Source organism: Camelus ferus, chromosome 12 (genome assembly GCF_009834535.1).
Source record: "Camelus ferus isolate YT-003-E chromosome 12, BCGSAC_Cfer_1.0, whole genome shotgun sequence".
Classification (NCBI taxonomy): Eukaryota; Metazoa; Chordata; class Mammalia; order Artiodactyla; family Camelidae; genus Camelus; species Camelus ferus.
In genome coordinates, this window is record NC_045707.1 from 2,793,991 (window position 1) to 2,864,541 (window position 70,551).

At 49.7% G+C, this 70,551-nt stretch overlaps 2 protein-coding genes across 4 annotated transcripts in view; both read right to left on the reverse strand.

Moving 5' to 3' along the window:
- The window catches only part of IFT27 (intraflagellar transport 27), an 18,421-nt gene extending 5,983 nt beyond the window's left edge, over window positions 1-12,438 (reverse strand). For both annotated transcript variants that reach the window (XM_006194654.3, XM_014567704.2), the window contains exons 1-6: window positions 12,041-12,438; window positions 5,167-5,246; window positions 4,734-4,793; window positions 3,585-3,644; window positions 1,398-1,515; window positions 371-480 (exon numbers count right to left, since the gene is read on the reverse strand). In XM_006194654.3, coding sequence (XP_006194716.1) covers window positions 371-480; window positions 1,398-1,515; window positions 3,585-3,644; window positions 4,734-4,793; window positions 5,167-5,246; window positions 12,041-12,074 — 462 coding nt within the window. In that variant the 5' untranslated portion in view covers window positions 12,075-12,438. The remainder of the gene's footprint in view (window positions 1-370; window positions 481-1,397; window positions 1,516-3,584; window positions 3,645-4,733; window positions 4,794-5,166; window positions 5,247-12,040) is intronic.
- Window positions 12,439-30,087: 17,649 nt separating this feature from the next.
- Window positions 30,088-46,003, reverse strand: PVALB (parvalbumin). 2 transcript variants are annotated; one of them, XM_032492151.1, is made up of 5 exons: window positions 45,993-46,003; window positions 45,397-45,464; window positions 43,564-43,696; window positions 42,161-42,270; window positions 30,088-30,303 (listed from the first exon to the last, which is right to left on the reverse strand). In XM_032492151.1, the coding sequence occupies exons 2-5, from the start codon at window positions 45,455-45,457 to the stop codon at window positions 30,275-30,277; spliced, it is 333 nt and encodes a 110-aa protein (XP_032348042.1). In that variant the 5' UTR covers window positions 45,458-45,464; window positions 45,993-46,003; the 3' UTR covers window positions 30,088-30,274. The 2 variants fall into 2 exon arrangements, with proteins under 2 accessions (XP_032348042.1, XP_014423191.1); XM_014567705.2 differs by lacking the exon at window positions 45,993-46,003 and adding an exon at window positions 45,887-45,957.
- Window positions 46,004-70,551: the final 24,548 nt, after the last annotated feature.

The following is a 70,551-nucleotide window of genomic DNA, read 5'->3' on the forward strand; positions in this document are numbered from 1 at the left end:
GGGAACCACGGGGCCAGCTCCTGGATCATGATTTTGAGGGTCTATGAAATAATGTTCCAACAATGCCAGAACCCATCAAGCCTCATGCAAACGCGAAGCATCACTGTAATTGAACACAATACCCTTGTATTTCTCACTAATTGAGATACAGCTTTTCCCAGGGCTGGCTGGCAGGCTGGTTGATCATGTAACACATGAGTGACTCCTACTATACTCAGGAAAGACCTTGGGCTAAGGATGCAAACATCAGTTCCAAATTAGACTCTGCATATGGCGGAATAACAACTCAACGCATGTGAGGTCACATGAAAAACCGCTTCCAGCAGAGGCCAGCTCCAGACTTCGCTAAGGCGCAGGCAGAGACACTTACCACGGACGTTTCAAAATATTCCAGGCCTTGGCCCAGTGCCCACGCCCGGGCCTGCGCTGACTCCACCACTCGCCTGCCGGCCAGGTCTGTCTTGTTCCCCACCAGCACACCTACTCAAAAGAGATAAGCAGAGCATCACATTGAACTGTGCCAGGCTGGGAGGACAGCTGGAGAGAGAAAAGAGCAAGCAGCCTGCCTCTGCAGGGTGTAAAACGTCCTCTGAGAGGGCTTGCCTGACCCAAGGTGACCGGAAACTCCGCCTTTGCCCCCGAGGGCCCCAGCAGAGCAGGTGGCCTGCGCTTTTCACACACAGCTTTTGCTCAGCCCCCTTTTCTAGACCTCACAGGTACCTGTCTGCTTTGTCTCCCTAAGGCTGCGAAGGCTGCAAAGGCGAGGACCAAACTGATGTGAGCCTTTGTGATAATTCCTAGTACATGGGGCAAACTTTAAAAATGGTCATTAATACTAATGTGAGGACTGGGCTCAGAGTCAGAGACTCAGAGGTAATTTCGTTCTGTTCCCAGCTGCAGCCGCTGTAGCTAATTTTCAAGCCTGTCTCTGGAGATCACTTTCCCTGCTCTGTAATGAGGAGAATTTGTTGATCTCACATAGGGATGACAAATAAACTGATTGAAAGCATTCAGAAGTGACAACGGGGCTTGCATGTTTACTGATGCTCCACATACAGGAGAAAATGAGGCAGGCTTCCCTGGGGTTGGCTTTCCGGAAATAACAACTCACATTCATATTGTAACACCTGACCCCTTATTATCTTGAGTCACCCCACAACCCTGCCAGGTGGGTGTCATCGGGCCCATTTTACAGACCCACACGGAGGTGTGGCAACTCATGGAGGTTTCCATGGTTGATAAGAGGCAGAATCAGTGTACAGTCCAGACCGTCACACTTTGAATCTGCCCAGGACACCCTTTTCTTGCACCCACGGCTATCTCTGCCATGACATTGCTGCTCTTGAACTTGAAGGACAGGGATGCTGCTGGAGACCCCGGGTGCCTGCAGCTCGTACCTGGAAGGACGGTGCCTGGGATCTGGGACCGAGCCTTCTCCAGCCATTTGCTGCAGTTGGTGAAGGACTGCTCACTGGTCACATCATAGACGAGACACAAGACGTTAGGACTTTCCCACTGTGGAAGAGGGACAGGATGCGCACACATCACTGACAGCGCAAGTAACTTCTAGGCTGGGAGGAAATGCGGCCTTCCAAGGGAAGGGGCCGTTGGGTGGAGGGAAATGAAAAATTCTAAAGGGGATGTGAGTCAGGAAACAGGGCCTCATCTACAGAAGAGGGCACCTGACCCACAGGAATGAATGGGAGGGCTAGGGGTGGCAGCGGTGGCAGGGAAGGCCCAGGGGAAGGTGATGACAATGGCGAAGGCGGGAGTTTGCATGGAGGCAGGCTCTCTGCTGGGCATTTTCTGTGCATCATTGGGAAACTCCCACCTTGGCAGGGCTGGTCAGAGGATCCCTACTGTGGAGCCCAGGAAACTGAGTTTGGAGAGGGAACTGACTGGCCCAGGTCAGACAGGATTGAAACATCAGGGTGGGGCTGAGGCTTTTCTCTACCCAGAAGTGCTTTGCCCTCCCGGGTTTCATTAACTCATTCTTACTGAGGGCCCACTATCATGCAAATCGATATGCTTTTCTGCTTTGCAGGCCTGAGAGGGCATCCTTTTTTCATTAGCGAGTCACTGGAAGCTGGTTTGCTTACATCTTCTTAATAAGGGCCTCCTATTCAAAATGCAAAGGGCACTTGCTGCTTCTGCTGCAGTGCATCAGCTCTAATTCAGACCAGACCAACCACTGGACAGCATTCACTGTCCCAATTAAGAGCCAGGGCTATGCTCTCAAGGGCTGTCACCTTCAGGGGCTGCTCAGAGTCCTGGGCCATCCTGCTGCCTGGCACAGGGTTGCAGAACAGCCCTGCTCAGGCTGCGATGCTCATCCTGGTCCATGTGACTCTCGGCCATGCCCTGGTTTCTGGGGGCCCCCATCCTGCAGAATTAGAGTCTGGTTTATTTCTGGGGTGTCATGACCTCCCAGGGTGTGAAGGAGAATTCTTTTCCCTCTGGTTGTCCTTGAAAGGTCAGCCCAGAATGGGCTCAGGAGGCCTCATCTTCCTGCTGCCAAGGCTATGCTGGCTCTCAGAGGTGTCCGGGATGAGAGAAGCTTATACTAAATTGCTAAGCCCCTCATATCTTCACTCCATAGACTAACTCAAGAACCCTAGCTAGAACCACACTGACCTCCTCTGCGCAGACGCAGGAGAGCCCTCCTTCCTCCAAGCCTCAGTGAGGGGACCCAGGACAGGCCTAGGATGGAGCCAGAGCCGGACTGGAAGAGCCCGGGGTCCGAGCTGGGGGGGAGAGTGTGAGTTGGTCAGGAGTGTGCGGCCCTGACTTGCCCAGACAGGGAGGCACCCAGGGCCAGGCCATGTGCACAGCAGGCATGTGGTAACATCAGAATTGCTGCGTGAGGCCAGCCCTGTGTGCAATGACCACCATTAGATCTATTTCTCTTAGACAGCAACAACAACAGAAAAAGGGGAACAGAAAACAGTTCCTATTAAAATGTAGCTGTTCTTGGAAAGGCAGGGGAGGGCCCTGGAGATCTCAAACCTTCTAATTAGCTCACTGGCCCAAATTAGCTGAACTGTTACTTCGGAAGGTACAGCAAGATGGATCCTGGGAGGATGGCTGGACTAGCCTAGGGGGGCAGCAGGGGCCTGTCCCAGAGCCCACCCTAGTGGGACCAGGGGCTAGGCAGGGAAGGTGAGCCTCACTATGGGACCTCTAGGGCACCCCCTAGAGGGGAAGAAAATCTTGGCTCCAGTCGGAGGAGGTGGAGGAGGAGGGCTGAAAGAAAACCAGCGAGGGGTGGGGGGTCCTCCAAAGAAGGGGCTCCCAGAGTAGGGGGCGGCTAGGATTGAGCCACACAGCTCTGGCACACTGGGAACCTGGTCAGTCCGTTGCCTGGCCGGGGGGTGGGGAGGGCAACCACAAATCACATGCATGAGCCGCTCCTACCCTCCAAGGGGCCAAAAGTCCCAAGGCTGGGAGGAATGCCCTTAGATTTGCCTCGGTAGCTTCTCCTGGTGGCCCTTGGTGCAGTGAAACTTTTGTGAGAGCATCACAGGGGGCAAACCTTTGGAGGGAGGTGGTGGTGGTAGTGGTTGGAAAGACCGAATGCTACTTGCCAATTTATCCAGCATTTCAGAAAACAGCTCCTTGCCGGCAGAGTCAAGAATAAAGAGTTCCTGGAATCAGAAAGGCAGGTACTGAGAAAGTCTACACGTGGGGAAACTGCTGGCAGTAAACCCCCAATATCCCTCCCAGCTCAGCTTCACGGTGATCTGCGCACACGCACACACCTTTCTCTTTCGCCCCAGGCGCGAGGAAGATGGCGGGAAAAGGAATGACCTCAAGTACAATGGTCTCCCCGACCAACTAGCTTTCTGGGCAGCGTCTCACCTCCCCTCCCCTAACCCCAGAGCAAAAATACCAGGAACAAGCTGACTTCCCACCTGGCAGAACAGAATGTGAAACAGGCTGACAAGTGCTCCGGTTTCCAAAAGGTCATCCTGCACTTTGTTAACCAAATTGATTTTCAAATCTTAAAACAATTCTTTTTAAAGGAGGTCACCGAGTAGGCCTGGGGAAGGCATTTAAAGTAGGACAGCCTGTCATCGGTCTGGATGGTGGAGGTGTGATTCTGAAAGAGGCACAGGATGACCCTTCCTGCCCATGTCCCCGCCTCCGCCGGCCTGGGTGAGAGCCCCTTCCCCGATGCTGCCATTCCAGGAAGTCTCCCCTAATTTCCCCCTTAAGCTCTCTCCAGGCATTGGCTCTCCCGCTGGGCTGGTGCTGATCCCGGGCATGCGCTGTCTGAACATTGGTACCATCATCTGCTTTGTGTATCAGATATCTGTTCATTCATCTAATTCCTTCTCACTGCATCTGGGGTACTTAACATTGTTTTTTGCTCATGGACCTCTTTAAGAACCTGGTGATTTTAAACCTTCTTTCTAGAAAAGCACATACAAACATAACATCTTGCAATTCAATTTCAAGAGTCGAGCCTTCCCATAGAGGGACTTGGGTTGAGAACCTTGATACTAAGTGAGTTCTGTGAGCGCGAGGTCCAGAGCCCAGGCTTCCTCACTTCCTCTTCCTCAGCCCTTCCCTGGAAGGCTTCCTGTGTTCCTTCACTCAGTTCCCAGATGCTCAGACAAGTCTAGGCGAAGTCCTTGCACTGCCTCTCTCCCAGGGAGGAAGACGGTGACCAATGAGCCCTCGGGCCAGCTGGAGCAGCACCGAGCTCCCTTTGGGGCAAGGGCACCACTCACCACGCTGTCCACAGTGTCAGGGACTGGCACCGTCTTCACCACCAAATCCACCCCGGTTGTCTGCAGAGATAAACGGAGACCACGCATGTCAGTGGGCCCGGGGGTGCTGGTACAGGACAGGACGAGCACCTGGCCCTGGGAGGCATATCCCCAGCTCGTGTCTGTGTTCTGGACTCACTTCTGGGGCAGAAATCAGAGAGGACCTAGTCTTGTAAGCTCCCGGCCACAAGCGAGCTGCACATGGTGACCAGCCCGCCACCAGCTCGTCTGCTTCACAGACAGCCCCACACCCTGTGGCTTGTGGTCATTCAGCAGCCCCTCGGCAGGCCCCTTAGGGCTTCCTAAGGCATTTTGGAAAGTCACCTCCCCAGGGTCATCTGATCACCGCTCCTAAAGCGATCTTTCCGCCAGGCCTGCAGCCCCCACCTCTCACCAGGGTGTAGTTCTTCTGGAAATGGGCTCCATCGCTGCGGAAAATCTGCGCCAGGGCGGTCTTGCCCACGGTTGGGTCTCCTGTGAGGTCAGAGTAGAAGAAAAACTCTGCTTTCATCCTAATCTGATTTGAGACTCTCAAACTCCAGAACACTAGTCTAGAAACCAAAATCTTCAATGAGTTTTCGGGGAAAATGTGCTTGATTCTCGTGGGAACTTGCTCTGAGGTTGCCGGCAGGGCAATGGATCCAGGAGACCGAGCCTCAGAACCCGTGAGGGCCGGTCTCGTTTCTTCCAGGCTCATCCTTTCATCCACAAAAACCGACCCAGAAGGTAACAGAGCTGAAGGAGGGCTTTGGAGCACTGGAAATAGAACTGACACTCTTCCAGTGAAACACCTCTATGGGGAAAACCCATCACTTTCAAACTTGAATTTACTTTGAAGTCTTGAAGGTGAGGAGGTGAGACCAAGCAGACTTACAAGTGCACCTGACTGAACCACTCTGAGTTTATAGCTTCCATCCTTAGAATCCTGCATACTTCTTGGTGGGAGGAGGGGAAGCACTGAGAGTTAGGTGGGTTTCTACATTTATGAAAAACAAAATTCAGGGGCTACCCTTGCCATCCTGAAACCCACTTCCAAGTGATACATTCCACCTCCACCTTATGGTGCCCATTTGTGACCAATGCGGACCCATCTTCCCAGAGGCCTCTCCCCAAAGTCTATCTGCAACAGCCACTGGTTCCTCCAAGTGCATCTTATACCTACCGAGTCTGTCTTCTCGGCTTTCCTTTGTTGGTAGATAGCCCCATAAATTGGTAACTCAAAACTAAAGGTTTATGTCCCGGTTTCAAGTCTGAGACCTTTCACAAGACTGTCAAGGGCAATTTATTCTGGTTTCTCCCGGGCCACCCAGGGCGCTGCAGGCTCACCGTGCCCGTCCTTAATTCCCCTGTGCCTTCCCCACGTCCCCAATGACGGCTCCGCCTGGCCTCCTTAGATGCCATGCTGTTTCATTGAGCAAATCTTTTCCACCTTGAGAGTCTCTCATTGACTCTCCCTCCATCCCCCAGTGCCCTGGCGGAACACCTGTCCTCTGCTTTCTCACCCCCGTGATCCTCAGCAACGTCACCACTGCACTCATGCCCTTCTGACTTGCATCCTTTGGTGCAGTTGCCTCACCTTTGCCCCCTATTTCACAAGTGGCTTTAAAGCGCCTCTTTACCTGACTTCTCGATTGCCTGTCGCTCTGTTCACTTTTCAGTTTTGACTTTTCTCACCTATCATTTTCTCCTGTGAGACAATTATTTGATTACTCGTGGCATTTCATCTCACGTTAACTCCTCGGGGTCTGAGTGAGCTAGTCAGGTCTTGCTTTTCTATTTGCCACCACCCCTTACAAGGGAACCAACATGGGTTGAGCCTCCATCATGGACTCATTCATACAATTTCATTCCTTCCCAGCTCCCAATCCCCCTCCCCACCCCCAATGGGGACTATCATTAATATCATTTGACAGATGAAGAAACTGAGGCTCAGAGAAGCTGGGTAACCCGCCTCAGATTGCAATATCACACTCTCCGCCAGAACCCACTCCTCTCCTAGAGCTTAGGGGCGCTTCTGACCCATAGCTAACACTGCCCTTATGGGACCTCATTCACCACAGCCTTCTGTGATGGGGGGGCAACCGCAGGCTGGACTGTCGTCGGTACCCATCCATCTCAGAGGAAACAGAGCACATCATTTTGCTTCTCGTGTGGTGACTGCATTCATCCATCTGACTTCAATTTTGCTTCTGAATCCAGTTGGAAATTGGCTCATCCCGCTTGTGAAATTCCCCACAGATTTGTTCTGGTTAATTTCATAAATCTTTCTTCCGACTGTCAGTCAGTCACCCACATTTATGGAAAACCTCCTGTGTCAGCTGAGGAGGGATCCAAGTGAGTGCAGGCAGGGGAGACACCTGATAAACACATTTGCAGAGCAACCCGATGACAAGTGCAAATTCAAATAGCACAAGCTCAGAACCAGAGCATCTGAGGGCATGTGGAGGAGAGAGGTGGACGAGGGGTTTCGTCAGCCTGGTGGACCTCCTGGGAGGAGGCTTAGCCCGGGGTGACGGCGGCAGGGAGGGGCACTGCTCTCGACAGAGAGGGTGCCGTCTTCAAAGGCACCATGCAAGGTCACCCGTGACCTCATCATCGCCAAGTCCAATGGTTTTTCCTCAGTTCTCCTGCTCCTTGATGGCTCTGAAGGATGAGTCAGGCTTGAATCAGCGCCCTCCCCCACAACCCTCTCCCTAGCCCTCTGGCCCCGTGGACCCGGTGACCCTGCACCTGCCTGGTTCTCCTGCTGCTCTGCCTACTCCTGCCTCCAAAATGTGGACACTCCTGTGGGTCTGTCTGTGGTCCTCTGCTCCCATGTACTCTGTCCCATTTACTCTCTTTACCTTTGTCAATTCTCGCGCCAGTATCCGTCTCCCAAGCTTTGTGTTTCCAACACCCTGTGGATGTTTCCACCAGAATGACAGGGTTCACATACTCTCAGTGTGGCTGGATCCTGAGCAGTCACGCCCGCCTGTCTCACTTGTTCTGTTTGTGATGTCCCCTTTCACTCTCTTCTGTCCTGACTTCACCCGCAGTCACCTCTGATGGCTCCCTCCCCTTCCCTCCACTTTCAGTTGGCCTCCTCCTCATTCCTCACATCATTCCTTGCTGTGTCTCTAGCCCACATTTCCTTTGTCGCCACAGCTGCCAACACTGCCCCAGTTACCTTGAACTTCAACCCAGGCTTCTGTCTTAGCCCCAAATCCACCAGTCCATGCTCTGCCTTGTGATGCCGGGGTGGGGACTCTGCACACACATTTCTCCTTTGACAGGGGCCTCCCAGGCTCTGCCCATGTGAGTTCTAGAGCAAGACCGGAAGGCTGGAGTGGGGGAAAGGACCTGCTCCTTCCCCTTTGCTTGCTATTCCTCTTAGCCTTATCCTAGTGATGGCCTTTACCCCAGCAGCAGATGTTATCTGCCGCCTCCAGCTGTGTTTTTGTTCCATGTCTTTGCACTCCGGGATCCGCCTTATTACCCCACCTCGGGGATACCAGCAGCAGTGGGCAGTGCCCTCTTCTCAGAGATCTGCAGCCCAGCTCCCAGGACCCTTCTGAACTTCCAGGTTCTGATAACCTGCCTTCTTCCCTCTGTTCCCCCCGCCCTGTGATGAGGCTCCTTCCTGCAGTTACTCTCCATGCTGCCCTTTGCCTTTCCAGTCCTTCAGAACCTGTTTAATGAGCATCCCACACTAAAATCTTCACTGTTGAGTTACCTCGTGTAGTTTCTGCTTTTGGCCGGGAATTTGCCCCATATAGCAAATTTGGTACCAGGAGTGCTCCCAAGACACAGACCCTCAGGATGGTCTGGAATTGGTTTGGTGGTGTCTTGCCCTAACACGGGGCTGAGCTCCTGGCCAGTGGGCAATGGGTCCATGGCATGCAGTGGCACCACCTGCTGGGTACCACCGCAGCCAGGGCAGTGCCATCCCCTCCCCCTCCCCCAGAGGTCTGGATCCCAGCTCGGGGTGGGGATGGGCTTCTTTTTCGAGCTTCTGACAAGCCTGACCTCTAGCTACCACTTCTGTGTCATCACAACATTGTCTTTGGGCTTTTCAAGTTCTCTGACACCTGCTAAACCAGTTCCATATATTAAAGTCTCTCTGTTGAAAAGCCTAATGTGTTTTCTGTTTTCTTGACTGGGTCTTGACTGAAAACACTTCCCAGCTGGCCCTCTCTCCTGTTCATTTTTCTCCCTGCTCTAACCCACCCTGAGCTCAGCATCCACAGACATTCACAACACAGTGCATTCCTCCTGCCACGCTCTCACACAGAGCCTGTCAAGGACACCTTCCACGGTACATCTCTCTCCACCTGCCAACTCTCTGACTAGCCTTACACAAAATCTGGGCTTTCCACTCCTATTCTCTTGATCCCTGAAAATTCCTCAAGGATAACCTCCTTCCAGGTCTCCTTAATCGAAATCCAAATCCTGCCCATTCTCTGCCAGGCAAAGCTCAAAGAAGGTCCTTCCTGCACAACCTCCGAAGGTCATCTCTCGATCCTCTGTCTCTACCTGTGTGACTCCTGTGGCTCCCCGCTGGCAGCCTAGGGCTTGATGTCAGGGCAGCCCTCCAGGGAGGCACGATTATTGTCCCCAAGTAGGTTGAGAGGCAGTACAGCATAGTCCTTAGGGCACAGACTCCAGCTCCATCACTTTCTAGCTGTGTGACCTTGGGTCTATAATCTCTCTGAGCCTCAGTGGCCACATTGACAAAAATGCAGATAATTAGCACCTATCTCATGGAATCATTATGAGGATTTAATGAGTTACTATGTACAATGCCTGCCAAATATTAAGTAATAGTTAAGTGATTTTGAGGCACATAAAATACAGAGAAATGTTAAGTGTCATTTTCTCTCTTCATCTGAACCAGAACAATCAGCAGTTGTGCCTTGAGGTATTTCTCTGGTCCCCGGCACACAAAAGGCATTTGATTCTTGGTTGCTATGTTATAAGTGGCTGTGCACAACTCAGTACTTCCTTGAGCGCAGAGGAGGCCTGGTTGGTCCTCATGCTCCCAGTGCCCCTTGAGTGGCGACTCACACATAGTAGGTGCTCAGTAAATATGCGGACTGAATAAGCACTGAATTGAGTATCAGATCCTTCAGTGACTAGCTATGCGAGAGAAAAAAGGCCGACTGGCTCCATGCAAACAGTAGACCTGTGAGGGGAAAGGAAAAGTAACACGGGGGGGGGGGGCGGGTGTAGAACGAGAATTTGTTGGGTGGTGGAGGTGGGGCTGTACACAGTGAATCCACTGTGCTGAGGTCTGCTGGTCCCTGGAAACTTCCAAGAGGAGACATCCTTGAGGCCTCGAGAGGAGGCTGCCAATGGAGGGCTGGGTTGGAGTTCAGGCGAGACTTCCCAGGCAGTGGATGAAATCAGATAAAACAAGTACCTGAGGGAGTGGGTACAGAGAAGGGCTAAGAGTCTAGAATCGAGACCTAAGGAGGATAGAGTTTGGGGCTAAGAACAAAGCTCTGGAAATCAGATCACCCGGGTCTATGTCCCAGCTCAGCTGCATCCAGCTGAGTGACCCAGGGCAGGCGTCCTAACCTCTCTGGGCCTCAGCTGCCCCATGTGGATGAAGACGACACTAATACTGACACCACAGGGTCATTGGGATGACCTGTAGTGAGAGTCTAGCACAGCGCTGGCACATATCGGGTGCTCAGCAAGTTAGCCTCGAGATGGAAGTTGAATTAAAAAAGAAATAAGAGAAAGAATAGTCAGAGACAGAATCCCATTTAAGGACCTACTGTATAGCACAGGGAACTATATTCAATTTTTTGTAACAAGATACAGTGGAAAAGAATCTGAAAATATATGTTTATATATATGTATGTATGTATATGTATAACTGAATTGCTTTGCTATACATCTGAAATTAACATTATAAATCAACTACATTTCAATAAAAAATAAAATTAAAAAAAATCTAACTTCAGAAAAAAACATTCCGACCTAATTCATGAGGAAACTGAGGCTCAGAGAAGTACTCTGTCCAAGAGGACACAGCCAATCAGAGGAACAGCAGAATTATTTTTGTTACACAATACTGCCTCCCCTGGCGCTCTGGAAACTAGAGACCTCTCTTGAGAACCATTCATTTCTTTTGCTTCAGTCTGATTTGAGTGACTATTGTCAGTCATCTTTCTGTGTGACCCTTTTATTTCCAAATTGAAAAAGTCATTAAACGTATCATCCATTTCAGTCTGGAAGAGAGGAATCCAAAAAAGGAATCTCTTTTTCCTCTATATAATTTCTTGCTGCTTCTTTTCAGAGCCAGTCAGAAAAACCCGGAAAGGTCACAGATTTCAACAGTATCACAAGTTAAGAATTTTGGATTTGGGCAGATCTGGGGTTGAAATCCTGCCTATGACCTTCCTTTGCTAGGGGGTGACCTTGAGAAAGAGATTTCACCCCAGTGCCTCAGTAAGGTCAGAACAATACAGCACTCACCCCTAGTGTGCCACGTACTATGCACATACACAGGATTAAATGACATAACGTGCCTGACATGCAGTGTGGATTCAGGAAAGTACATATGTGCTCTGTGGTCCCAGCTATCCATAATTCAGGGAAAAGTTTTTCTAAATGAGCAGACTGATACAAAGAGAACACCACAAATGTGCATGCCACGTGTTCATTTATTCTACAAATATTTATTGAGTACCTACTATGTTCCCGATATTGTTCAGGGTGCTTGGGATGTTATCAGTTAAAAAAGCCAAAGATTCCTGCTTCGGGGGATTCAACATTTATGTTCTCCTGAGTACAGGGCAGAACAGTACCTTTGAGTCTTAAAGACAACACACATGGCCTTTTGCAAACTCGGTCAACTGCACATTACTGTAGCCTCTCCCTGTTTTCAGAGGAATGGGGTCAGGAAAAAAAATCTCATAAGTAAACACCACCAAAGTCACTGATGCCTAACTCTGGGGTACAACAAATGGTTTAGTTGAAGCACTTATGGTATGCTTAGCTCGATTTTTAACGAGTCTGTCCTCCGAAGTGCAGCTCAAACTGGTGACGGTTGTCTCAGAGTACGACAGGGAGCGCGGGAAACCAGCTGGAGCTACAAATGTGCTCTGGAAGATAATTCTTCCATGCCTAATGTAATTTACTCACTCAGTAATTGCATTAACTCGTCTTTGGGAGACAGAAAGGGAAAGAGGGTAGGCAATTTACGTGAACAAAAGCTCTTGATAGCTTATGAAGTCTCTGGACTCCGGAGACTGTATTCATTCGCAAGTTTTCAGACTCACCTGCCAGGATGCATTTCGCTGCCAGCTTCACCATGGCAACCAACCACCTCCACGGACTAGATAGAAGAGCGGCAGCTGGAAGCGTTGGTGGCCCTGCCTGGGAAGGGAAGTGGGGAGGGCTGGCCCTTAAGGGGCCTGTGTCCGCGGTGGGGAAAGGGACAATGGGGCCTGGACCCGCCGGCAGTTGGCTGGAGGGATATTCGGCGCTAGGGTCGCGGAGGGACGCAGAGAGGCGCCAGATGGAGCCGCGCTCAAGGCCTCAGAAGGCAGTCTAGAAGGTGCCAGCGAGGCGACACGGCTCCCGTACCCCGCCCAGCACCTGGCAGTGAGGATCGGGAACAGTAACCCGGGAACCCTCCGGCTGCAAGCACCGCGACAGAGGTGCCTGCCCACAACCACGCCCGCCTGCTCCGCCTCCTCCTCTTCGCTGACCTTCGATTGGCTGTCGCCAAAAGCTCCCACCCCGGAGGCTCTCGGAGGCCAGTGGGAGGAGGGGGCGTGGCCAACAGCCCTTCCTCGCCAGACAATTCGTAGTGGTATCTGCTCTTCAAGCTAGTCCCGCTTGACTAATAGTTGCAGGAGCTGCCAATCGCCTCCACCTCCCGCGGGAAAGTTCAGGGAAAAGAAGCGCCAACGTCTGGTATGCAGAAGTGGTGATAGAAGAAGCCTTCTGATTGGCCAGAGGCTGGCTTAGACCATCTTCTGAAGGAATGGGGATTCGCCGTATCCTTCTGGAAGTGGGTTCGCCCACGAGTGGGAGGGTCGGGAGCGCGGGAGACTGGAGCGGCGCTTGCGCAGTAGACGAGGCTGCTGTTGCGGGAGCGGAGCTCCGAACCGGTTTGATATCGCGGAAGTTCTTGCGGTTCTCCCACTTTCCAGATTTCGGGGAGCGCTGCGTAAGGTCCATCAAGAAACCCAGTCCTTGGCCCGCATCTCGCAGGGAAATGATTTTTAAAGCCCAGGGTTGTTACTGCACTTTAAAATGTAAAATATGAAAGTTATGTCTGTGAACAAAGGGAGACAAGTGAGCTTTGATGTGGGGGAGCGGTTGGACTCAGGAATTTGAGGCTATACTTTCCTCTGGGTCCAGCCCCTCTTGTAAAATGGAGAACGTTATTACATCCCACACACTGAATGAAAGCGAGCATCCAGGACACTGCCTGTCCCACAGGGACGTCCCGTATCAGTTCCGGGGAGGCTCCTCTTGCTCTGCCGTCAGGAATCCCAGAATGAAATCACTGCCATCTTCCTGACCTGGGCACGTCGCCTCAGCCCTGAGCCTGTTTCCTCACCTTTAAAAATGCACTAGTGAAACCCACCTCAGGGGGTTGTCCTGAGGCTAAAAAAGAAAGTCTGTAAGTGCCTGGTACATAGTAGGTGCTCAACAGTGAGGAATGGATGAATGAGAAGAGATTTAGTCGGACAGATTTGGTTTATCACCACTATCATAGGTTTGCCAGATGCATGCACTCTTGTTCTCACTCCTGTGGCCCCCTTGGGATGGCTTCCTGCTGAAAAGGACTCTCAGCCAAGATGTTTGCCCCTGGGATTTGCCATCACATGCCTTTGAGTTACCTGGAACTTCTCTCAGCTGCTCGGTATCTTACTGCAGCTGCCAGGCTTGTGCAGAGCAATGAACATGCACACACCTCTATGAATTGCTATGAATGCTTCAGCCTTGAATCGGGAATGAAATGATGCAAGTTGTCTGGAATTTTCTTTCCTCGGCAATCAGTCCTAGTGTGATGGTTAAGACCTGTCTCCTGCATTTCCCTTACCTACTCTTGCTCTCTGGAGGCATCATGCAAGTCTGCCTCAGACACCCCAGGCCTCGGTGAGTCAGAAAGCCTCTGCCTGGTCTTCCTGCCTTCCCCTCCAGACTATCCTGTTCACTGTGACCCCATTAGTCCCTTAAAGGACTTCTTGAGTGAGTCACCCTCCTGAGGCAGCTCCACGGAGCTGAGACACTAGGATACCTCTGGAGGTAGCTGCTGGGGCCTCAGTTTCCTCATCTGCCGGGGAATAATTGAGGGGTTGGGGGGAGGTTAATAATAGTGCCTACCTCTGTACCACGCCTGCTGTCTCCCTTTCCTTGCTGTTACTGTGTGTGATTTTGGGTAGCACCATTGTAAGAGCATTTTGGATCTTCCCAGAGAGGTGGTAAACACCATACAGTGAAATCTACCTGCCTCACTGCATCCCCAGGGCCTTCCACACAGTCTTGATGATGAAACGACAGCTGCGTGACTGAGAGTCGCTGGGTTTTAGGTGATCAGAGAGTTTGGGAGCCATGAGGGCCCTTGACAAACTCTAATTTAACTCCTCCCTGAGCAGCTGTTAACAGAGCTGCCATTTGCTCAGCACGTACTGAAGGCTGGCCTCATTCGAAGTGCTTTAGAGATTAATTAATTTCATATTCATGTTCATGTTTGATATTCACAATAATCCCTGTGAGGCTTGTCTCATCCTTGTTTGATGAACAGGGAAGCGGAGGCCCAAATGAGGTGAATCCAAATGCCCAAGGTTACAAAGGCTAGTGAATGACAGAGCTGGGAATTGAACACAGGCAGACTATCAACCCCCTGGCCCCTACAGGGACCTCTCCTGCCTCTGACTCCTCTCACACTTCCTCCCAGCTTAGAGGGTAAATATTTATTGAGTTCCTTGCAGTAATAGCTCTCGCTGATTGAGCATTATATATGCCAGGCATATGCTAAACACGTCCTCTTTCTTGTTGGAGGCAACGACTCTGGGAAGGGGAAACTATCCTTACTTCAGTGTCACAGGTGAGGAAACTGAGGCCCACGGGGTGACCGAGCTCATGCCACAAGCCAGCTAGAATCAGAACCAACCTCAGGTCTCCTGCTCTTGGGACTGGCGTTTTTTTCCATTGCTTGATGCAGTCTTTCCAGTTTCATTAATAAGCTTTTCTCGAGTGCCTACCCTAGGCCAGGCAGTGTGCTGGTTGCTGGGGCCATGAAGGGATAGAGACCCCGGCAGCCCTGGCCTATCATGGCCTTATGGGAATACTGGCCCAGTGCTGCAGGACCCTGCGTTTTGTAGAGGAGCTAGGAATCTGGATTTTTTTTTTCCTGTGAATTCCCCTGACTCTCAAATGTTGGCAATGAACTTAAATTTAAAACACTGCAGTTTGCAGTTGAAAACCTCTGTTGACCCTGGAGCTTGGTTCACCCTGGGGCTTGCCTGCTTGTGACATTTAGTCAAGAAAGAGACAAATGTGTGCACAAATCCTATGACATGAGTGGATACAGGACCCCGAGGAGCACCCCTAACCCTGGAGAGGTGGAGGGGAGTTAGGAAGGATATTCTGGAAAGAGAGCCTGGAAGAATGGGTAGGAATTGATGAGGTGGACACAGGGGAAAGGAATTCCTGAGCAGATGGAACATCACGTACGCAGGCATGGAGCTGAGCATTTGGAGAATGGCAGGTGACACTCTACTTAGGTGTGAATGGAAGATGCTAAGAGATAGGTCTGACCCAGGCATTTGCTTGAAGCCAAACATACAGCAGAATGGCAAAAGAAAGTGAGGTAAGGCCCAGCATAGAACCTTCTTTGAGGAATTTATTCAGCAAATATTTTATGAGCACTGCTTCCTAAGCACCAGGCACAGAGCCATCCTGGTGGCTGTTCTCAGGGTGCATCTGGCCCAGTGGGGAGGCAGATAATCAAGCAGTGATTACCTGTGACTGCTCGTGGTACTTGTCAAATAGGAAAGGACTAGTTGCATTAAGAAAAAATATTCTACACTGTGGTCCCTGCATCAGCAGGATCAGCATCACACAGTGACTTGTTAGAAATGCACACTCCCAGGCCCTGCCCCCAGACCATCTGGACCCCGGGGGTGGGACCCAGGCTCTGGGGTTTCATGAGCCTTTCTGGTGATATTTGATGCATGCTTGTGTTTGGGAACCACTACTCTTAGGTTACCCCAGGACCCACTGTTACCCACTTTCTCTGGTTGCTTTACTGTTTCTCAAACTCCCCAAGACCCTTCCTGCCCCAGGGCCTTTGCACTGACTCTTCTCACCTTGGCTGCATGACTCTCTCTCTTTCACGACCTTCAACTCTTTGTTCAAATGTCATCTTCTTGGAGAGGCCCTCCCAAGCACCCAGTTGAAGGAATCGCCCCCAATCTGTCAGACTCAATCTCCTTGTCTTACCTTACTTTTTTCAGAGCACTTACCACTACCTGATATTATTTTTCCATTTTTACTTGTTTGTTTGTATAGTATCTGCTCCCTCCACTAGAAAGTAAGCTTCATGAGAACAGGGACTTGGTCTCTTTTGTCCTCCTAGCATCTGGGACAGTGCCCAGCGTGGTTAGATACTCAGGAAATATTTTTGAATGAACTGATGAATCTCATAGATGGTTTACCCTTCTGGTCATTCATTCATTCATTCAATAAGCATGGATTCCGGAGCACCAATTCCTGTGCAGGTAATGGGCTTATTGTTGGAAGGGATACTATGGCCATTTGGACAGGGGCAGCCTGATGCCTGGGTCCCCCCAACCCCACCTCCACCTGCCCCGCATCACACGGCCAGATCCAGACCTGTGGACCCTCCAGAACCTCCAGACCTGTGGGCTCCATGGAGAAGGAGGGGTTAACAGTGCTGCTTCTCAAAGCCACGTTCTGGGCTGTTTGGGCTGATTTGGAAGCGAGGGCTTTGGGTGAGAAGGAGGCGGAGAGGCAGCTACTGACAAGTTGTTCCCAGGGAATGTTCAATCATCCTGGGGTTGAATGCTTCCCGACAGCCCTGACAAGCTGCGTGTGTCTGAGCCACGGCTCAGTACCAGGAACAGCTGCTATATTCCACGCACGGTGCCTGGGCCGATCAATCGTGCCCGCTGCAGGGTGCGAGTCCCTCCGCCGTGGTTCCAGGGGGTTCTGCTCCGCCTGGGCTGCTCCTCAGAGCCCCACACTTGTAGAGTGTATTAGCAGGATTGTTGGATGCAAAACAATCCCTTTGGGTACATAAGAGGCTTTAGGAGAAATTAGTGGGGAAAGGCCTCTGGAGAGTTATCTGGCATGAATCCTCATGAATACCTTTCATACGTTAAAGCAGATTTGCTGTAATGCCCTCATATCAGAGGGCAATGCAAAAGAGGGCTGATAGATTTGTAGGAATTTCATGTATTTAGATCGGGGTTTCTCCACCTTGGCACTATTGACGTTTTGGATTGGCTGATTTTCTGTTGTAGGGGGCTGTCCTGTGCATTATAGGATGTTTGGCAGCATCTCTGACCTCTGCCCAGTAGAGGCCAGAATCATCTCCCTCTTTGTGACAACCCAGAATGCCTCCAGATATTGCCAAGTGTCCCCAGGGGGCAAAATTATCCTTGAATGAGGACCACTGATGTATGAACTCAACGTGTAGGGAATATTGATTTTAAAATTGAAATCTGCAAGGACCAGAACTCAGACCATCTAGGGGTGAATCCTGCTTTGCCTCTTAAGTTGTGTTTCCTCACTCCTGTACCTGTGGGTGCCACGAGGATCAGTGGAGTCAACACACCACGAGGAAGGAGTCTAGACCTGTGCCTGACAGGCTGTCAGACTCAGGAAACAACTCCTATTAACAGCCATTGGGATGCTGATAAATCCCCCTAGGGTGATCTATAATGCAGTGGTGGTGGCTGTTTTACAGTTTCCTATAATGCACTCTGTCTCATCTGCCTTCTGGTACACTGCCTTCTCATGGTAATGACCTTTGCTGTTCAGCTTTCCACTGTTCACGTGGGCCTGGTTGTTTACGCCTCTGCTGATGAGTGTTTGGCGGTGGCCATCTCGATAAAGGGCAGAGGAAATGTGACTGACTCACCTTCTGTGCGCCCGGAATGCAAAGTGGAACCCTGAGCAGTGGCCTGGGAATTGCACAGGGGCTGCGATATCCTGATTCTGTCAGCAGGGGGCAGCAGCAGCTGGGAAAATGCCTGCTGCGGCAGGAGGGAGCCAAGGGCTGCCTTCGCTGTTTTGATTTACTTCGCTGCTGTGTATGTTTAAAGCTGAGCAAATCATCCCCGTAGAACCACCGAGGTTTCCTTTAGCAGCCCATGGTAGCTCATCTGCGGGAGCCCGGAGTTGCTTTTCTAGAACATTCTACGTTTAGTTTGTCTGTCCATTTCCGGATAGCTCAGTCTGAACCTAGGCCAAGTTGTGCTAGTGGCACTGTTAAATTGGTTCTTGTTGCTCTAAGTGTCTTTCCCCTTTTGCTCACCACCCCCCATCCTGCCCCTTATCCGAGTAACACAATGCCCTTCTCAGCACCCCAAGCAACTGCACCCTATGCTCAGGCCCCATCTTACCTCATTCCCCTCCCCTCCTCAGAGAAACTCAGCAGTCCAGTGTCTCATTCTCACACAATTTCGCTGAATCAACTCTTGACCCGCTCCACTGCATTTTCCACCCGGCAGCCAAGGTCATCTTTAAAATGTTAAATTTTGAATAGACAGTCTCTTTCTAAGTTTAAAATGTAAAAGACAGAAAAGAGTACACAGAAAACATTTCCTCCCGCCCTTGACCACAGGTCTGCAGTCCTCATCCCCATGGGCTACCATTCTTTTTTTTTTTTTTTTGAAGTATAGTTGATTTACAGTGTTGTGTTTGTTTCTGGTGTACAGCATAGTGATTCAGTTATATATATATATATTCTTTTCCATTATAGGTTATTACAAGCTATTGAATATAGTTTCCTGTGCTGTACAGTAGGACCTTTTTGTTTATCTAGTTTATTTATAGTAGTTTGTATCTGCTAATCCCAAACTCCCAATTTATCCCTTCCCCGCCTTTCCCCTTTGGTAACCATAAGTTTGTTTTCTATGTCTGTGAGTCTCTTTCTGTTTTGCAAATAAGTTAAATAGTGTCATTTTTTAGATTCCACATATAGGTGATCATATGATATTTGTCTTTCTCTATCTGACTGACTTCATTTAGTATGATCATCTCTAGGTCCATCCATGTTGCTGCAAATGGCATTATTTCATTCTTTTTTATGGCTGAGTAGTATTCCGTTGTGTATATGCCACATCTTCTTTATCCAGTCATCTGTCGATGGATGTTTAGGTTGTTTCCATGTCTTGGCTTTTGTAAATAGTGTTGCTATGAACAGTGGGGTGCATGTATCTTTTCGAATTAGAGTTTTCTTTGGATATATGCCCAAGAGTGGGATTGCTGGATCACAGGAGTTTTTTAAGGAATCTCCATACTGTTCGGGAGCTACCATTCTTAACAGTTCCTCGTATACACTTTCAGAGGTATTTTATATGCAATGCAGCAAATACGCATGAACACTTTCTTACCCTTTCTCCCCCCCTTTCCCCCACAAATAGAAGCTGTAACACACACTCTTCTGCACTTCTCTTTCTTCCGTCTAACAATATACTTTGGAGAGATTCCATGTCAGTTCCCACAGTGCCCCTTGTTCTCTCTCTCTCTCTCTTTTTTTTAACGGCTGTGTCCTCTTCAGTTGCAGAGAGTGGTCTTCTAAATCTTGTCATATTACCACTGTAACCTCCTCAAAGTCTTCCAACTGCCCTGGGAGATCAAGTCTGCTTGCCCCAAAGAGCTGTCAAGCCTGGTGAGCAGGTCACTGCCTGTCTCCAGTTTCATCTCACTTTCTGTGCCCTGGGCAGCCTGGCTTTCTCCATCCTCAAACTTGACCTGCTTCTCCTGCCCCAGGGCCTTTGCCCCTGCTGCCCCCTCCTAATCTTGTTTACTCCTAAGTGCTTTTCTCAGCTCAAACATCACTTGCTCTGAGTGCCCTGTACATTCCATAATAGCAGTGACCGTCAGTCACTGTAGCACAATGATTAAGTCCTAGGCTCTAAGGCCACACTCCTGTGGTTCAGATCCCCAGCTCAGCCACTCTGTAGCTGGGTGTCCTTGGGCAGTTGTCACACCTGTCTGCCAAGTGGAATGGGAACAATAGATCCTTTGTCCTGGGCTTCTGTGGTGAGGATTCAACGACTGGATGAACAGGCACAGAGCTTGGCCTGCATGACCATGGGGATTGGGGCACATCTCTTTCACCAGCTTCGTGCAAACCCCGAGGACAGGGGCTGTATCCTTTTTTAGCAGGCGTCAGAACCCAATGCCTGGTGTAGAGTAGGAATTTTAGAAATATGGGTCAAAGACACTAGGCATATTTACACATTATTAGGAATCTCTGGAGGAGTCATTGTCTTAACCTACTCATTTTTAAACCGTGGCTCTTGTGATGCTGGTTAATAATAACGGTCAACAGTAGCTGACTCTGGTGTCAGGCTCATCCTTAGATTATTTCCTCTCATCCTCACAACAATCTTGACAGGTAGGTAGCATCGTTCTCCCTATTTTCCAGGTGAGGAAACTGAGGCACAGAGAGGTTAAGCAACTTGCTAGAGGTGACACATGAGCAGAGATAGGAGTCAAACCCAGGAAGCCTTCTAGGAAATAATAAATGTTTGAAAAACATTGTCTTAACTCAGAGACGGTTGTCTCTGTGTCTGAGAGTGGGCTGTGCACAGGAGCACCTTTTCATCCATCTCTGCCTGTTTCAATTCTAGGCAGGTTTTGAGACTCGTCTCTGATACCCCCTCCTTCCTCCAACCCAGCAGCCCATGTCCTGTCTACTTCTGGACCCTTGGCAAGGAGAGGTGGCCAGTCTCTCCGCCTGGGTTCGGTCCCCCTGCTGTCCCCTCCGGGCCCTGCCCCAGTAGTTATTCCCTGGGCCTTCCATTTCCTCCGCCCTCTTGCCCCCACCCACTACACTGCCCAAATTGTTCTCAGTGCTGAGTTGGCAGGGCCGGCCCCTCCTCTCTCCTGGCCCTCTCTCTGTCGTGCTCAGTGACGCCCCTTCTCCTGGTTCTCCATCTGCCCCCCCGACCATCTTTCTCCAGTGCATTGGAGATGCTCCCTGCAGCGAAGTAACGACCCTCAGGGCTGTCGGCCTGCCCTCCAGGCACTCCACGCTGAGTGCACTCAGGCTTCCGCTTAACTTCCTCCACAGGCCACTTGACAAGGCTGGATCTGAAATAATCCAATTCCTTGCCCCTTCACTCTCGACATCACCTGTTGCCTCAGACATGCTTTGCAAACTGTAAAGTGCTGGACAAAGTTAAGGGCTGTCACTCTTAACTGTGATTGGCTCCCTTCTTAGGTCGGTTCCCAGCCTCCTGCTCCAAGTATTCTTGAGGCATGTCGTCAGCACCCGAACATGGCATCTGTGTGTTGGCATCTGGCAGCCTTCAAACAGGCTGGGAATACCCAACAGCCGTTCAGAACGCAGAGTCGAGGGCCCTTTTCCAGATGGAACCACGGAGATGAGCACAGGCTGGCGAGCGTGTTGCCTCCAGGCCCACCCGCCAAGCTGGTTGCTGTAAACAGGTGGGAACGCCTGGAGACGCAGGCATGTCTCGCTTCAGAAAAGGGAGATGGTGGGACCCAAGCCACCCTCTGGACTTATCACAATGTGGCAGGGCTATGTGCCCGATGGTGCCAGAGGCCCAGAGAGATGGACTTTTAAGTCACCAGATCTGGGTTCTGAGTCTGACTCTCAACAAAACGATGGCTCTGGTCCACCCTCTCAGTGAGACGACCCTCAGTTTCCCCACAGAGAGTTCTAACATCTTGCTTGTTGGGGAACATCTTAAAGATCTCATGAGGAAAAAGCGAAACAGTTTTGGGATGTGTGCGGTGAAGACTAGATACCAAGTCATGTGACGTCATCCCTCAAAGGGCTGGCACATCACCACTGTCATAGCTCTATCCTGTTCTCTCAAAGTTTAACAGCTGGCACGTCCATTTTCCAGAGGTGGAAACAGAGGCTCAGTCAGATGATTTGAAAGATGCTCCCGACACCGCATGGCTAGTGAGAAGGGAGAGTGGAATTAGAATTCATAACTGCTCTCTCCAAATCCAGCTCCACTGCTTACTCGCTGGGGGAACTTGGGAGGCCTCATGAGCTCGGATAAGCCTCTGTGTCATCATCCGTAGAATGGGACCAAGGACCTACCTCAGAGAGCTGTGAGGATTAAACAGGATAATGCATGTAAAACACTTGATGTAGCCAGAGTAAACACCCAGCAAATACTGGCGGTTATCACCACTCTAGGACATGCTGTGACTAATGAATCAATGAATGAGTGAATGAATGACTTAAATATACTTCTGCCATCTGCTGGGGCATAGAAAGCTTTCCTTGTAAGAAACCCAAGAAATGAAAGCAATTTCCTTTAAATGGAAATAAACACCGTAGATTGAAGCAGTTTATGGTGGCAGAAGAATTGGCCCTCACTTCCTCTGTGTCATTCACATTCTCAAAGGATCTCTCCCAAAGCAGAGAAAGGGCCGGCCCCCGAGTGCAGACCATCTGCGACCATCTCCCTGGCAATGCTGACAAGGTGGCATTTTGTGATGAGGATGCAAGAAATCTTCCAATAACTGACCCTCGGCTCCAGCAAAAAGCTTTGAATTTTGCAAAACTGCTGGGGCGTAGCAATTTCTCATCTGGCGCTGGCTCACCCGGCAAGTTTCCCAGCCATCCCAGACTGGTCTCTGAAGCACTCAGCCGAACTGATTGCCCTCTGCTCATTTCTTGAGAGTTAACAGATGTGAGCATTGGAGGAGAGGGTGACAAGTGGCCTGGGACCTGGAGGAGCTGGAGTAGTAGAGGAGGGGGCCGGCTTCTGGCTGGAGCACATCCAAGTCTGCACCACGGGCCCCGCAGTCAATATACAAAACATTACGATGTTCAAGGGCCACCACCGTCAGAGGGATTTCCACTCTGCTGCTTCCCTGCTGCATCCTGCTCTCAGCTGCAGACACCTAGCTACTTTTTCATTTGTGTCCCTAAGTATGTGATGCACATCAGTGCTGATGTGGGCAGAGGAGGGTAGTAAGTCCAAGCTTGGGCTCTGGGGTCAGATAAACCAGAGATCAGCCCAACTCCAACAATGTCTTGTTTTGCGGTTCGCCCGGTAGCAGACCGTGACCAAGGACTTGAGCACAATGTTTTCCTGTGAGCTGATTCCTGGAGGTACCACTCAGAGGGGTGGGGGGAATATGAGAGGGAGGGGAGAGGAACCCGGAGGGCACCCCACTAAGCTAACTGCCACTGTGGGCAGCTCAGCCCCTCTGGGAACTCCAGGAGACTGCGTGGAGCCTGGCTGGAGTCACTCCAGCTCAGCTAAGGAAGCTGGCGAGTTCCTACCCGACCCACCATCCGGCACCGGTCAAGGGCTGCGCAGCTGTCACCCTCGGCACATCCGCCCTGCCCTGTGCGGGGGCTGGTGTCCACAGCCGGGAACAAAAACCTGGGACAGCGCGTCTTGGGTCTTCAGGGTGAGGGCTGGGGGCACCGCTGTAACTGTGTGACCACGCCCCCCACGGTCATTTACCCCATCTCTGCCTCAGTCTCCTGATCTGTTAAAAAGGGATAATACTGACCACCCGGGCTTGGCGCCAGCCTTCGGGGCAGGAGGTGCAACCCATGCAGCAGGGCGAGTGCTCAGCAGAGTTGCCACCATTACTATAGTTTGTCCCCCGTGTTTCTGGAAGGCTCTTCTCCTTTTTCTTAACCAAAGAACTCCTATCTGTCCTTCGAATGCCCAGCTTAGATGTCACATCTTCTACGACACCTACTTTTCTATACCTGTTAGTGTCCCAGGGCTGCCATAACAAACGACCACAAACTCGGCAACTTCAAATGACAGGAATTTATTCTCTCACAGTCCCGGAGGCCAGCAGCCTGACGTCAAGGTGTGAGCAGGGCTGTGACCCCTCCAAAGGCTCTGGGGAGAATCCTTCCTTCCTTTTTCAGCTTCTGGTGGATGCTGGCATCCTTGGCTGCATGCCTGCCTCTGCTGCCTTCATCTACACGTGAGCCTCTTCCCTGTGTATCCTCTCCTTGCCTGTCTCTTATAATGACACCTGTCATTGGGTTTAGAGCCCACACTAATCCAAGAAGATCTCATCTCGAGATCCTTAACTTAATGACATCTGCAAAGACCTTTAATCCAAATAAGGTCACATTCAGAGGTTGCAAGTGGACATTCAACCCACTATGCTACATTTTGTCAATTTTCTTTAATTATGGTTGCATTGGTTCGAATTACATCTGTAGCATGTACTCACCACAGCAACTTAACCAAATAGGGGTTTATTTTCCTCCGGTCATGAATACTCTCAAGGCTGGCAGCTTCCAGGCTGGTACGATGGCTTCAAGGAGCCAGCAGGGACAAGACTCCTAGCTTTCTGATGGTACCGTCTCCAGCTGGGTCTTGAATCCTCATGGTTCTAAGAAGGCAGCTCCATCCTTGGACCCAAGGCTGCAAGACAGGGTGAAGGAGGAATGCAAAGGCCAAAAGATTAAGGGCATCTGCTTCTCCAGAAGCTTCCCTGTAAGCCCCACCCAGGGGTGTGTGTTCACATCTCCTAGACCAAGACTGTGTCCCCGGATCAGCTGAGTACCTTTCTCAGGGTACATTGCTGTCCTGCACCAGCCATGGGATTGTGACAGAAAGAAAGAGGTGAGAATTAGTGATATGTAGGCAATTAGAATGAGTAGGCAAATTATAATACATAATATAATTTTTATACATTATGTATAAATAGAATGTCACCTGTAAAGAATTGAAATTCACATCACAGCTCTTCCCCCGTGTTGTTATGTAGAGTATCCACAACGTCTAGTTTGAAGGACACACCAGAGTGTATTTGTGGATGACCCATAACTTTTCTCAACCTCGTCCCTCCTGGTGTGGCAGCAGCCCCCTTTCTGGACACCAGGGCCTGGCCCCGAGGGAGAGGGGGGCCAGGATGCGGGCATTCAGGTGAGCCCAGCGGAGCGGCGCCAGGCGTAGCAGGAGCAGCAGCTGGCGGCGGTGCTGTTAGTAGGAGTCAGCGGTGGGGCCAGGAGGTGGTGAGCGCAGCAAAGGGACAATGGAAACCCGCAGGAGGGGCAGTAAATGAACCTGGTGACATCAGCACGTCAGAGCCTTCCTGAGGTGGCATTCTGAACACTGAGTCTGGTCGGGAGTGAGACTATAAAAAGAACAACCTGGAAACTTCTCTGTCTCTCTAGGATGTGGCACCCTCTTTGGATCCGTCCATGTGACATCTGTGCTCAAGAAGTATCTGGTGGATGATTGATTCGGTAGGGTAGCAAGCAGCCAGCAGGCAGTTAAGCAGATTTTTAATGGCCTGTAAGTAGGCTCAGATCACAGCATCTCAGAGTTAGAAGGAACACACTGTCTAGGGAAGCTTCCTGCTGATGCATGAGTTCTTTCAGCAAGTTCCCTCGTCTCCACTTGCATGTGTCTCATGACAGGATGCTCACTGCCTCACAGGACAGCCTGCCTTACTGCCTAGCAGCTTAAAGTGTAGACAGGGCTTCCTGAGGTGCAGTCAAGAGCTGTTGCCTTGGAAATCCCCCCAGCTGGTCCTGATTTGGTGCCTGCAGAGTCACACAAAATAAGCCCGATTCTTTTCCAGGCTACAGCCCCTGCCTTTAATTATGGAAAGGCTTAACATCCTCCATATGTTGATGCTTTGCTTTCTTTTTCATTTATGAATGTTTTTCCTTGTTTTATGTTTATTTCCTCCACAAAGATGTATAAAGCACCTCCTTTGTGCCAGGGATTCTGTGAGGTTCTGGGGTCACAAGGGTGAATGAGAGAACCATGATTCCAGTTCTTAGGAAACGGAAAAACCAAATGGGTCAGATAGGTTATGATGATGATGGTGATGATGACGATGATGATTTTGGTGAAATCCACATGGCATGCGATGATACATAGTGCATTCACAGTCTTGTGCAGTCACCACCTCTCTCTAGTTTCAGAACTTTTTCATCACCCCGAAAGAACACCCCATACCCATTAAGTGATTAATCCCCATTTCCCTTTTCCATCCATCTCCTGGCAACCTCAAATCTGCTTTCTATCTCCATGGATTTCCCTATTCTGGTTCTTTCATATAAAAGGACATTTTGTGTCTGGATTCTTTCACTTAGTATAATGTTTTCAAGGTTCATCCAAGTTGTAGCATGTGTCTGTACTCTATTCTTTTTTATGGCTGAATAGTATTCCACCATATGGATATACACACTTTGATTATCTGTTCATCCAGTGATGGACATTTGGGTTGTTTTCACCTTTTGACTATTGAAGAATGCTGTTATAAACATTTATTTACAAGTTTCTGTGTGGACCCGTTGTCAATTCTCTTGGATATGTATCTAAGCTGGATTTCAGGAGCACGTAGAAATTCTATATTTAAGTTTTTGAAGACCTACCAAACTGTTTTCCACAGTGACTGCACCATTTTATGCTCTCAGCAGCAAGCCATGATGGTACCAATTTCTCCACATCCCTCCAAATAATTCTTATCTTCATTTTTAAAAATTACAGCCATCCTAGTGCATGTGAAGTGGGATCTCACTGTGGTTTTGGTTTTCTTCTCTAACGACCACTGATGTGGAACACCTTTTCCTGTACTTGTTGGCCATTTGTATCTATTATCTGGAGAGAAGTCTGTTCAAGTCATTTGCCTATTTTTAAATTGGTTCGTGTGATGCTTGATTTTATGTGTCATCTCAACTGGGCCATAGGATGCCCAGATGTTTGGTCAAACATTATTCTGGATGTGCCTTTGAGGGCATTTTCGGATGAGCATGACATTTAAATTGGTTGACTGAGTAAAGCAGATTGTCTTCCCTAATGTGGGTGGGCCACATCCAATCAGTTGAAGGCCTGGATAGAACAAACAGGCTGGCCTTCTCATGCAAGAGAATTCTTCAGCCTGACTGCCTTTGAACTGGAACACTGGCTTTTTTCTTGCCTTCAGATTGACTGGAACTACACCATTGGGTCTTTTGGGTCTCCAGCTTGTCTATTAACCCTGCAGATCTTGGAACTTATTAGCCTGCATAATTGCATGACCCAATTTTTTCTAGTAAGTTATATATATAAATTATATTTTATATAATATGGAGATATATGCATATATAGAGAGGTATCTCCAGTTGATTCTGTTTCTCTGGACTACATCAGGTTGTTTGTGTTTTTTTGTTGTTGAGTTGTAAGACTTCTTTATATATTCATGACACGAAACCCTCACCAGATATAGGAGTTGCAAATATCTCCTTCCCGTCAGGAAGATGGATTATGAAATGGATTAGGTGTGGATGGAAGCACAAAGCTGGAGTCCCTCTGAATGGAAATTCCATGAGCACAGGCCTCATCTGGTTTATTTATTGTAGGATCCCCCTCCTCCCCACTGTGCCTGCACATAGTAGATGCTCAGTAAAGGGTGAAAATGAGTGAAAATAAGTGAAAATGAGCAAGTAAACTTAAGCGTTCAGGAGGAGCAGAGAAGGCTTTCCAGAGGCAGCCTCATGTGGCTGAGGATTGAAGCTTTCATAGGACTTAGCCAGGCAGGGAAGAAACAGTGGTCCAGGCTGAAGGCGTGGCCTGTGGGAAGGCCCAGAGGAGAGAAAGGACTTGGCAATTTCGAGGAATGGAGCATCCTGTCTAGCTGGAGCACAGAATGTGGGGATAACTGCAGGGTTGGAAGATTGAGTTGCGGCGGGTGGGGATAGAAGAGTGCTGGCAAGGCAGTGAGAGAGAATGGTGAGGTTGGAAGGGGTCAGACACAAAGGGCTTTGTAGGCTGTTAAGGAGTTTGAGGACCTCTGAGAAAGAGAGAGGAAGCTCAAAGCAGTGAAGTGTTAATGAATGGCTGGAAGCCATAGGAAGTCATCTCCTGCAGAAGATGCAGGGGAAGCAGGAGGAGAACATGGGCTCTGGCTCTGGATCCCGGCTCCTCGTGGTTTGAATCTTGGTTCTGTCCCCCATCAGGTGAAGACTAGGGTCAAGCAAATGGGGCTTGACATCTCAGCCAAGATACTTACCCTCCATTTCCTCATCTACAAAATAGGGATAATGAGGATACCCTGGTTTGAGTGCCACCACGCATAGGGCAGCCTGCCCTTGGCCCTTGGGAGCCTCAAATCTGATCCCCATCAAGCCCCAGATGCAGACAGACCCTCTACCCCTTCCCTGAGAAGGTGCAGGAAAAGTGGAAACAGGTAATTCAGCTGAGGGCCCATTGGGATGCGGTTTGGGGTCCAGGATGGCCGCTCAGGCCCTTCTCTGGCTGGACCGATGGAGGAAGAGGCAAGGTAGGCAGAGAGTATCCCACTCCGAACCGCCGCCCACAAACGGCCTCCTGATTCCTATATAAGGCTGAATGTCAGATTCACCCAGTTCGAATCTTCCCCGGCTAATGTCCCTGCAGGGGCCCTGGGGGCATTTTTACTGTGAGAGGCTGAGCCAGAAGGAGACTGAATGCTCTGGGAAGAATTCTCGAAATTACTATGATGACTCAGGGGAATGCTTCTAAAGTGCTTGGCTGTGTCGGGCACAGTAATCATTCAAAAAATTATTTGTTGAGTAGATGAATAAATGTTTTCAACATCCATTTTTCTATCTTCATTTTTATTAGCTGTGGTTTGGGCAAATTACGTAACCTCTCTGAACCTCAGTGTTTTTCACTTGTTGTCTTCTTTGGAGGGTCATGGTCTGGATTAAGAGGTGGTGTACACAAAGCATCTGGCACAAAGTCAGTGCTAGAAGGAGGAGGAGGTAGATGTGGACGGCGGCTCTTTCCAGCCCCAGAGCTGGAGCCTGGCACAGTCATTCTCCAAGCCCGTGGCTGAAAGAGGAGTGACTTTCCCCATCCATCCTTCCCACCTCTGGTCCTTCCTCACTGCCTCCCACCCCCACCTGCATCCTTTCCCTGTTCTTGGACATTCAATCCATCATTCAGCTCTCTGTCCACATGCAGGCTGCTTCTGCTCTTATCAAAAAGCATTCAGGAATCAATTCTCTGGCTCCTCCTTGCAGCCACACACTTTCTCCTTACCTGCTCCCAGCCTCTCCCAGACAGAAGGGAGACAGCGATAATGAGTGAGGCTCCCCTGAGCATATCAATGAAGAAAAGGAGTCATGGTCAGCTGATGAGCAAAGTGAGAAGGGTGCGCAGAGGGTGGTGATGAGCTGCTGGGGGCTGGATAATGTTTTCTGTGTGACTGGCTCTGCCTGTGTCCACAGATGGACACCATCCAGAATCAGGGTGCCCCCATCCTTGGGGTCACAGGGACTGGTTCAGGGAGGGATGTAGGCCCAGGAGGGGGCTACCAGGGTGGGGTTCTGGCCCCATCACTTACTAGCACTGTGATATTGGGTAAATATATCACTTCTCTGTGCCTCAGTTTCCTCATCTATACAATGGAGAGAGTAACAGTCCCCACTTCACAGGGTTGTTGTACAGATGCAATCACGTAAAAGGGTGCAGCACAGAGAAAGTGCTCAGTAAACATTAGCTTGTGGTATTAATGGAACTAAATCTGGGGCCGTGGAGTGACTGTGAAAGAGAAGCTTTTTTTAAAAAAAAAAAACTGAAGGAAGGAATCTTGCCATCAGAGGGGAGAAACTGCCTGGTAATGAATTCAGCACAAAGGAAAGGAGTGCCCAGAGATGGGGAAAAAAGGACTTGGTCCTGATGAAATCACTGGAGTTCCTTGATCTAGCTATTCCTGAAGGTCTACCCCTGGACTATTCAGAAACATAACTAAGTCTGTTTTTTCTTCCTGTTTGGCTTGAGTTACTTTGAGTTGGGTTTCTATCATGGGTAACAAAAATAGTCTTGATGAGTATCCATCTGTCCATCCATCCAGTCAACCAGCCAGCCAAAGTCCTAGCTGTGTGGGCTTAGATACGTCACTTTCCTCTCCAAGACTTAGTTTCTGCATCTGTAAAGTGGGAATTTCATCACCTACCTTTTGGGTGATTTCAAAGATTAAAGGGCAATCCAAGTAGGGTACCATGCTTAGTACCAAAGGCAGAGGAGGGGCTCAGTAAATTTCCCTTCCATCCCGTCTTTTCTAACTGTCTGAATCCTGCCCCACCCCTGAGCAGGTGTGCCTGGAAAGCCAGGGTGGGCGCCACACCCCAGCAGGCCTGGGTCTCTCAAACAACAGAATCTGATGGGTACAGCCTTTATTGTTTCTCCATCATTTTCCAGAAGAATGGTGTCATTCGAGGGCCACAAGGGATGGGGGGGAGTAAAAAATAACATAAACAAACTGAACAGAAAGGCAGGTGGGCAGCAAGAGGGGCTGAGATCGGGTGTTCGGGGCAGAGGTGGGAGACCTGGGACAGTCAGAGCCTCTTAGCTTTCAGCCACCAGAGTAGAGAATTCTGCAAAAGAAAATGGCAGAGGTGAGTCAGAGGTGGACCCTGCAGAAGGAACTGGCTAGAACCTGTTTTCTCTCAGTTCTCGAATCTGCTACAGGAAGAGCTGGAGTGATGGAGCGAGTGGGTGTGGGACGAATGAATAAATGAATGAATGAATCAATCAATCAAGTACGATGGGAAATGATGAACCTACCGTGCCTTTTGCTTTACAGTGTATGTCACCCACAGATTGTTAGTAATAATAACTATAATAATAAGAGCAATGGTAGTTTTCTGATTGTTTATCACTTGCCAGTTGCTATTCTAAGCAGTTTATATACAATATCTTGTTTGACTCTGACAGCAATCCTCTGATGTGCATTTTTCATTATTCCCATTCTACAGATGAGGAAACTGAGGCTCAGAGTCCAGCAATGTCTACAAGGTCACACAGCTAGTAAGAAGCAGAGCCAGAGTTCAGACCCAGGTGTGTCTGATTTGGGACCCTGAGCCCTTTCTTAGCCACTTGTCTTAGCCTATGAGGCTCATGAGCAGGATCTAAGAAGACACAGAGTCCCAGGCCCCTGCCCTGGAATTTCTGATTTTTCTAAATCTGGGTCTAGGATAAGGGATGAGTTATCTTATTTGGTAAAAGTTGTTTCTGGTGAGCAGCCAGCTTCAAGAACCACTGTGGGCTCCTCCCCTGGGGAACCAAGCCAGACCCTGGAGGAGACCTGAGCATGTGACCTCTGCACGCAGCTCAGCATGGTGAGTGCACCCAGGGCTCAGAATGAGCTGGGTTCTGTCTCACACAGCTCCTCATTTCATCCTCACAAAACACCCAGGCAACTGGGAGTTATTATCCCCATTTTAAAGAGAGGAAAACTGAGGCCCAGAGGGAAGAAGTGACTTTGCAGAGCCTCTAGATTGTAAGTGGCTGAGGATTCAAGCTCTGGGGTGCAGGCCCCTCCACGTCAGTCTGTGTGAGTCCACAGTGGGCCCCTCCCTCCCCAGAACTGTCCATCTGCCCTTCTTCACCTTAATGTTACTGAATGCTGCCAGACCAGTGTTGACACCAGAGGGTGAGCAAATGTCCTTCTATTGAATCCAACTTGAACAAAGGGATGGTCCCAACCAGGCGAAGGGAGACACAGGGGAGTAGGTGGTCCCTGCCCCACAGGAGCTTCTGGTCAAGTCAAGGAAGAAGGCAGTATCTGGCAAGAAGTGCTCTGTACTTCTGGCCTCTTCTCTGAATCTCAATCATGCTGGGGGCCTTCACACCTCAGGACCTTTGCACCTGCTGTTCTCTCTGCCTGATATCCTCTCCAGGCTGCCTCACAGCTAGCTGCTTGTTCGCCTGGCCTCAGCTCAACTGTCCCCCTTCAAGGGGTCTTCTCTGACTGCCCTGGCCAAAGCAGTGCCCCACCCCTGCTGCGATCCTCTTTGTTGTCACCATTTTTTGTTATATTCACATCACTCACCACGCTTGAAATACCTCTGAGTATATTCTTGCATATTCACTGGCTGTCTGCCTCCTCCACTGGAGCATAAGGCCACAGCCCCCACTCTCCTGGTTCCCTCCAGCCCACCTCCTGTTTCCGCAGCTGCCACCGAGGGGGACGCAGGTGTTTGTGGAAAGGCAAGAGGGGCCCAGAGACTTTGCGTTCACAGGGAGAAGTGGTGCCTTCTATTTAAGGCATCAACAAAACCTTCAGAGGAAAGGTGGCTTCTGATACAGGCCTGTAAGAAGTTGCAGGATTCCCATAGGAAAAAGGCAGACGGAGAGGTCAAGGCTCAGAGGGCAGGAAACACTGGGGCGTTTTTGGGAAAGACCCAGTAGCCATGCTGGGCTGGCATCTTGTGTGAAAAGACTAGCTCAGCTGAAGAAGCCTGGGCCCCCACATCTGGCTCCTCCACTTATGGGCTGTGTGACTTCAGACACGGCGCCTAACCTCTCTGAGCCTCATTGTCATCATCTGTAAAATGAAGGAAAGTCAGTTTAGCTCCTTGAATAGGAGACAGTCAGCAGAGGTGCTATTACCCTCAGCCCCTGCCGGGAGCTCCTCTGCCCCCGTCTTTCATGTCGTCTTTAAAGTGGGGTCCTCGTGTGCTGGTCAGAGGCAGGGGACTGCTTGGCAGCCAGGTCTTCCGAGATCTTTATTTGGAATATTTATTTTATGAGAGTCTCCTCCATTGTTTTTCTCTCCAGGAGATGAGAGAGGACGGATGGAGTTTGTCACCATCTCCAATATGTGTCTGAGATGTCATATCCCCTCAGCCTGCCAGACATTGTGGGGCCTCAGGTAAGAAGGCATCGCCTCTGGATGCAGTGTCGTGATGTGGGGACAGCACAGGTGGGGATCCAGAGCTGGGGTTCCAGGCCTAGCCCTGTGCCATTTGCTGGGAAATACACCCCTCTGGACATCAGTTCCCTCATCTGCCCGTGGGGTGACAGGAGGGGCCGGTAACAATTCCTAGTGAAAGGTATACAAAAAAATGGATGTGAAGTGGCTTCAGAAAGGCCACAAGAGGTATCTGGGGGTCCCTTGAGGTACGTCCCGCCCTCCACGGACTTGGTATGAAGCACATAGTGTAAAAACCTAGTGTAATTTCTTCATCACACATAGTTATGTTGAATGTTAGTATTAGGGGATGTTGGGTGAGGGTATATGGAACTCTCTGTACTATTGTTAGAGGCCTTATCTAAAGCTAAAATTATTTAAAAATAAAAAGTGAAAAAACAAAACATGCTATCATCATGGAAATGACCTGCCATGACCCCCGCCGGGTGGACGGACATGTACCTGGGCTCCCCACCTTTCTGGGAAGTGGATACCACCCACTCCTGTCCCCAGGTTGTCCCTGAGGATAGGAAAGGCAGGTGACCTGGACATAGGGGCCTGGGTATTGACTCAGGGTGGGAGAGAGGGACGGTCCTCCTGCTGGTCCTGAAAACTCCCAGAATCACGGCTTGAGCGATAACAGTCGGGGCAGGGCTGGAACCAAACACCAGACTCTAAAAATCCCTCCCATGGGCCAGGTTTTCTCAGCCACGAGCTCCTCTGATCCTACACTTACTAAGGCAGGTGCTTATTTGAGATGTCTTACATCATTAGTACTTTGATTAATATTGTCCATTTTTATGGAATTCAAAAACTCTTATTTACCAAATACCTACCTGGGAAGCATTTGCATTTATCAGCTCATTAAGGTCTCATGGCCCCTCCACAGGAGAGACGCGTTTGTCTGCATTTTACAGATGGGGAAACTGAGGCCCAAGAGTTAAGTTGCTTGACTAAGATCACAGGGTAGACGTGATTCCAACTTCCTGCTTTACCCTGGAAGTTTCTGACCTCCTTTGACCTAGGTCTCAAGTGACACATGAGCCAGCTCAAACACCGCCACCCACATGACCGTCATATTAGCCGTTTTTTATTTACTTCATGGCACTTAGCACTCTCGGAAATGATCTTATTTCTGCACTTACTGATTCTTGTCAGTCTCCCCGTAAATTCCAGAAGGGCAGGGAGCATCATCTTTTGTATTCACCACTCTCCTAGAGACAGAGCAGACCTGGTACCCGGCAGGTGCTTGTAAACAAATGCCAGATGGGTGGGCGGATGGACGGATGAGTGGATGGGATGGCTCATGAGTCCTCCTCACGGTTCAGCGAGTACCAACTTACTGCATGCAATTCTCACAACAGCCCCTGGAGGTGAGTTGGATGATTCCCATTCTACAGATGGGGAAGTGGAAGCCTGGCGAGGTCAAGTGTCAGGGTCAGGCAGAAAAGAAGGGGCAGGGGCAGGGTCTCAGGAACACCCGCTCTGTGGAGGTGGCGAGACCATTCCCAACAGGGTTATCATCACAGATTGGGGGGAAGCATGAACCCTCTCCAGCTTCAACCCGCTGTTTGATCTGGCAAACTGGCCAGAGCCAGCATAGCCTGTTTTGGGGCATGGAGTTGCTCTGTCCTGGGATGAAGGAGACGTGAGTCCATCCATCAACACCAGCTGATGGAGTGACTATCAGCTGTGACTGGAGGAGAAGTTGGCCCTTACCGTTTCCTGACCTCTACACCTACCCCTCAACCCTCACCCTCAAAATTATGGGTTCTTGGCTGCTCATCAGCAAAGACCCCATTCATCACCTTCACACTGGATGGCATTTGGGGCAGTCAGCATGACGGAGACCAAGGGACACCAATCAAGGGACTCTCTCGCGGTGAAAGTCCAGCATTTTGGAGCCTGACCATGGGAGATATTTTGAACTGGTGGGGTTTTCAAAAGCCTCTAAAAACAGACCCCTGGGTCCACCCTGAAGCAGCCAGAGTGTCACAATGGACACATGCCCTGGCTTTTTGCAGAGATCACAGGAGTCTAATTTTGTCCTCTCAGAACCTGGAGCATAGTACTTTGTAGATCACTTCCTGGCTGGGTGGCCTTAGGTTACTGCATTGTCTCTCTGAGCCTCAATTTTCTCACGGGTAAAGTGGGTATGGTAATGTCTACTTGCACCAACCGCTATTGAGAAAACCAGATGAGAAAATACAGAAAGATGCCTGGCACATTGTAGGTGGCTGATAAATGTTAGTTTCACCCCACTTGGATTCCCTCAGCACAGCTAGCACAGGTTGGAGCTTTAAAATAACCACAGCAATAACCACGAACATCCTGAAACTAAGACAGGAAGATGTAAACAGAAAGAGGACATGGGAAGCCCAAAGAGGAACTAGCTGACCTGGTGCAAGTTTCTGACACTGTCTATCCCATCTGACTTGGAGTCCCGCCTCCAGCACAGCCATCAACGGACACTAAGTCTCTGCCCCTCAGTTTCCGCATCTGTAAAATGGGGACACTGAGAGAACTCCTCATAGGGCCATGGAGGGGACTACGTGAGCTACAGCGGTGCCTGGCACACAGAGGGAGCGCAATTAAATCATATCTATTTTTGAGATGCCAGTGTTCCTTGGGAGAGGGATCCAGAGATGCAGAGCCCTTTCTCCTATAGGAGTGCGAGTACAGCCCTACCTTTGCCGACAAAGCCTCACCTGAGGCCCCTGGGGACAGCTTGCTGGTGTCTTCATCATCCAATCAGGAAGAGACTAGAGATGGAGGTGGGGGTGGGGCAGGCAGCAGGCGAAGGGTCAGAGGATGGGAGGGCTCAGGTTTTTCCTTTCCCTTAAGAAACTGAAATTAGCCTAATTAGGTCTGTCCCAGTCCCCAGTGCTGTGGGGATGGGACAAAATTAGAAGCTATTGACAGGTGAGAGCAGTACTCCCTGATAGCCCGAGGTGAAACTGAGATGAACTTTGAGTCAGCGCCTGGAAGGCTCTCCCTCCTCCGCTCTGTCGTGATGACCAGGAGGAAGGCACCAGCCTCCCGGTTTATCACCTCACCTCTAAATAGCTCCAGGGCTGAGTTTCTTATAAATTGGTATTGCAAGCAAGGATCACTTTCCCACCCCAGAGAATCAGGAGGCAGGGTCATTCGGGGTCAAGACAGACAGCCACAAGGAGCCGGTAAACAGTCCTGGGGATGCACCCTGTCAGGCGATGCCCTGCGAGCCATCCTGTTTCATCCTCACCAGCTCTCTTATCTCCATTTTATTTACAAGGAAACTGAGGCTGAGAGTCATTCAGCCAGGAAGATTCACCTCTAGCCAGGATATGTCTTTTTCTCTGAGGTTGGAGTTGAACGGCCCTGGGTTCTGACTCAAGCTGTAACCCCCAGAGGTAGAGGAGGGGTAAATGGAGAGGGAACATCTTCTTTCTGCCCTCACTGCTGCTCCTTTTTGCAGGAGGGCAGTTATATAAGGGGTGGTGCTTGCCTTCCCTTGGCTAAATCTTATCTAGTGCAGCATAAGGTCGGAGTTACGGAGAGTCCACAGGGGAAAAAAGCGAGCATCTTGCTAAGCACAGAAACCATTTATAACTCGTGTCCCAGCTCAGCCTGGTGGAGAGAGTAGTGGAATCTGGAAACCTGGGTTCTACTCGGCCAAGGTTTTGCTGTGTGACTTTGGCAGGTCTAACCCCAACCCCAACCCTCTTTCGATTGCCTCCAGACTAAGATTTAACGGATCATTTTGCAGCCCTCTGTATAAAATACGTCTTGAGATGGATGCTTATGAAAGAAACCCCCAGCTCCAAGAAGCCTGTGCTTTCTGATCCAACTCGTGTTTTTCATCTCTTCTTCCAATCTCAAGCTCAGATTCAAAGCTGATTCTTTCTGAAGGTCGCAAGCTTGCAATTTCCCTTGAGCCTCAGTTTCCACATCTCCCAGTGGGGATCAGACTCTGTCCCCCAGATCGTATTGAGCCGGGATGAGGATGCAATAAAACAGGACAAAACACTGCGCACCTTGGGCCTCTGCCATCGGAGCTGCGGGCTGGCCCTGATGTGCTTGGAAATCAAACCCCATATGGGCTGGAGGGCTGAAACTACAGGGAGGCGGGTTAGACTCCCCTTTTATCCTTCTCACCTTCCTCCCCTCTTAGACTCAATTCCACTTCCTCTGAGGACAGATATTGCACTACTTCCAAAGGGTTTTGAGGTAGCTTACCAGAGAAAGCAGACACCGAAAAAGAGAGGAAAGGAACCATTTCTCGGACACCCACTTAATTCTTGCAACAACCTTTTAAAGCGGTTATTTTTACCCCTGCTTGGGGATGAGGAAATGGATGCCCAGCGAGAGGAGAAGGCTTGGCCATTCACACTGCTGGTAGCACACGCTCTGCAGGTTGTACCTTCTACCTGACTTTAGGAGTTTCAGCCCAAGGGCTTGCTCCCTCCCTGCTGCCTTCTATGTTTAATAGGCTAATTAAGGATAAAAGAGAACAGATTTTGCCAGAAGGAAGCAGAAAAGGCAAATACCTTCAGGCACGTGCCATCAACTGCAAGGGGCAGGCAATTATCATGACTGAATTTTTCAGCAACGGAAGCAAAAGCCAAGCATGAGCTCTTGAGTTGGAACAGGCTTGAAGCATAGGAAACTGGATCTGCCACTGGGATCAGGTTTCAGGGAAACTGTAACTAGGATTGCATGCGTGCGCATGTGTATATGGGGCGTGCAGCTCTCGTCTACAGCCTGGCAGGGAAAAGAGAGGTATTTGGAGGTGGACTGTCGAGGTTTGAAGCAAGGCCCCAGTGCTGAATAGCTGTGAGACCCTGAGCAAGTCATCCCACTGCCCTGGGCCTCAGTTTCCTTGTCTGTGCAGTGAAGGTGTATCTTGTGATGCTGTTGTGAGGACTCAAGGAAGTGCCACATGGATGGTACCCCCTGTTCCCATCGCCATGCACGGTCCACGTGGGCAGGTATTAGGTGCGGAGAACCCGGGCTGGAGACACATCAGGGTGGCAAACGGTCCTACCTAGACCTCCGAGCCTCAGTTGTGGCTCTGCTACTGAGTGACTCTGGGCATGTTACTTAACCACTCAGTTTCCTCATCTGTAAACGGGAAGAGTGATGGGACCTCCTTTCTAGGATGAATGTAGGGCAGTGGTTCTCAAAGTGTGGTCCCTGGACCATCAGCTCCACATGGGAACTTAGTAGAAATGCAAACGCTTGGGCCCCACCTAGACCTAAGGAATCAGAAACTCTTGGGATGGGGCCTGAGCATCTGTGTTGTGAAAAGCCCCCTGTGATTCTGATGCCGGGTCCTGTCTGAGACCCACCTTGGGGACAGACAAGTATTTGAGAAGGAACCTGCCACTCACTAGTCTTGCCTGTTACTTGTGCCTGGGTTTTGCCACTGCGGCTGGGTTTGGGGGCACCTTCCGCCTCTGTCCATCTTCTTTCTCCTTGTCTGCCTCTACCTCCCCCTACCCCCCTTTACCAGCTCTGCACCAGTCTTTCAAGGGTGTCCTTTGAGAATTAATTGACCATGTCTATAAGAGTCTTTGAGCTTCCTGGAGGTAGTTGCCCAGAGACAGGTAAGCAAAGGGTTATTATTAGAACTTTGTCTTTCTACCCACTCCCTTCAATCTGTGATCCTAAAGGACCTGGTAAATATCACTCACCTTCAGAAGGGCAAACAGCTAGAGATGGAGGCAGTACCCCTGGTTCTAGAATCCCTCCCAGTGCCTGCTACAGGCAAGCCCCCACCCAGCTCAAAGAGGTCTCCATCCTTTGCCTATGGATCTCTGCCTATACACCACACTTCCTCATCACTGCATCCCCAGAGCTGGACACATATTCATTCAGTCGTTCCGCAAACTTTTTTTGCCCCTCTACTATGTGCCAGGACCTGTTCTGGGTGCTGGAGTCAGAACTGAACAAAACAAAGTTCCTGCTTTTGTGGAGCTGACATCCACCCCAGTGGGAGAGAGAGAAGCAAGCAGTAAGTCACTAAATAAAATTATCTATGATGGATACTCACTAGACTTTGAATGAATGGATGAATGAATGAATGAAGCAGGCAGCACAGGGCATGTGCATTGGATCCAGACAGACCTGAACCCAGATCTTGACCTTGTCTTTCCCTAGGGATGGGAGTTTAGGCAAACCCTTGGCCTCTCGGAGCCTCAGTGTCCTCCATCTATAAAATGCGGATAGTAATACAGCCTCAAAGATAGTGACATGCTCAGCACAGCGCCTGGCGCACGGTGAGGGCTCCATGAAGTCAGATGTCATTGCCATCATTACTCCAAGTCACACAGCTGAGCCTAAGTGCCAGCCTGGTCCTCCGTCTAGAGGTGTATGCACTAGGGCACCTGGGGAGTCCCGGAGCTGGAAGGGACCCCAGTGACTGGCCAGTGATCTGAGCCCTGATTTTAAAGAGCTGGTGCCTGAAGGTCAGAGGGCTTCTCTGACTTGCCCCAGATCCCACCCGGAGCTGAAGGCATCCTCCAGCCAGTGGGCAGGGCTCAGACCCTTTGGACTTCAGAGCGAGCAGGCAGCAAAGCAGAGTGCCTAAGATAGAAAATTCTGGGCCCTCAAAGGGCTCTCCCCCCATCTCACTGCCTATCGGGCACCATCACACCCATCTTTCTTGTCCTCCTTTAAAAAAAAGTACTGTGTTTGAGGGTGGAAGTGGGTAGGGGGGCATCTGCATCTTCCCACCTCAAAAGCGCGAGCTTGTGGGCAGTCTGTTCTCACTGCCCGCTCCATCTCTGGCCCCCACTCGTCCGTGCTGCCCTGACTCCCGGACCTTCACCAGGTCGGCCTGAGCCTGGCTACGCTGGCAGACAGACCTGGCTTTGAACTCCGTGTCACCTTGGGCACTGGAGCCACTCTTTCTGCATCTGGACCTATGTCCTCTGTCATCCCGAGGTAAAGTGAGGTGATGTTTGAGCAGAGTCCAGCGTTGGGCCGGGCACACGTTACTCACCCTGATGATCATTCTCTCTCCCCTCCCACCCTCAGCAAACCAGTATTCTTGCCCCTTTCCCAGCCTCAGTGCCTTTGCTGATTGATACCAAGGCCTTGCCTGGACCTCCCTCCACTTGCCCTCCTGGCCTGCAGCAGCACTGCCCACGGTCCCCAGATCCCCGTAAGTGCCTGCTGTCTCCGTCTCCGCAGAGCTCGCCTGCACCTCCCGGCCTCTGCCTGGTACTGCCATGTGTCTGTGTGTGTATCATAGAGCTAGAGGCATCATGCAGATAGAATAGAAATTCTATCTGCAGCCCCTCTTTACTGAGCACTTACGGTGTGCGGGGCAATGCACTCAACCCTACTGTACATTGTGTCTTGGAATCCTCACAAAACGCCAGTGTTGCCATGCCCAGTTTATAGATGAGGAAACTGGGGCTCCGAGGCACCCAGCCAGGAAGTGGCGCCTCCGGGAACTGGGCCTGATACCTCTTTGCCTCCCCCACTGCTATTCGGCAAGTGTCTGTTGGGTCTGTTGGAAGAGTCGAGTTAGCTCTTTAAGATCTGAGTTGGGCAGGGAGGGAGGGAGGCAGGGAAGCAGGCCAGGATCTGGCCTGGTTTTTCTTCATCATGAAGGTTCCTTGCAGGCAGCCAGCCATGAAGACCCTGCCTAGGGCTTCTGAGCTGCAGCATATTGAAAATAAAAATGGGAGGGAGGGCCAAAGGCCTGGATTGGGGTCACGGCAGGAACTGGGCCCAGGGGAGGAACTGTCTGATAAGTGACCCAGTGAAGGTGGGGAGGGGAGGTAGGGGTACCACTCACTGGAATCACCTAGACCGGCCACCCATTTCTCTCCAGCACCCTCTGCTCTGGCTCCTTTAAAACCACCTCCCTCCTTCCCAGCCACAAGACGGGCAGCAGGCATCAGGAGGCCAGGCGACTCATTGCACCTGACCTTGCTAGACTGTCTCCATCCTCGTTTCTGGCATAAAACTTTAATAGCCTGTGCCCACATTCAGAATCCTTGTACCTTTCCCAAGGCAATTTTCTGTCTATAGTCACTTAATTTTCACAACGAGCCCAAGCAGGTCTTAGGAGAAAACTGTGCACCCCATGTGTCAGACACAGGAACGTAGGTGTGGAGAGGTGATGGGGTGAAGGTCACAGCCGGTGAAGGGCAGACAGCCAGCAGAGCACCAGGGCCTACACTTTACAACCAGGCAACAGATGTTTATTCCATGCCTGCTTTGGGTCATGTATGGGCTACATACTGGGGATAAAAGGATGAATACAACCTTGTCCTTGTTTTAAAAAATTAGTTAACAGACTTGTAGATAGCACTTCCTCTGTGCCAGACACTTCTAAACACATCATATACGAATGCATCTAATCCTCTGACAATCCTAGGAGATAAAAACTATTATCCTCAGTTCAGAGATGACAAAACTAAGGCCCAGAGTAGTTACTTGAATTGCCCCAAATCACACAGCTAGAAAGAAGCTGGGTTGGGATTTGAACCCAGACAACATGAGCCCAGAGGCCAAGCACTTACGCACAGTTTCCTCTGAAACTGGCAGGAAGGACTATCACAAGGGCACAGATGTTGGAATAATGGAAAGTTGGAAAGAGATATTCAGACCTGTTTCTACATCCCTGCTCCCCCACTTATGTCCTAGCTCTCTGAACAGGCCAAGCACCTTCAACCTCAGTTTGCCCATCTGCAAAATGGAGATAATCCCCGAGGATGTTGTGATGCTAAGAAAGATAATGATGCTGGGGTGTGTTCCTTGAACGCTGGTTAAATCTGAAGGGAAAAGGATGTGGGATGGTGGACCACTAGCCCCTCACCTTTCCTAAAAGCAAAGCTTGAAAAGCAAGATCAGGTCAGATGTTCCTTTTTGTAATTCCCAGCTGATCCCTGCCTGGCTGTTTCTCCCGGCTCTCCTACAGTGCTGGAATGGTATATATTTGGGTGAAACCAAAACAGGTTTTGAGACTTGAAGTTACAAGACACCAGGACAAGATGCGGAGGAGGACAGGAGATAAGGAATTTCCATCCCTGGAATCTGAGAACATGAGAGCCAGTAGGGTCCCTGAGGGGATCAGTTTGCCTCATCTCCTCGGGTTGCAGATGGGAGACTGAGGCCCCACACAGAAGATAGGCTGCCCAAGGTCACACAGCTGGTTTAGGCAGAGCAGGGGCCAGAACACAGGCAAAGTTCAGGGAAAATCCAAATTCTCCTGGATCCCTTACACAGCAGGAGAAAGAAAATAAAGAAAAGAATCGATTCCTTTTGAGTTGTTCAAATCCAGAAAAACTGGAGCGGTGCCAAGATAGCAGAATACGGGGACACATAGCTCACCCCCTCCCACAAATCTAGAAAAAATATATCAGTTTTTCTTTGCCTGGCTTATATGATAGAGCTCTCAGACCTAATGGATTGCCTTTTTTCCTTCTAATCTTGGGGAGTGTGGGACTCCCCCTCTCCCCTTCACGTGATGGGCATAGCTATAAGCTTTAAGCATCCAAAGATCCTGAGATCCACAATGTGCCCAGGTCACAGCTACTCACCATCGGCCCCAATCTTGCCGTCCCCATCCTTGTCTCCAGCGGCCAGCAGCGTCTTGGTTTCTTTAACAGACAGGTCTCTGGCATCTGGGGAGAAGCCTTTCAGAATGAATCTGGAGGAGAAAAGGGAGAAAGCCGGGGAGGGAGTCAGGTCAAGGTCACCTTGCAGGAACACCGGGTGGATGGTGGGCTGCAGTCTGCACAGGGGAAGCAGGCAGCTGGGACAGGCAGCGAGCAGGGAGCATGCATGCAGTTGTGCTTGGCCAGGCAGCCAGGACATGGCTGTGCTTCGTGGGTGGGTGTGCAGGGAAGGACAGGCTGTCCTCAGTGAAGGGTTGCCTTCACATCAGTTAGGGCACCTGCATTTGTTTATTTATTCAGCCAACACAACAAACACAAAAGTGTCTTCTCTGTGCCAGGGCCATGCTGAAAACCAGGGGTACAGAGATGATCTTAGGAAGCTACAAGAAAACACAGGGAAGGCGTCAAGTTCTGCTGGAGAGAACACACAGTGTGATGGATGCAATGATGCGGAAGTAGAGAGTGGTGCTCAAGGATGTATCCATCCCACTGAGGGGAGGGGAACAGTCAGGGGAGGCTTCCTAGAGAAGGTGATACCTGGAGGATAGGTAGAAGTCAGCCTCTGCATGTGTGTGTGCGCACATGCACACAAGTGCGCGTGCACATTGGGTTCCAGGTGGGTAGAAGGAGAAAGTTCTAGACAAAGGGTACCCTCGTGGGATGGTTTTTGGGCAGAGACAGGTGGATGGAGAAGTCCATACTTGAAAGGCTCCTCTCCCCACCCTACCCCTTCTCTTTATGACAAAATTCAAAGCAGTCTTGGCCCGAGAGTGACACAGCTGGGTCGGCAGACATGGGCCAGGTGGCCGAGAGGGTTCTGGCGGGAGGTTCTTCGCTGATGTAATTTTGCATTTTCCTGGCCATAACCTTCTCCACTTTACTCCAGGACTCCTGAACCCCTAAAGCTGGCTCTGCCTCCCTGGCTTGCACAGAGCCTGCTAGAGCCGCCCTGGTACAGAAGGGCGTGGGTCTGCTGGATGGCGGAAAGCGCACTTTAGACAAATGAAAATCAGTGAAATTCTCCAGGGAGCGCTCTCTGTCTCGCCTGTGGTGTCAGGCAATGAGAAAAACTGCCTCTTGGTTTGTATTAAATTATTAAGTAGCATCATTCCATTAGCAATATTAAGTGGCTATAATTTAACCTAGTTAGTTGCACTTTGCGCTGAGAATTTTATTCTTCCGGAAGCAACGGTGGGCAGGCAGGGTTATTTTCTGTGATGGGTGCAGAGAGAAGGGCAGATTGATGGGAACTGGGAAGCCAGAGTCCCAACACCACTCCCTCTCCCAGAGCCGCAGGCTGGGCAGCCCCCCAGCTCTCAGTTTACCCCAGCTCCTCCTCCTCGATGAAGCCACTCTTGTCTTTATCCAGGATGTGGAACACCTTTCTCACATCATCTGGGCTCTTTTTCTTCAGGCCGACCATTTGGAAGAACTTTTTGTGGTCGAAGGAGTCGACAGCTATCAGGGGTGGAGAGGAACGGGTTAAAATGAGGACAGAGAAAGGCCCTAGGGAAGGGTGGGAGGTGGGAGAATGGGGGAGGCGGAGAGGTGGCACAGCATTTTGATCGACTCCCCTGGGCCTGGGGGTGGAGAGGCATATCTCCATGGGAGAGCTGAGGGATCCCAGGCCAGGAGAGGGGGCTCAGCCCCAGGTCACACAGCCAGAGGTGGCAGAGGCCACCCAGATCTCCCTGGCTCTCAAGTCAGCCCAACCCTCCACTGTACCCTTCACTAATGGTGGGGGTAGACTTTGAAGGCAAAAGGGCTTCCTGTTTCCATGAAGCCTTTTGGTGGGTGGCTCAGTGCAGGTGGGCAGGGGAATCTGAGGTGGTGTGAACATGGTGCGTGAATGTTGAGGGGAGAGGGAGGGTCGACCTTTCTCTTGGCCGTAGATTGTGTTGCCAGAAAGTCAACACAGAGAGGACAAGTTTCTCTCAAGGTCACACAGTGGGAGGAGGAGGGGGAGGCCCCAGAAGTCCTGGCTTTGCTGCAGAAATCCATTCCGGTGGAAATGGGGGCGGGTGTTGAAAGGCTCCCCAAGAATTCCCAGTTAGGTTTCTTCTCAGAGGAAGCAAGTTGGGTCAAGGAGAAGTGGATGGGTTATCACAGTGCCCTGGGAGGTGGCTTCCCAAAGCTTCTTCATGCCCATTGGAGGGGGCTCCAAGCAGAAAGGAAATGGGAACCCCCCTCCAGTTTTCTATGTCTTAAGTGCCTTTTTAAGAACACCTGGGAAAGGAAATGTTAGACCGAGTAACTTATGTGTGTGTGTATGGGGAGGGGGGGAACCCCTGTTGAGAGTCACTGTTCCCCTCCCCTCAGCCTGGGCTGGAGTGGGGGAAAGTTGCTCTTGTCCACCTTGGACACTAGGTTAGGGGAACAAAACTGGGCTGACCCCAGTGCTAATCCCCCTTCTGCCCTGCGAGATGACCTTGGGTAAGTTTCTGGCCCTTTTCCTGCCTCAGTTTCCCCATATGGGTAATGAGAAGGAGGAGGAAGGTAGGCAGCTAAGGGCTCAAGTCCAGGGCAGCTCAGAGAGGTGAGACTGCTGGCTCCCCTCCCTCTGGAAGTTGCAAGCGCTTCCCTGAGGATGCTCCACGCAGAACAGAGCTCCAGCTGCGGGAAGGTCACCTCGCTCGCTTGCAAGTCCATTGCTGGGGTGGGCTCTGAGCTCCAGAAAGGGGGCTTGGACTTAAGGGGAGCCAGCAACGAGCAGCTGGGCGAGAAGAGTCCCGCGCAGAACGGGATCTCGGAGAGGGGTCGCTTGGAGAGAAGCGTGCGCACCCACGGTCCCCTCCAAGTACCTTAAAAAGGAAGTTCCGAGCGCCCACAAGGACCCAGAAGTCCCGCCTTCGACCTGGGTCTTCGCCCTTGGTCCGGGACCTGAGTCCACGCAGCGCGGCCACCCTGCCTTTGGCGCCCGCAAGTTTCGGTTGTCCAGCAGGGCGCCCGGCCTCCCCGCCCGCTCCCTGCGCCAAGTCTCGCGCCGGCAGAGTTTGGAAATGCGGTGGACCACCCCCCCGCCACGCTCCGCCAGCGCCCCGCGGGATGCGTGGGCAGAGGAGCGCTAGGGAAGACTTGCCCGCCGTGGGACCCGTGGGATGCAGGGGCCAGGGTGGTGGATGAGGGGAGAGGGATGCGGAGGGGAGCGCGCTGCTCACCGGTAAAGGCCCCCACTGCCTTCTTGATGTCCTCAGCGGTGAGCAATTCTGTCATCGACATCCTGCAACTGTTTGAGCGGGCAGAGCAAGTGCGAAAAGATTAAAAAGTGCTTTTCTCATCATTTCTGCTCATATGACCAGCGCTGCAGTGCTGCGCGCCGGGCGCACGCCAGCCGGCCTGGCGCGGAGCCAGGGGGCGCGGGGCTCGGCGCGCAGCCAGAGCCGCTCAGTCCAGCCGCGCCGCCGAGCCGCGCGGGCAGGGCCGAGCAGGCGGATAGGCGCGCAGTCCCGCTGCAGCTCCCGCCCCCCACCCCGCCTCGCCCTGCCGGGGGTCCCTGGGATTGCGGTCCGGGCCCCGGGGGGAGGGGCGGCCTCTGGAATTTACGGGGCGCCCGCGCCACCAGCCAGGTCTGGAGGGTTCTCCTGCCGTCAAGGGCACACAGGAGGCGCCAGCCTGGTGCAGCCAGCGCAGGGCCTCGCATCCGCGCACCTCCGAGAATGTCCTGCCGCTTTGGGGAGGATACTGGACTGGCAGGGACCAGGGCTACACCCTCGTGGGCCTCTTGGCCCACCTCCCATTCTCTCTCCACTCCTACCTCAGCCTCCGCTCTGTCTGTCGTGCATGCAAATTTATGCTGAAAATCCGAGCGCTGAGGTCTGGAAACCTGACCCATGGGACACTGGGAGGGGTAACACTGATAAGCTGGCGTTGCCACGGCCCTCTGCGGGTGCCCCATTCTACATCCGTCCAGGGACGCACACACTGAAACTGAATTTTTTTCTTAGTCTGACTTTTCTAAGAACCCTCTGGGATCCCCATTTACTGCTTGCTTTCCTGGGCTCCTGAGCCAAGGAGTACAGTGCAGTCCAGACTCCCCACCCCTATATAAACCATTTTGGGGAGGGGAGGGTGGGAGAGGCTACTCGGAATCTCTATGCCCCCTCTGCCAACTTGAAGACCAGAAGGCCCATGTTGGGGCAGAGGGTGCCATCTTCAGCCCACACTGTCAAGACAACGGAAGCAAGTTTTATGACCTGGACATCATCTGTGGGAAATGTGACACTTCCTAATCTTTATGCAGGCGGAGACCAGGTGCATTCTTTCCCACCGTGTCCTAAGGATTCAGGCTACACCCGGCTGCCTCCAGAGTGTGCACAGCCCTAGACAGGGAATCAGGAGGCCTGGGTTCTAGATCTGGGGCTATAGTAAGTCTCTCAGTGACCTTGGGTTGTGACCTTCCCCGTCTCTGGGCTTCAGTCTCCCTCCACTGTGTTGATGGTATGGATGGATGGTCCCTGGGGGAGGATCTTGAGACTCCAACTTAAGGTGTGGGCAGGTGGGCAGGGGCTGAGATAGTGGCCCTTGATGGGAGTGCTGGGAAGAGCTGCCCAGCTGCCCATTAGCTCAAGTTCCCTCGCACTCACTGTCAACACTGTCTCCCTCAACTCAGTCCTGGACGGCTGCCCTTCCTGGAAACCTTAGGATGATGCTGGCTTTGGCTGGCCCCTTCCCTGTGAGTCAGCTCCTTCAGGTGACAACCTGCCAGCTGGCTTCCAAGGCGCAGAGGCTGCGGCTCCCAACCTGATCTCTCTCGCTTGGGACCCCTCAGCTGCCCCTGCCGCCCCTGCCTCCTGCTGGGCTGTAAACTTGGAGATGCTGGGTTTCTAAGCTATCATTTCAACGCAGGAGCTCAGGGCACTCCAGGGGCCTAGGAAGAGAGTCTGCCTCCTCCCCAGCTGAAGGACCCTTGTGCTATCCTGGTAGGGAAACTGAGGCCGGAGGGAGTCAGTGAATGGTCTAAAAACACACAGCGAGGCAGTGGCCGAGAGGGGCCTACTCCCAGGTCTGCTAATTTCAAGTTCAGCGACCCGCTTTGTGGAGCTCCTCCAGTTCTCAGGACACAGCCCTATCAAGTCCCTATCTGAGCCACCAGCTGGCTCCTGGAGAGTCCCCAAACACTGACCCCTGTGGCAGAGGCTGGAATCTCAACAGAGACCCATCCTTCTCCCTTCTTCCTCCATCCCTCCCTGCTGCAGAAGCCTCCCATCAACTTGACACCCTCTCTGGGCTGAAGTCCACCCAGCCAGAACACCCGATGATGTCATCAGATCAGCCCATCAGCCCTCAACCCCTTCCTCCTGCCTCCTCTGCCCAGGCGTGGGCTTCCTCACCTGAGTCCACAGATGCCTGGCTCTACCCTTGTCGTTCTACAGGTGGTATTAGCCTCAGGACCTCCTAATCGGGAATTAAGATGGAGACCCCCGGAATCTTACTCTTAGCCCTGGACTCCATCGCTGTCTACCTCTCAGCATCCACCACCCCAACATGTGTCACTGAGGGGAGGGGACACGTTGTTGTCCCTTCCAGCTGGCCTCCTTCCCCTCTGTGGGCTGCCATCCTCCTCCAACCTCGGTAGCTGCCACTCACCTTAGGTGGGGGTGGAGGGCTGGAACCTGCACTATAGGCTGGGCGGGTGGGAGGTCCTGTCAGGAAATGAGCCTGGTGGTGGGATGGCCACCTATATAGGCTTCTGCTCTGGCTATTTTGGGAGGTGGCGCTTCCCCCTGCCCCCGGCCCCCTCCTCTTCCGGTGTCAGGTCCTCCCCACCCCTGGTGCTGAGTGTCTGTATCACATTCACCCTCCCTGGGCCCATTGAGCCAGGCCTATTAATAACCCTTGGCCCCTACCTCCCTTCAGCACCCAAAAATTGAGGCTCAGGCAGGGCTCGCCTCTTCCATGAAGCCTTCTGTGACCACTTTAGATGGCAGTAACATTTCCATCCTCCAAAATCCTACAAGGAAAGGAAGAGGAAAATGAGCAGAGGAGTGGATCAGGAATTGCCTTCCATGCACCTGGCTGGGCTAGGTCCCTCCTATCCATCCACCATCTTCTCACTACAACCTTGCAGTGCAGACCTGGTCCCTCTTGCATGGGTGAGGAAACAGCACAGGGATGGTAGGGTTCCCCCATTTACTACTTAAAGCTATGGACCTGGAGCCGGGAGAGGACTAGCACTCTCATAAGATGATCGAGTGCCTGCCAGAAAGATGTGCTCTCTGTGTTCTCTGACAAATTCCTTCTTCTCTTTGCATCTCAGTCTTCCCATCAGTGAAATGAGCTCACTCTGGGGCAAACTTGGCTCTATAGATGGGATGGGGTTCTGTGAACCCTCTGAAATTATATGCAAAAAGATGCAAAGGCCCGCAGCTTTCAGGAGATTTGTAAAGGAATCTCTGGTGTGGTCTGTCTTGGGCTGGAGATGACCACCCAAGGGGTGTGTTTTGAAAAACATGAGTGGATGCAGGAATTTAACACATATTTACTGAGTATCTAGTATGAACACCATGAAAGGTTCCTCTTCTCGTCCCCAACCTTAAAAAGAATCTCCGGGGCGCTGACACAGTCAACAGTGCATTTCAGTTCTTGATGGTGATGTTAGGAGGCTCAGCCTCCATGCAGAGGCTGATGGAGAGGGAAGCTGCACTGGTCCATTGACCATCGGCTCCGCAGATGGGAAGAGCAGAGGGTGGACTGGAAGGGGAAGCTGGTGCTGGAGCCCGATGTGGAGTGCCAGGGGTCTGGACTAGGATGATGGTAGCGGCATCAGGGAGGAGAATATGGATAGGGTAGCATCTCTGAGGAGACTCTCCCAGGCTTGGGGACTGTGATGGGCTAGCTGGACAAAGCCAGGTTGACTCTAAGGTTTCAAGCTGGGGTTCACTGGAGAATGGCGGTAGTGCTTCTGAAGGTGGCGACTGTGGGGAGAAAGTGGTGCCAAGCTGGAGACATGATACACTGCAGTTGAGAGTCCTAGGATGCTAGGGCTGGGAGAACCTCCATAGTGATTTACCACAACCTGCTCACGCTATAGATGAGGAAACCAAGGCCAAGGTGACAGACCCAGATGACATCAAGAGTAGTGGATGAGCCAGGACCTTGCACTGGGGTTTGGGATGCCTGGAGGATGTTCTGGTGGAGATGCCCAGGAGCTCTGAGCTCTGGAGAGATGTTGGGCTGGGCACAGAGTTTTGGTGGTCATCAGGGAGGTCAAGGAGTTGAAGTCACAGGCATGGCTGAGCTCAGAGGGGTGGGAATGCGGCAGTCTTGAGAACCAGCCCTTGAGGAGGATCCCTGGCTAGGGTCTGGGAAAATAATCGCACATGTTTGTTGAGTACTGTGCCGGGTACCGTGTACACTGCATCATGCTTTCATCTTCGTATCCCCCTTACAAGGTAGGAATTGCCTTCAGGATTTCACTAATGAGGGAACAAGGCTCAGAGAGGTTAGGTAACTTGCCTAAGGTCACTGAGCAGAGGTAGGACTTAAACCCAGGTCTCTCTGACCCCAAAGCCTTTGCTCTTTTCTATCTACTATTTGCTTTTGGATAAGATGAGCAGAAGATACATGTTGGGGTGGTATCCACCATGAGTGAATTCTTCCTCTCTGTTCGCATGTCTTCTTCAGGTACCTGTAATTAAGCAAATCTAGATAGGCTGCACCGTGTTGTAAGGGTGCATTAATTGAAGACCTACTGTGTACTTTATGCTTTATACTTCATTTTGCTCTCATTGTAACCATCAGAGATTTGAAGAAATAGAAGCTCAGAGAGGCTTAGTGACTAGCCCAAGGTCACATGGCTAGTAAGTGAGATGGCTAGGATTTAAACTCAAGTCTTTCCAATCCTGAAGCATTCCCCCCCCCACAACACTTGACGTAGGGTAGGGATGTCCTAAAGCCTGAATAGAATATCTTGAAACATCCAGGGGTTTTTTTGGTTTTGTTTGTTTGTTTGTTTTGAGTTTTTGCTCAGAATTTGTGCTAATTCAAACAGTCATCACTTCATTAATTTGATTTTACAAGGGCCTTGATGCCAGAGAATGGGTTTATCAGGCAGGCCTTTTTTGACTGTAAGTTACAGAAAGCCAGGCTGGATTTATTCTGTAACTGTGCATGGTGATCGATGTGAAATAGATTTATTGTGGTGACCATTTCACAGTATGTACAAATATTGAATCACCCTATGTTGTACACCTGAAACTAATATAATGTATAGCAAGTATACTGCAGTTTAAGAAAGAAACATTCCATGCCAAAAAAAAAAAAAAAAAAAGGAAAAAGAGTGATTTATTGACTCATGTTACTGGTAAGTCCAGGAAGTTTCAGGTACGGCTTGATCCAGAACTCAACAACTGTCATGGGAATGCTGTTTCTTTCTATTTCTTATGCTACATTGGCCACCTTCTCACACTGGCTGTCCCCTGAGGTTACAAGATGGCCCTCCCCTGCAGTGCTGTAAACTTTCAAGTCCAACTCCTATGGGGGCAAAGGAAGTTCCCTGCCCTAAGATCAAAATTCCCAGAATTGGCTATGATTAGCCTAGTTTGGCCGCACACAATCCCTGAACCGGTCACCATCAATTGCAAGGGTTGCCCAGGCCTGGGCTGCAAGGCACCTTCAAGTCTACACCATTGCAACTGCAGGGAGAGGAGGTAGGGAATTCTGGGTGGTCAAAGCCATGAGCTATTCATTGAGTCTGTGGGGGGCGCCCAAGGATGCCAGGCGCTAGGGAGGTTTGCACCCCAAGTCCTTGGTGAGTTTGATGACAGTATACATCAAACTTCTAGAGAATGATTCTCTCTGGGGCCCCAAGTGGCCTTTCTTAGCTTGAGATCTCCCATCCCATCCTGTCCCTGGTGAGGCCTAACTGGCAGCTACTCCCACCCTCTTGGGCCCCTGCTTAAAGGCAGCAGCAGCGCCCAGGGGAATTTGCCCCGACCTTCAGGGTTTCTCACTCCAAGTGGTGATGAGGCAGCTGGGTAGACAGATAGATGTTACATCCCCACATTGCCCCCTCCTCTTCCATCCCCTGGGTCCCCAAACTGTCTCTGGCTTTCAGCTGAGCATTTCTAAGTGTATGTTATTGAAGTAGATCCCACTGTCCTCTTTTTACAGAGGGAAACATGGAAGTTCAGAGAAGTCAAGTCACTTGCCCAAGGGCACACAGCACGCAGAGACCAGAGCCTGGTCTGTCTGCCTCCATCCCTGTCCAGTGCTCTCCGCAAAGCCCGCTCTGGCCTCCCAGCTGGTGGAGGGAAGGAGGCCAGTGTGTGTGGGTCAGCAGTCTCCTAGCTGCCGTTTGCCAGGAGACAGGCATTCAGCTGTTAGCTTCGCTGGTGATATTTCATTAGTTCACGCTATTTCCACCTGCTGTGGCCGGGAACAGGATACAGAGTTCCTCACGTCCAGAGCCCGAGCGGGCTGGGTGGAGGCTGCAGAGCCTAATGATATTTATGAGGTCAGCCCTGTGAGAGGAGGTGAATTAACTCGAAGGAATCTTGGCCCCATTCCTGAGAGCCAGCTCTTGAGCCTGTGGCCTTGTTTCCCCTCCTGCCCCTCACCTGCATTTAAGCAAAGTTTCACCATCAAGAGAGAGGCCAAGGGGTAGAGAGTCCTAAGGGTGCAAAGGGCATTCAGATGGACAGCCCTGGGTCCCTGCCCTGGCTCTGCCACTTAACCACTGTGTGACCTTGAGCTGGTTGCTTCACCTCTCTGGACCTCAGTTTCTTCCTCTGTGAAATGGAGCTGAAGAGGGAGCTGTGGTGAATGAGTGCACGTCTGGGTAAGGGGTCTGGAGATACCAAATCCTACACAAATGATAACCAGGGCAGTTATTTACCCTGAATCCCATCCTGCTGTTGAGAGGACCCCGGAGTTGCATTGTGGATATAAAAGTGCAGAATGAGGGAATGCCGGCCCCTGACCACACATGGCTTTCCCAGAAGGGTCTTCGAGACCAGGATGTGGGGTCTTTGCTGGGGAAGCCAGGAGCTCCCGATAAGGGAGAAAGCAGAACTGGAGGATGTGAAAGGTGGAAGGGGCTGAGAGCGGGGCTCAGAACCAGCGTGGTCCTGGGTGGGGCTGGGATTCTGGAAAGTGAGCCAGTGATTCTGGCTCTTGGCCACCTGAGTTTGGGTCCTGTCCTTGAAAACCCCATCCCATCTCACTGGTGTTCAGAGGAAACCAGGGAATAATTTCATCCTTATGAGACTGGAATTATAAAGGAGAGCAGGGCTCCCCCAAGGTCATGGCTGTGGAAATTGGAAGACCCAGCAGAAACCTGTTAACAGGCAGTATCCGTTGTGCTGGGTGATGGGCTCGGAGAAGCAGAGGGAGGTTGGTCTGCAGAGTGCTAAGAGCTCTCTTTTTCCCAGAAGCCTGCTGACATCAGGGGAGCAGACCACATCCCGTCTTAAGCCCAGCTCAGATCGATAAAGCCATCCTAGGTTCTAAAGGCAACAGCCTTTCTCACCTTATCTTCTCTTCCTCAGTCATCTTCTACCTCCATCCCTCCCTATTCCCATCACCATAACAGAGTTAGAATAATCATTGAAAGAGGTGTGTGTATTTGTGTGTGTATATGATGTGTGTGGTATATATCTGTGGTGTGTGTGTTCGTGCCCTCGCACTCACAAGGGATAGGTGATAAATTTCTGTGTTTTTTCCAAGACTCCCATCCAGTGTACTCTTAACTGGCTCTTGGGAGGGCTGGGCCTGGCATATCCCCGCCAGGTGGGCCCACGGGCTCTAACAATTCACATGCATCCTCCCCAGCATCTGGCGTTGTGCATCAGAATCAAGTAAACACTAATGTTCTGAATTCTCCCACAGCAATGGGGGAAAACAAAGGACTCATCTAGAATCATTTTTATGTACCCCAGTGTTATGGACAGAATTGTGTCCCCTGAAAATTCATCTGTTGAAGTCCTAACCCCTCGGACCTCAGACTGTGACTGTATTTGGAGGCACATCTTTATAGAAGTAACTAACATAAAGTCACTAGGGTGGGTCCTGGTCCAATGTGACTGGTGTCCTTATTATAAGAAGAGGAAATTGGGACACAGAAGCAGAGGGGGGAGACCATGTGAAGACACAAGGAGAAGATGGCCACCTGCAAGCCAAGGAGCAAAGCCTCAGGAGAAACCAACCCTGCTGGCACCTTGATCATGGACTTCTCATCTCCAGGACTGTGAGGACATAAATGTCTGTTGTCTAAACCCCCCAGCCTGGGGTCCTTTGTTGTGGCAGCCCCAGCAAACTGTTAGGCCAGCAACAGAGAGAGGCTGTTGGAGGGAGTACGAGAGAGAAAGTGTCTCCATTTCCACCATCAAGACATGGACCACATCTCATGAAAACCCTCCAAGTCTTTTGAAATGGTTACCTTTCCTTTCTTAAAAACAATTTATTGTAAAAATGACATTTACATCTTAAAGAAATAACGGAAAATAGAGAAGCTAAGGGGGAGGGGGCTTGCCAATAATCCATTGCTACCCGATTACAACCACGGTTATCATTTCTGGAAGCTTTTGGCCCTTCCACTTCTGCCAGGCCATTCACCTGCCCATCACCCTTGGTGATGCAAGTTGGGTGCCGCCACTTACTGGAAGCCCTCCTTGGTTTCTCCGCGCCGACCACACTCCCCCTCCTAGCACCTGCACTGACCTCCATCAATTCCTCAGTAATGGCCCCATTATTCCACCTGTTCTCTCTGTTTTTCCAGCTGCCTTTTCAGCTGGGAGTTTGAGGCACCAACAGCAGCGTCCAGCTTCTCTCCAGGAGGGCCTCCAAGGAGAATAAATCAAATTGCTGTTTTTATTTTTGGCCGTGTGTGGACAGTGGTTGTTCTCTAAAACATTTTTGGATCGCTCCTTCTAATGCTATCTAGATACATTTATTCACCTGTGCTTCAGGGGCGGCTGCTGGTGTGTAATTAGTCTTTCAGGAACTGTAACCTTCCCTTGGGGTTCAAGCCTCAAATTCACGGGGCTGTCACTTCTAGACCAAAAATTGCAGTTCATACTCTGATAAGAGAAGGTACTTTGGGGAACGGGGAATTGGACCTTTGAAACCATGCTAAGCAAATCTGGAATGTTTAGTACCTATACATCTTGGTGTCCCTTCCGCCAATGGGAGGGGACTTGACATTGGCCTCTAGTGGGAAAGCCCTCCGTGACATGACCAATGTGTGTGTGTGTCTGTGTGTTTAGTATGTAATACATATATTAACAGAGAATTAAATTAGAAAAATACTACCTTGTACTACTTATTTTCTTGGAGTTCTGCAAAGAAAATGAGATTTTTTTTCTCCTTATTAGTATGTTCCAAATTTTCTGCCATGTATATGTAACAAAACATTAAAAAATCGCAAATACGTTTTAAAGTGAATTTTTATTCAACTACATTAAAATTCACGTTGGAAAATGGTTCTTAAATTCCTATTAGTTGTTTTGGGCTCCACACATTTATGCCAGAAATAATCTAATTGGTTGTATGTTAAAATTAAAAGTAAAATAGGAAGCTTTAGAAACCATGTAAGTGACAATATTCTGCACTTTAAAAAAGTGTAGGGCTTCTTGTTTAGCTTAATCATAGCCTATGAGGCTAAGGGGGAGGATCTCTTGTTTATTTAAAATTTGCAAAACACAAGCTGTGTTAGAGACCTGACGTCTTCACTCCTTTCCTTAAGAACATACTGCTTAACAACATTTCATCTCTTTAGAATTATCCTGGCAAGCCATCATGAGATGCTTCCTTGTTTTTGTTTTTTAAAAGGTATTTTGTTTTTTGTATTAGACCTGCAACAGATAGACATACCTGTTTTTATTTTTATAATAAAATATCTTTAAAATATAGATATGATGTTTTATACAACTAACAATGATGAATTGAGTATAATCTCGCTATTAAGATATAGGGAAGAGAGTGTGTATAAAGTAATGTACTTCCAGTAATAAATAATTAAAATAATATACATTATTGAAATAGTTATTTCTAGATATTTAAGCCATCATTATAGAACAATTAGGTTTTTTTTTCAGGTTATAGAGGAAACCAGTTGCGGTCATACTTGCATAAAAGCACCAATTATATTTTATTTGAAGTGTTATTTTTCATTGTAATGCATATGAAATAACTTGACAACCAATGTGTTGTAAGGGCATGGTTGAACCATTGTCTTTTCTTATCAACTATATATTCCTTTCATTCTGATTCTGGGTCAAATTCTATTGAAAAAATATAGGAAATCACAGAAGCTGGATCTATTTGAAAACCCAGCAGTTCCCATCTTGCTCCAGTGCTGTAGACTAAGCCACAGATTGTGCTGGAGATTGGGACTAAGGTTTGGAGAATGACAGTGACTCAGAATCGGGAAATAAACACGTGGGCAAAGCAAGGCAGAGAAGGACGGGCCGGGACTGCAGGACAGCCCTCTCTGTCCCCTCCTCTCCCACTATCTGCCCCCATCTCTCTCCCCGCCCCCCATCTCCATCTCCCCACCTCCTTCCCACCCCTACTTCTCTTTCTTGACTGCACTGTTCCTTTCCTTTCTTGTCTCCTCGGCCAGCCTTTCTGTTCCCCGAGTCTCAGTCGTGAGCCCTTGATCTCATACGTCTATAGGAATGGGAGGCCTTTTGTGATCAGCTGATCAGCTCAACCACCTCATTTTTAAAGGTTTTTCTTTGTATTGCTTTTTTAAAAATTGTGATAAAAATACATACCAAAATCTACCAACTTAACTATTTTAAAGTGCATAGGTCAGTAGTGTTAAGTATATTACATTGTTGTGCCAAACGTCTCATTTAACAGATGGGAAGCCTGAGGCTTAGAGGGGATAGAACACGTTGAGGGACATGGCAGAGCGAGAACTCATCCAGGACTCTAGATCACCTTCTGGATCCTGAAGGAGGGTAGGAGCTGCCTAAGGGAAGGGGCAGAGCAGGTGTGGAGGGAGAGAGCCCAGGCGTGGGCTGGAGAGGCTGGATCGTATTTAGACCATGGTCCGAGCTCTGCGCTCTCTTCCTTAACTGGGAATGGTATAAATTATCAAGGGAAACCTTGAAAACATGCTCAGTGAAAGAAGCCAGGCACAAAAGGTCACATATTATATGATTCCATGTATGTGAAATGTCCAGGACAGGTAAATCCATGGGGACAGAAAGTGGGTTGGTGGTGGCCAGGGGCTGGGGAGATGCTAGAATAGGCAATAACTGCTTAACGGGTGCAGGATTTTATTATGGGGTGATGAAGAGGTTTGCAGCTAGATAGAGGTGGGGGTTCACAACACAGTGAACACATTAAATGCCACTGAATTGTTCACTTTAATTTGGGTGACTTCTTGTTATGTGAATATGATCTCAATTAAAAAAATGTTCCCAAAGATTCTCAGAGAATCTTGCAGGTGACAAAGTATCAAACGACAGTTGTTTTCACTGGCGTAGTCGCAGTGGGTCACACTCAAGGGAGACACCACCTTCCATTTGCCTGGAAGGATTTCCTAGTCAGCAGTAACCACGGATGACTAGGAAACCACCATGCTGTCACAGCATGCTCCCTCTTAGGATATTTCCTTGCCTTCTCCCTCCTGCAGGCCCGGACATCTGTGCTATTCCCTCATGACTTAATTGAGGCATCACCTCTTTCAGGAAGCCCTCCTTGATTTCTCCTCCCACCCCTCGATTACACACCATGCTCAGGCTCCCTGCATCTACCAGGGCTGTTACTGTGGAGCAACTATCCACTGACTTGTCTGCTCCCACCCTGTCTATAAGCCTGTTGATATCAGGGACCTTTTAGAGGCAGAGTGGAAAGGAAACTACGTTGATCTTTGTGCCGAATCGACCTGATTTCAAAGCCTGGTTGGGCCAACTTACTAGCTATGTGACTTCGGGGCAAATCACTCAAACTTTAGGGACATCAGTTTCATATCTGGAGAATGAAGATCTTATTTTCCTTATAGGGCTGTGCCCAGGCATCTTGGTTATATAATCTCATTCCCTGAGACACTTTTTCCTTCTTTTCCTTCTTCACCATTATTATATTGCTTTTGATTTTCCCTTACTTACAACCTTTTCTATTTTCCCTTAGTGATCTCCCTGACCATATGGACAGTCTGGTGTTCACAAGGGAGGGCTGTGGTGGCGCAGGAGGGGCGAGCTGGGGAAGCTGAGGCAGCTAGGAGGCGAGTCCTGGGGGTGAGTGTCTGGGGACAGCCATCACCCATGGGCAGGAAAGGATGGTATTCGCTTAAGCTGCTAGCTCTGATGTGTGATGCGGCCAGAGACTTGCCCCCTCTGAGTCTCCACTTCTGGTTGTGTGCATGGGGACTCGTGAGAGGACTCGCCTGGAGTGTTGTGAGGGTGAAATTCACACACCAATGGGAAGACCGAATGCAGAGAGTGGTCATAGGAATAGATCGTGCTCTCAGTGGCTGCAAATGTGCAGACGTACCACCACAAGCCTTGCTTGTGTAATGTCCGTGCTAGATTGGAGATTAATGTCATGCAGCAGAAATAGAAATATACCCAACTCTTTGCTGGATTCTAGACAGATCCTTCAGTCAGTGAGCTTTTAGGAACTCCAAATTCCTACCCGCATTCTTAAAATGATTTGCAGACAAGCAAGAAAGGAGAGTTCCGTCCTTGTTGGCATGGCTGGTGCCTGGTTCAACAGGTAAGGGGCCAGAGACAGGAAGTGACGCCCCCAGACCACAAGCTCCTCCACTTTTGTGGGGGTGAGATGGAGTGGTGAGGAGTATGACCAGGACTATTCTCCAGGGCAAGTGAGCCCAGTTCCATAGTTGAGTGACCTTGGAGCAAGGGGGGAGGCGATGCCCCACTCTCTGGGCTGAGGAGGCTAGAGCAAGCAGCTCCCTGAAGACTCCAAATTCCAGGGCGAGAATGCAGTGAACGTATTAGATCCCCAAGTGATTAGAAACATCAGTAGGATGAAAAAACGTGGGCTGGTATCTGAATTCCCTTTTCTCACTACCCTCCCTGCTCATTATCACGGAAGGAAATGGCAAATTCTAGGCTACCTGGGAACTCAAGGAAACACCCTAGCCACCTGAGCTCAGTTTCTCCATCTGTCAAATGGGCATAATCCACCTGCTTCAGCAGATTCCTGTCTGAGATGCTACGTGAAGGCTCTAACACAGCGCCTGGTTCACATGGGCTCAGCAGGGCTGTTCCTCTCATTTCTGTCTCACACTGTGTGGAACTGCTTACCTGGCAGACCTCCCTTTCCTTCTCTGGAAGTGGAGGAGGCGTGCTGCCCCCCTTCCCATGGAGGGAAGCCTGTGAGCTGTAAAGGCAGTGGTGGGACTCCCCAGTCTTCTGTGAGCCCTGGAAGTGCTGAGTGGGGGAGAGTGGGCAGTGGAGGGGCTGAGATGTCCCAGAAGCTGACCCTGCCCCGGAGCGTGGTCACTCCTCCCACAGACGCCCTCCTGGTTGCTCCCTTTTCTCCTTGACTCTTGAGCTCTGAGGAAACAAGAGATCCCAGCCTGGCCCCATCATCATCTGCCTCCTGTGAGGCTCCCTCAGAGGTCCTCAGACTGCCTGCCCATCCTGGGCTGAAGAAAGGGGCCTTCTAGGTCCTTCTCCAGCTCTATATTCTCTGCATTAGACAAGATAGACCCCGGAACTTTTCTCCCTATGATGGGAAGTCAGTCAGTCGGTCCCTAGCAGGTATTCACTGAGCAAGACACCTAGAAAAATATTTCAGCCCTCAAGTAGTATACAGACTAGTTACAACACAGATAGCATATATGGTATCTGAAGTAGGTGTAGATACAGGTAACTTTGTAGCTACACGGAAATATGCATATGCCTCCCAGCCTTTCTTCACCAGGTCTCTATGTCCTACATTTCAGGACACTGAAAAGATTTTCTTGGACCATAACAGTAAATATCCATCTAGATATATACACACATAAGAGGTGATGGTATTCCTACATGGTGTCCACCCTGGACATAATTCCAGTCACTTTGCATTTTTCAGTTCAATTCGTCTATCCTCTAAAGCCATCATCATTCCCACTTTACAGATGGGAAAACTAAGGCATCAGAGAAGCTAAATATCTTGTCCAAAGTCACACAGCAGGTAATAGCAGAGCTGGGATTTGAACCCTCCAGAGCCTGTGCTCCCTTCATCCTGTGCTCTCCTGACACTCACCAGCAGCAGCCTCTGACGTGCATCTCTGTCTGCAGAATCAGCTCATCCAACCTCCTCCACACACATGGAATCAGCCATTCCTTTGCTTAAAACCCTCCAGCGCAACCCCCACCCCTTGCCATTGGAATCGCAGTGAAACCCCTTGGACAGGTTCTGCTGCCCTTCTCTGCCTCATTTTTAGAAATGGCCCCTTTATGACATGCATTTGAAAATCAATGTCTCTGTCTTTTTAGTATAAAGCCTCTTTTATAATATCAAAATAATTCCTGAACCAAGAGTGGTAATAATTCTACTTTTAGTATCTATTGATTGAGAAAACATCTACCAACAATAAGCTACCACGAGCTCAGCAACACTTTAAAATGTAATGGGTGAACTGTGGTATGTGATGTCTTATTTTTTCAGCTTATAAACCAGGTTGGATTCAGAGATAAATTTTCAGGCTTATCCTAAATCCTTGGACCCAGAGATCCTTATCCTTCAGCTTGGAAACTGCTTTTTTCTCCACTCTTCCAAAATCTAGCAGGTTCCCAAGGCACATTTGAGCATGCTGATCCCTTGTCCTGGACTGACCCTCCCTAAGGACCCAGCTTAAGCATCACCTCCTCTGGGGAGTCCTCCCTGACTCATCACCCCACCAATGCCCAGCAAATAGCTCTGCTCCATTATCTCTGCACCATGGCTGGTTCTCTGTCATTGTTCACGTCACACTGTCTGGTCATTGTTTGTTTGCAAACACTACTGTATAATTTGGCCATTGAGTTCCGGAGCTTTGGCATCTGTGAGACCCAGTTTCCTGTCTTGGCTGTAGCATCTTCTGGCTTTGTGAACTTGGGCAGACTTGAACAAATCCCTTCAGTATTTTTGAGCATCAGATTCTTCACCTGTAAAATGAATAGGATAGTTAATACATTTACATGCTTCAAAAGTCAGAAGGTACCAAAAGTTAAACAGTACAAAGTCTCCCTTCTCTCCTGCCCCAGGCACCCAGTTCCCTCCCCAAAGGCAACCATTGTTATCAGCTTATTATATTTCCTTCTGTGTCTGTGCAACCACAATTCCAGACAGATGCTGGCTTCTCCCTTTTTTATTATTAGGAGGTAGCCCCCTGCACATACAGGTCTGCATCAAGAATTTCCTCTGCATCAGCTGAATCCTTTGCATCCATTATCTCTTTAATACTCATGGCAACCTTTGGAGGAAGGCATAATAATATCCCCATTTCATGGATGAGAAAACTGAGGTACAGAGAAATTAAGTGAATAATTCTAGATCCCAGGACTAATAAGTGGCAGCATTTGAATCTAGGGTTTCTGACTCCAAATCCCATGCTATGAGCCACCACATTACAGCACAGGCATGGACGGTCAATGAGATGTTCTGGTGTCTCGTCCTCAGGGATGGCGTGGGATAGAGTCTTCTAAATGAAGCCAGAAACCAGAACAGGTACATCACCGTGGGAACCAGGCCCCATTGATGTTAATGAGGCTCCAGTACATCCTGCTAATTTTCACTAAGAGTCTTATCCAAGCAGTGCCTCCTGGGATGGAAATAGATTTAAAGCGATCACAGTAACTGCGCACGTATAACCAGAAAGCAGTTTGCTCTCTCCTGCCCCACTCCAGTGTTGTGGGGCTTGCTCCTGCCCTGCTCCTGGAGGAAACTATCTCACTCTTAGGTAATTAAAAAGTCTCTCATCCTGGTAGCCACCCCAAATATGTCAGTTTAGTAACTAGCATGTCCAGTTTTACTTAATGATCAAAAATCCAAACTTTCTTCAGAGATAAAGCTTCATGCTTCCTCTAGTTGCCAAAGGGGGAGCCTGCAGTGGGAAAAGAGGATGGGGCCCATTTATTGGGTTTCCAGCTTTTCACTTTTATTATTGACCTCCCAGCTTGCTTAGAAATGCTGGTGAGGGGACAGGGACATTCGTACCTCTCTGGCACTTTGGGAAGTGGTGTAGGCGCTTTCTGGGTTGGGTAGATGTCTCAAGTTGAGTCCTTCAGGAGGCCACTTATGTGGGTTTTTTAGAGACCCTCACTGCTAGGGACTTCTCCCCCACATGTGGGTGACGCTTCTCAGAAAGGACACTGAAGACTCCTCTCCTGATCCCTGGGTATCCATCTCTACCCTCCTCCCCAGCAGCCCTCTGCTGAGGTCTCTCCACCCCTCCAGGCAGTGGTCAAGGACAGGATCAAAGACCATCTTAGGCTGGCTTGCCCTCCTGTGTGGCTGTGTGTCCACAAAATAAGCTATTAGACTTTCTGTAGCTGGGAGTACTGTCCCTTGTCAATCAGAGTTCTGTCCTCTGCTGCCCCTGGCCACTTCATCAGACAATCCATGGGCCCATAAGTTTCCAGAATACTTGGGTCCAACTTTCCCATTGGTCTGCTTGGAGCTTCTCAAGCACTCCTTGGTGGATTAGCTTGCAAAGATGGCCATGAACAATTCCCCTCATCTGTATGTGCATGCCATCGATGTCAGCAACAGGTGGGGTCTATTCCTCCTCTCCTTTGATGGGTGTAGATGACCTTGTGACTTACTTTGACCAACCGAAAAGATACAAGTGATTTGTGCACATTCTGGAGCCTGAACCTCAAGATATTGTATAGCTGCCACCTTTGCTCTTTCGGGATCCAGTCACCTGAGCTTCTGCTCAGATTAGACTATTGAGTGATGAGAAGCCACATGAAAAGAGAGAGGCCCAGCCAGCCTCCCACCATTCCAACCACTCCAGCTTTCAGCCGAATGCAGCCATATGAATGTCCCCAGCTGTCCCCACGTGCAGCAGAAGAACTATCCAGCAAAGCCGAAGTAGACCCACAGAATCCTGAGGCATAACACATTGTTGCTTTAAACTGCTCATCACAACAGTAGAAAACTAAGATAGAAATTGGCACCTAGAAGCCGGTGCTGCTGGAACAAAGCCTAAAAGTCATGGAATTGGCTTCAGGACTTGGCAGCAGGTGGAGCTAGAAAGGTGGAAAGGAGACTGTTAGTGGAGGCTGCAGGAGCAGTGAGAAAGCTGCCCCTAGAGGCTGTAGAGAGGTGGACCCCTTCACATAATAGCAGAACTTTTAACAACACTGTTACCTCCAATAATGCAGATGATAGAAAAGGTACTTCATGAATTTGTGGATCTTCTGAGGGGATTTTCAGGCAGAATGTTGAGATGACAATTAGCTTCTTTCCTGATATATAGTAGGTATTTCAAAAGAAAATTAGTTAAAGAAGGAACTCACAGATATAGAGGACAAACTGGTGGGTTTCCAGTGGGGAGAGGAAAGGGGGTGGGGCAATATAGGGGGAGGGGATTAAGAAGTACAAACTATTATGTGTGAAACAAGCTACAAAGATATATTGTACAACACAGGGAAGATAGCCAATATTTTATAACATTTAAAAATTGTGAATCACTATATTTTACACCTGTAAATTATATAATATTATGCATCAATTATATTTCAATTTAAAAACTTTTTTTAAGGTTTAAAAAAAAGAAGGAACTGCTCAATTTTCAGTAGAATTTTGAGGAAACAGAGGACCCAGGAGAGTCTCTCAGTCAGCAAAAAAATTCTCAAAATAAGAAATAGTCTCAGGGCAAAGATAAAACACAGGGGATGCTTCCAGTAAAGTATGGCCCCAAGATAAAGATTATATCAAGGCTGTCAGACCTCTTTTGGGACTTTGGAAACATTTAAAGTTTTTCTTTATAGACTCTTTCAGAAAGACCAAAGGATTTCAAAAATTTTAAGGGAGTTTTCCCACACAGCCGGCCATGTCAAAGTAGAATGAAATCTGTCTTGGAAAGAATTATGGTGGGTCTTTTGGGACACAGAGTAAATCCCAATAAGATTCATAGGAAACCTATAAAGATTTTAAAGAAAGTGATTGGTGAAAGGATCATCAGCTGGGGCTCAGAGAAAGAGAGACAGTTCAAATTGAAAAAAAAGGTCTTTGGGATCTCAGCTTTCTATAGTTAGGAAGCAAGTTGAGAAAGCTACTCTGCTGCAGATGATGGACCATTTTTTTATGGAAAAGGAAGGATGACTCAGGGGTTGGAGCCAAGAGCTCAGAGAGTAGACCAACAGCCAAGAGCAGTGGCTTAGGGAATTACTCCTTAGTGAAGTAGCTTTTCTTACTCGAGAGTAGGGGGAAATGGTAACTTGTGCTCAGCTGAATTTCCAGATTTTCTATGGACCAGTAGCTTCTATGTGCTTACCTTTCCTCCTCTTTTTGAATGGGAGCATCTATTATGGTGATCTTGTCCCTGTCTCATCATTGTATGCTGGGTGTGTGGAGGGGCAGAAAACTTGTGTTTTGGTTCATGCATCTCTGAATCAAGAGGAAACTGAACTTGATGAGCTGCATTTGTGGAGCCTCATCTGTACCAGGACCTGATGGAGATGATGAGATCCTGGACTAAACCTAATGTCAAAATGAGATGAGACTTTGGGGACCTTGGAAGAAAAGAAGTGTACCCTACATATGGGATATCTGTGGCCAAAGGATAGACTACGGTGGATTAAGGACAGTCATGAATTCTTTGTATCTTCTTTCATCAAGAAGCGGCATCTGTATCCCCCTCTTTGAATCTGGGCTGCTCTGTGACTTGCTTTGACCAACACAACACAGCAATGCCAACCACCACGTAAAGACATCTGATCACCCTGCTGGAAAGAGAAGCCCTGGAGGACAACGAAGAGGGAGAGAGAAGCCCAGCCAACCCCCTGCCATTCCACTCTCTCTCAGTGGTGCCAGAGGGTGTTAGAAAAAGCATCTTGGATCCTCTAGCTTTAGCTGAAGCAACCTTGCCAACACCCCATGGAGCAGAGATGAGCCATTCCCACCAAAAGCTTTGCCTAGTTGCAGAATCATGACCAAACAAACAGTTGTTATTTTGAGATACTAAATGTTGGGCTTAACATTTACTCAGCAATAGAAAGCTGATACAGGAGTTGTTACCAGAAGTGGGATTTGAACCCACACAAATACTGAATTCACTGGCGCCATGTGCCTCATTAGATTTCACATCGCTATGGCCCATTGACAGCTATGCACCTTCAGTTCTCTCTCTCCTTGTTTTTTAATGAGTGTCTATTGCAATTATCTTTTCCCCATCTCACCCTGTGTGCGCATGTCCCTCCTCCCGTCAAAATGCAGAATCTAGTTCTCCAACCTCTTGACTTTGGAATGTCCTTGTGACTTGCTTTAACCAACAGCATAGGTAGAAGGTGCATCGTGTGAGTTTCAGAGCTAGGCTTTAAGATGCCTTGTAGTTTCCACCTTTGCTTTCTTAGGATCCAGCCACCCTGTAACAGAGCTTGAGCTAAACCACTGAATGATGAGAGCTCAGAAAGAGAGAGAGAGAGACAGTCCCAGCCAGCCTCCAGTCCCTCCAGCCCACCCCAGCTGAAGTGCCAGACTTGGGGGTGAAGCCATCTTGGTGCCCTAGTTGCATCTAAATCCCAACTGAGTGTAGCCATGTGATTAACCTTCAAGTGATACTACATGGAGCAAAAGAATTACCCAACCACCCAATCCAAAGAATCATTAGAAATAGTATATTGTTGAAGATTAAGTTTTGAGATGGTTTTTCCCACAGTAATAGGTAGTTGAAACATACCCCAACAATTTCCCTTTGGGGAAGGGGCACATGGCCCTCCAACAAATCCCTCTAAAGAAAAATCTTCATCCTTCAACTTCTCTGCCTCTCCAACTTTAACCTTCTTATAGCTTCCAGTAGATTGGAAGCCAAGGGTCACAAAACTGGTTTTTGGCCCTTTCGTTTCTGCAAGTCCGGCATGAGGGATCTAGGTCAGAGGTTGGCAAATTATAGCTCAAATTCCGTCAACTACCTTCCCCCCATCAGTTGTACTGAGCTGTAATTTGTTTAATGGCTCATGAACTGTGACCTACAAAGCCTAAAGTATTTAATATCTGGCCCTTTAAGAAAAAAATTTCTAATCTAGAATCTCGCTTTGGTATGTGGGAACAGCTGGCAGCTCGTCTTGGACCCTCAGCTATAAATTAGATGGAAATACTTCCATGTTAACATACTGTTACAGGTACTTGACAAATAGATTGTCAGATGGCCAAATAAACTCGAGAAATGCACAGTGGAAAAAAACAAAAGGTAAATAAGATTCTTTAATTGCAGCCTTCTCTCCAAGGGGGCAAAAAGAGGCTGATAATATGCTGCTTTCCTAAGTATTCTGGAACCTTTTCCACTGGAGGATCTTCTGTGATTTGTGTTCCGTAGGACACACTTTGGGACCTCCTGTTTCCCGATGCAAAAGATGGTGGACATTCAGAAAAGTGCCCAGGAACCAGGCTGAATGACTGATCCTGTTTCTTCATCTTGACCCTCTTACCCTCCTTCTTTCCTGGGGTTATCTACCTGTCTGCCCATCTGCTCAGAGACCATCTAATTCATACTAGGCTGTGAGAGACTTAATGTTCTCTAGTGGAGGTGAGGGCAGGGTTGGGGATTTAGCTTTTGAAGGATGACAGGGAAGGGCAAAGTTGAATCCAGAGATGCTCACTTGCTCTCTTTTTTGTTGCCATCAAAGTTGTGATTTGTCACCCAGCACCTCTCCTACAACAGTTCTGGAGTGAGCAGATTTCTTTATGATCAGAAGGAATATTTTATGCCAGGAGGAAATTAATCTGCTCAGACTTGCTGCATATTCCCCTGACATGACAGGCTCCTCCATCAAGGGGTGTTTTAACTTCCAGCTTCTTCCTTTGATTACATTCAAAAGGTCCCAACAATGCTGAGCCATCATTTCTGCTCCTAAGAGCTTTTCTTTCGTTTGCCACCATCCCAGGGACTAAAAAAGAATTAACTGGCGGTGGAAACGCTAGAGGAGTGCTTTCTTCTCTTCGCAAAGCTAATTTTGGTCTGGAGGAAGATATATGCAGGAAGATTAGAGAATACATTAAAAAAGAAGTCTTGGTTGTGTTTATTTTCAGCTACTTTTGCCCATATGACATTTGCAGCTGCTCCAGCATAGGACCTAGACACATAAAACTTTGATGATTTAGCCCAATCTTTTCTTGGACCGGCATAACATTTCTACCTCCAATTTACTGGAATGCTGAATGACCAAGAGGCATTCTGAGTGACATATACTGCCCTGTATGTTCAATGAAAGTCAAATTAAATGAGGCTTCGTCACGGTTACATGTATGCAGAGTTCGGTGTCCAGGTGGAATTTAAGAATAGAATTTGGGGCTTAACGATGGAATCTGGGGGTGATTCTTAGGCCTGGAAGCCCTCTCTCTACAGAAATGGGTGAAGGGACCCATTCATATGGAACTGATTCCGTGCACACGCGCGTGTGTGTGTGTGTGTGTGAATGGTGGATATCGAGTCAGCAGACTATGATTGGGCCCTTCCTGGTTCTGACACTGTCTCGGCTGCCCCCAGGATGTCCACATGTCTCACCTGCCATGATAGGAGAGGGAGCCCAAAGGGAGCCAGTTACCTAGGCCTGGCTGTCTACCAGGTGTGCTCTGGTGCTTTATAATTGCTCCTCCTGTGAGCCTAATAAGCTGGCACCAGGCTGCACATCTGACTCAGCTCTGGGTGTGCCAGCCAATTCAACTCTGAGGGCCAGACCCAGCCTGTGGTGTCCGCACAGGACGGCTGCCCCCTGCCACTTCCACTCCATCCTCAGAGGCCAGGCTGAGCAGCTAGTGCCTAGCACCGGGAAGCAGGGTCACATCCATGCTTGCTGGGCCTGAGTCTCCAGTGATGGAGGGGCTTCCTCCCTCCAGGTGAGAAGGATGCTGGTTTGCGCCAGGTCGACCTCTCTGCCAGTGACTCTGCCCAGAGCTGGAAGGGCCTCAGGCACATCCCCAGAATGGAACAGGAGTGGTTGCGGGAGGGGAGGGCCTGAAACACGGCTGTCAGAGCTCACCTGGAGCTGCCAGGCAGGCCTCCCTTAGTGGGAACCCACGGCAGACCTTTCCATCAGTCAGGCTGCTACAGAGGGAAATGTAAACCAAACCCAGGAAAGATGAAAAGGAGATCCCTTTACTCCCAATTCTCAACCCTCCCTCAACTCCCCATCACGTGTGGAAGGAACCCCCAGCTCCTTCTCAGAACCTATGACCCACAAGCTCTGGGTGTCCCAGCCACCCTCCCTCTGACCTCACCTCCCATCTCAGCCCGTCCTCCGTCCTCCGTCACTGTGTACTCCAGGGGCCCTGGCGGCCCTGCTGGCCCCAGGACATGATGCCACGCGTGTTCTCACTTCCGGGCCTTTACCCTAGCTCCTCCCTCCACCCCGAACCTTCTACTCCCATACATCCTATCCTCATGTCTCTCTCCCGCTTCATCAGGGTCTCTGCGCAAATGTTGCCTCCTGGGAGAGGCCATCCCTGGCCACCGTGTCTACAGTGGCATCCAGCCCTCCCTCTGTTTCTCTTTCTCTTCTTACTTGCTTTTGTTTCTTTAAGGCTCTTCCGCTGCTTGACTGGGGATTGCATGTTCATTTCTCCATCCTCTGTCTCCCCAACTAGGAAGAAGACCTCAGAGGTTTCCCCACCCCCTAGAACGGTGTCTGGCAAAATGAAGCACTCAGTCAATATTTATTGAATGAATGGATGGATCCCTGGGAGGGTGGAGGTAACTCAGTATAAATGGTGTCCTAGGGCGGGACAATGGCGTTTCTGAGTGAAGGGAGATGCCTGGAGGGAAAGGCGGCGTTTGACCCCCAGCCCTCAGGACAGACGGGGCGTGGCTACTCCCACCACTCCTCACCCGGGTGCATCTGATACACTGTGTTCACGACTCCAAAGTTTAATTTAGCCGATGTCTTGGCTGCAAGCAAGAGCTGGTAAATTTAGTTGGAGGATTAAGGAACGTATAAGATGCATAGTTCCTTAAAAGGAGCTGGATGTCAGGGGAGAAGGAAAGCGGAGGCATCCCGAAGTTGGCCGTGAAAGGAGAGGCATGGGCCCTCCCGGAGTAGAGCCGGCCAAGGGACCCCGTTTGCTGAATCTTCTGAGCGCGCAGCATCTTCCTCCTCGTGGGGGTGGCGGAGGGCGAGAACAGGGACGCAGTACGTCCCCGAGTCGCCAAGCAACCCAGAGCTACCTGGTGACCTGGGGAGCGGCAGCTCTAGAGCCACCATGCAGCCCAGAAACCATAAATAAACGGGTTGACAAATTTGACTGCAGAAAACGCAAAACTTCTGCGAGACAAAAAAAAAAAAAAAAAAGCCATTAGCAAAGTCAAAAGCAAACAACAAAATGGACAGAAGAATATTTGCAACACACACAATAGAAAAGGGGCCGGTTGGTGCTGATTTACAGAGCGCTCATAATGAATGAGAAAATGATGAACAATCCAATAGGGAAAAAAAAAGAGTCCTGGGACATTAAAAGGGAGGGTAGAAGGAAAAGAAATACAGATGGCTAATAAATGTATAAAAATCTGCTCAGCCTCATCTACCATCAGGGAAACAAAAATAGAAATGAAATACTCTTTTTACTTGTCAATGGGCAAGAATGTTAAAGTATGTTCATATCCAGCGATGGCAATGAAGAGAGGAAATGTAAATTTCCCTTTTAGGAGGGAAATTTGGCAATTTCTTTCCAATTTAAAAAATGCACAAGCCCTTTGACCCAGAAATTCCACCCTTAGACCATTACCCTATGGTTACTTAGACAATTCCCTTACGGGAATGTTTATTCCAGAAGGTTTGGTAACAGCAAAAATAAACTATCAACAATTTAAATTTCCATCAGTGGGAGACACTTACGGATTAGCCATACAGTGAAATATACCATGGAGGTTTGTTTTGGTTTTTGGTTGTTTTTTTTTAACATGCACATCATTTGCTTTTATTTTAAAAATGTTTATGGGTATAATCTGGGTTACAGGGCGATTAACCTGTTTTTATTTTTGACTTTAAAAAACCCCTATCACATGTAATATAAGACGAAATAGAAAAGCCTGCACCTGGTTTTCAGCAAGCGGAGTACCAGACACGAAGTCTGAGGACTGCACCTGAATGACTGCCATTTGTTAGGCCGTGGGATGACTCTGGGTGAGTCATTTCATTTCCTTGGACCTCACTGGTTTCCTTTGTAAAAGGGGAGGAATAATTCCTATTTTGTACTGTGACTTTGGGCAAGTGATTTTATTTCTCAGAGACTCGGGCTTTTTGTCCATAAAATATAGATAATAATATTACTCACTTTATGGGGTGGTTGTGAAGAGTAAATAAAATAACATGTGTAAAGCATTTAACACAGCATCTAAGTGAGAGGTGCCTAGTTATGGGTGATGATGATGATGATGGAAGACGAGGAGTCAAAAAAGAAGACCAGGAGCAGAGGAGAGACCACGATGAGGTGAATAAAAAGGAGGGGGAAAAGGAGACCAGTTGGAGGCTCCTGAGTGCGGGCACTTTGATTCATTAGCTCATGCAGTTCTACTAATTATGCCACACATAAGGTGACCACTTCATCTGCATTTGATGATCGAGGAAACAGAGGTCACTGTTGTGACTTGTCCGAGGTCACCAGCAGCTAATAGTAAAGCCAGCATTTGCTTTGTAATTTTTCTTGATAAAGAGCCAGCATTTGAATATTCAACCCTGAAGACCTTTTTGGTTCTAAGCCTCCCTATAGTGCCCAGCACCATGCTTGGCACGTAGTTGGTGATCAATAAATCAGAATTTGTCTTTGAGTTTTTATCCCTCTAAATTATGCTGCGGGAGTTGCTCCAAGGCCTGTGGCCCATTTCTTTGTGAGCCCCCAATAAGGAAGGTAGTCTTCCTTCCAGAGCATGCTGGTTATTAAGCTATCATCTCAGCCCCAAACCCACCCTTTCCTGTGTTCCACTCTGTGGTGCTGGGGCTGGGACTGCAAATCCCTTCCTTTGCAGCCAGCTGCCTCCTGTTGGGCCCTGCCACTAGTGGGCGCTGGAGGGAGACTGCGAAGCTGGAAGGAGAAGGGCCTTGGGTTCTCCCGGTTGCTGTTCTGAGAATCACCCAGCCTCACTTCTGCACCCTAGCAATGGCCTTTCATCTCCACGGCAACATTTGTTACCCTCTTCAGCTTTTTCCAGCACCCCCAAACCAGCCCCACTGCATTCCCTTCAGATCCCAGAGCCAGCTGGGTAGTATCCC

Excerpts from the sequence above, each read along its gene's own strand:
- PVALB (XM_032492151.1), bottom strand. The coding sequence starts at position 45,457 with ATGTCGATGACAGAATTGCTCACCGCTGAGGACATCAAGAAGGCAGTG. Across the intron at positions 43,697-45,396 it reads GGCAGTGGGGGCCTTTACCG|CTGTCGACTCCTTCGACCAC; the intron begins GTGAGCAGCGCG and ends CACCCCTGATAG. Across the intron at positions 30,304-42,160 it reads CGGCAAGATTGGGGCCGATG|AATTCTCTACTCTGGTGGCT; the intron begins GTGAGTAGCTGT and ends TTTCTTTTGCAG.